Consider the following 72,089-nt stretch of genomic DNA (forward strand, 5'->3'; position numbering starts at 1 on the left):
GAGGGATGCCTTTCGGGGAACTGCTCCCATCAATCTCACTGATAGGCTCCATCAAGTCCTCAGGTGGGCTACTGGCTCAGTTGAAATTTTCTTCTCCCGTAACAATGCTCTCCTGGCCAGCCCAAGAATGAAGCTTCTGCAGAGGGTAGCCTACCTTAATGTCGGAATCTACCCCTTTACCTCAATCTTCTTGATCGTCTATTGCTTCCTTCCTGCACTCTCTCTCTTCTCTGGCCAGTTCATCGTTCAGACCCTCAATGTCACTTTCCTTACCTACCTCCTGGTTATCACTGTGACCCTATGTATGCTTGCTGTGCTCGAGATTAAATGGTCTGGAATTGAGCTTGAAGAGTGGTGGAGGAATGAGCAGTTTTGGTTGATTGGAGGCACTAGTGCTCATCTTGCTGCCGTTCTTCAGGGGCTACTGAAAGTCATTGCAGGGATAGAAATATCCTTCACCTTGACATCCAAATCAGGCGGTGATGACATTGATGATGAGTATGCAGATCTCTACGTTGTCAAATGGACATCACTGATGATTCCACCAATCACAATCATGATGACCAACTTGATTGCAATTGCAGTTGCTTTTAGCCGAACAATATATAGTGTGTTACCTCAGTGGAGCCGTCTGCTAGGTGGGGTTTTCTTCAGCTTCTGGGTCTTGGCTCATCTCTACCCCTTTGCCAAGGGACTCATGGGAAGAAGAGGAAGGACTCCCACCATTGTTTTTGTATGGTCGGGACTCATTGCAATCACCATTTCCCTCCTTTGGGTGGCTATCAGCCCCCCATCAGGTTCTACCCAAATTGGAGGTTCATTTGAGTTCCCTTGATAGGTCATTTTTTTTTTCATATCAAAGTGAAATTGTTTTCAGAGTTTCCTTTATTAATTCTTTGTACAAGTTGATCATGTTGGTGCACAGACTAGGTGTGTTTTATTTTCATGCCATTTAAATTTAGTGGTAACTTTCAACAATTTGACTGAGATGGATGAGAAATATTTGGGTCTTATGGCATCTTAGTTATTTGTAAGATGCCATATGAATAGCCTTAATTATTTCATTTTTTTTATATTTTTCATTAAGAGAATTCCTACATGATACCACTGCATGTCGATGATGGTGGTATGGATTTAATTGTTTCATATAGAGGATAAGGAATTGTGCTTAGATTCATTCTTTGATGATCGATCTGTAGAGCTGACAATTAAAACTAAAGCTGTATGCATGCCTGGTTTTGTTCTCCCCTCTGACTGACCCAAAAAACCTGTATTTGAGAAGATATTCCAGTTGTTCAGATACTATTTAGGACTTGACATGGTCATTATCAGTGGTAATGCTGAAATGGTGTCTAACTTGTAACTCAAGTATCTGTTCCTTCTGTGTGAATGATTCAAAAGAAACTGGGATTTGACAAAATTCTCCTGTTGTCCAGGTGCTGTTTAGGATGATACCGGCATTTCAGTATCAATTACTACTGATACTGAAATGGCATCTAACTTGAACTCAAGTATTTCTTCCTTTGCATGAATGATTCAAAAAACAGCGATTTCACAAAATTCTCTTGCTGTCCATGTGCTGTTTAGGACTTGAAATGGTCAAATTAGTATTTAGTACTGATACTGAAATGGCATCTATCTTGAACTCAAGCATCTGTTACTTCTGTGTGAATATTAACAAAAACCAAGATTTGACCATATTCTCCTGTTGCCCAGATGCTGTTTAGGACTTGACATGGTCAATTAGTATTTGGTACTGATGCTGAATTGGCATCTAAATTGAACTCAAGTGTCTGTTCCTTCTTTGTGGGTGATCCAAAAAACAAAATTCTCCTGTCGTCCAGGTACTATTTAGGACTTGACATGGTCATCATAAGTAGTATTGCTGAAATGGCATCTAACTTGAACTCAAGTATATGTTTCTTCTGTGTGAATGATTAAAAAAAACCAGGATTTGACGAAATTCTCCTGCCGTCCAGGTGCTGTTTAAGACTTGACATGGTCAATTAGTATTTACTACTGATACTGAAATGTTATCTAACTTGAACTCAATCATTTGTTCCTTCTTGTTTGGCCTGAACCTTGACCACTTCCCATCTCTCTGTCACTTCCAGCTTGAATTCTTCCTTTTCAGAGTCTTTACTTAAGCTACACTATACTATATTAAACTTGAAGGGTTTGTAGGTGTCTGTTTCCTTGGCAACACACTTCATATGTCACTCTCACCCGCCTCCCCTGCTCTCTTTGTCAAATAATTTTGTGTCATAGAACATAAACTTTCAGCATCTCTCTTTGCTCAAATCCCCTGGCAATGACTTGTGTCTCCATGCTTGTTTGTGTCTTGTGTCTTGTGTCTTGTGTCTTGTGTTTTGTGGAGTAGTTTGGTAGGTTTTGCAGGTTGGTACAGAGAGCTTGTCATCTTTGGGAGAGAGTGTTGTTTGTTTGGTAGACAACATTGCTGATACAATGTGCTCATGCAGCAATTTTCTTGAACTGATCGTCACCCATTTGATCCAAAAGTTTCGAGCTATTAGAAAATTAGCCAAACCGATATGGTTTTTTTATACTTGAATCAAAATTGAACCCACCTTTAGTGATGGAAAACCCAAATCAAATTAAGCTTTATTAAGGTCAATTTGGATCGGTTTAGATTATCAATTGGATACAAGTTAATCTAAGTCTTAAATCTAATTTTATTTTAGAATTACTTGAAATCAACTTGGATTTAAAATTCAAAATATGTGTAAATTTTTTTTAGCTTGGAACATAATAAATATATTTAAAAATTAATTTAATCATAAACTAAGAATGATGAATTATTTTAATAGAGTCTAATATTGAAAAACTCGTTATGGATCCGTATTTTTAATGTGTATCCTCACCTGATGGTGATACTTGTTTTTATTGTGAAAAATTGATTGTTTTTTGAAAAGTTGGACTTATCATTTATTTTTAAAAAGGAAAACAAAATAAGAAATAAGGTCATATGTGGCTCATTTTTTAAGGAAAAGGTATATTTGTAAAAATCGAATCTAAATTTGGAGGTTAAATTACTTATTGAGAATGTATCATAAGGTAACATCCCTCTAAACTCTAAAAAGGTATTTACTAATAAAAATGAATTATGATAACCAAATAGAAAATCTACAATGCTTACTCTCATTCTTTGGTATCTATGAAATGCTGCAACTTTATGAGGTAACACAAATTGCATTGATCAAGATATATAGGAATCCATCACTTTATGCTACAAAAATAAAGGGGGCAAAACAATTTGAGAACAAATGCCACAATTGTGCAACATGTTGTGCAACCATCACTTTCACCAATGATTATGAAAAGAGCATGATATCAAATTTTACTACAATTGTTTTCAAACCTCGACATTCCAATGATGCTCTTTAAAGCATGAGCCTAAACTGCATATTGCTCATATCCTACAAGACTTAAACTATAGTAAAAAAAAAAAAAAAATATCATTTTTGGCAAACTTCTTAAACTGAGGAACAAACTCTTTGTATTAAAGAAGTCAAATTCAGATATTCTAAACTAAAATCTCCAACTTCTTTAAATACAAGTGTTCTTTTCTTTTAGTATAAGACATTCTCAAAAGGGAGATGCAACTCAGAAGCTAAATAAAAAAATGAATTTTTAAAAGTCAAAATCAAACTCCAAACATTCTTCAACAAGCTCGTAGAAGAATATCAAACACAAACAAAAGTGTCATTCATCCACTTTCAAAGCTAAAGAAGACAATGTTGGGTTTTTCAAAACACATGAGGAAATTGTTGATAAGTTTACTTGAGATCAAGTCATCATTGACCCTCAATTAAATTTTGCTCCAAGAACACGTGTTTACCACCCTTGGATTAAAATCAAGTCCAAGCTTGACACATTCTTCAACAAGTTTGTGGAAGAATATCAAACACAATACAAAAGTGTCATTCATCCACTTTTAAGGCTGAAAAAAATCAAGACGAATTCAAAAGACTTCTTTTGTTTTCCAAAATGCTTAAGAAAAGTCTTCACAAGTTTGGTTGAGAATAAGTCATCTTTGACCCTCAATTAAACTTTGTTCCAAGGACATAAATTTATCATCCTTCGATCAAATTCAAGACAAGTGACGCTCCTAGCCCGCATGAGCATAAACTGCGTATGACGCACCAAAAAAAAAAGTCCACTAAGTTGAAAACCTGAAAAGGCGACTTAGGCAAAAGTTAGGATATATGCTCGCAAGATTAAATCTTTTTTTTAGTCTTGGAAAAAGTTAGAGTGAAAAAAAAAAATGGAACTACGTTTGACTTGATCCCATCTCTTTGAAGGGCATGTAGACAACTCAGGGAAACTACTTGAGTTTAGTTACTACAAAAAAAAAGGTCTCATTTTTATTAATAAATAAATTTGGCTAACAAATGCTAGACTTTATTACATTTTAATAAAAATGAAAATAATAAATGAAGGAAAAGAATGAGAGCTAAAACTAAGTAAAAAAGTACAACGGTCACATCCACACCAAGCATGCAAGCTTGTCACGTTGAGTCCTTAAGGCTTTTTGAAGTATCTCTAAAGTCTTGACATCGACATCAGTAAGCACGGGGGTTTGAGCGATAATGACATGTTCTTTCCTCAAGCGAGAAACATCATTCTGTTTATTGGTTATAATCTCATCAATCTCCAAGATTGAGTTTTGAAGGCGCTCTTTTTGTATACCTAGTTGCTCCAATTCCTTCTTAAGTGCTTCCTGTTTAGCATTGAGAATAGCTAAGTCAACCTTTAATGATTGACGACGGTTTGCTTGTACACCCTCAGAGTTTAGAGCATTCACAATTTGAGACGTAACAATAGTTAAACGTTCGATTTTTACTTCCGGAGATATCTTCATAGAATGGGTGCGTTGCACTGCATCGAGGTGATATACACTTTCCATGTACTTCTCAATCTGAGACTTCAATGGTGAAGGGTCCACTCCAATCTTCGTGATAGCATTGAAAAGCTCATCAATTTTTCCTCTCAATAATGGGAGACACTCATTGGAAGTTTTGATAATCATCTCCTTAATGCATTCTCCTATCATAAGTGTTGCTTGGCGTTGGGCATTAAGGATGATTTTTTCGACGTCGAATGTGTGAATGGAAGTAGAAGGAGCCACCATAGTAGGGCATGGAGATTGTTGTTCAACAATTAAACCTGCAACTGCTAAAAGTGTCAATTCATCATATGTTGTATCTCCAATTGTGGTCTTTTGAACTTGAGATTCAATTAGAACATCACTTAAGATGTTAGTAATACCTTCATCACCCAAACGAGAATGAGGCAAAGGTAATGGGATGATAGAGTGATTATCTCGTTGCATAGTCAAGGTAAAGGGTGTTGACTCCCTAGTAATAATAACATTTTCGAACTGATTCTTAGGAAATGACTCATCCCCTTCATGGACAAATTGGTTGTCACCCGCCATCCTACACAAAAAAAGGTAGAAAGAGAGATGAATAAAATATGGGTTGAAGTTTTTAGATGTCATTATGCATTTAAATCATGCCAATTCACATGGGTGAAGACCTTAGCACTCAAGTCATATTAAGTGCTGAAAGTACAACACCATGTAACATCAGGGTCATAACTTGTTTGCATAGATACCAAGTATTATTCTAGTTTTAATTCAATGTTAAAACTTGAAACACCACTATGCATTCAAGTCAAGCCAATTGCATAGGTGAAGATTTTAGCACATAAGTATCGAAAATACAACATCGTGTAGCATCAGGGCTATAACTTATTTGCATAGATATCAAGTATTATTCCAGTTTTAATTAAATATTAAAACTTGAACAACACTATGCCTTCAAGTCAAGCCAATTTGCATGGGTGAGGATTTTAGCACATAAGTGCCAAAAATACAACACCGCTTCGCGTCAGGGCTACGACTTGGTCACACGAGGGTCACATTTTAAATATTCATATTTTTTTTATGGATATTTAATTTTATTAAAAATTCCCCTCAAATATTAAGGTAATTAAAATAATTAATTAATTAATTAAATTACCTAAAATCAAATTCGTCTATGTGAAGAAAGAAGGTCGTTCGAAAAAGGTAGGTCTTTTCCTTCCTTTAAAAAAAAAAAAAAAATCTCGTGTCATTCATATATATATATATATATATATATATATATATCCATCCACTTTTCAGGAGATCACGTGAATGGATTATATATATATATATTAAACCCTCATCCTTACTTCAATATACAGACATAATATACAGACATACAGCCCAGTGATGACGTCTCCCAAGGCAACCAACATTGAGGCTTTTTCCCCTATTGACTTTGCCATACACCCACCAAGCTCCAAAATATATATATATATATATATATATATATATATATATATATATATATATATATATATATATATATATATAAAATAAAATAAATAAATAAATAAAAACACTTACAAGTTTGAAGAGGTGAAAATTTCTTATGGTGAATTCAAGTCGGGTTTCTCAAGTTGGGTTGAAGAACACCTAAAAATCAAAAGAACTCTCTGAAAAAGTTCAAGTCAAATTTCTCAACTATTGTCCCCTTTATATAAAAAAAATGTATATAAAGATGACGATTTGGAAGAGGACTAAAAGTGTAAAGTAAGAAAGAAAATGAATTGGAAGATGATTCAAAGTGTAAAACAAATAGGAAAACGATTGGGGATTTGGAAAAAAGTGGGAAAGAAATATTTTTTTTTTGAAAAAAATAGGAAACTTCCTATTAAAATATTTCTTTGAAAAAAAAAATTTACTTCAAAACTCATCCCATTCACATGACAATGCATGTATGTGAAGTGTCTTGAAGTAGAAATAAAAAAATTATTGGATTAAATTACCACTAATTTAGTTTTCAAAATGAATAATAATAATAAAAAAATATCCTCTTATGGATAAGTTTCCCTAATCTCCAACTATAAAAAGAATAATAATAATTATCAATATTATTATTATTATTATTATTATTATTATCTTTTGATGAAAAAGAAAATTTGCTAAAATCAAGGAACTAAATCCCTTGAATTAAGCAAATAAAATTCAGGAATTTGAAATTTAAATTCTCTATCTTCACCTATAAATAGATGTGTCTTTTATCAAGAAGGGAGAAAAATTCAGCTTAAGGAGAAAATCCAAAGGTGACTTCAGAAAAAGAGAAAATCCAAAGGTGATGGGTCGCCCCCGTCCCAACCCCTCAAAATCCCAACCCTTCAAAATAATTTTCATCCCCGTCCCATTTAAAAAATTTAATGGCCCCGCCCCGTTTTAACTTCTTTTTTTCAATTTTTTTTAAATTACTTTTAAAATTTTTAATTATATTAAAATAAATATATTTTATAAATAATTAAATTATTGTATTTTTTATAAATTATTTTATTAACAATATTTTATTATTATTTATATATTAAAAATAGTAAAATTAATATAATTTTAAAATTTAAATTAAATTAATTTTATATATAATCGAGGCGGGGTGAGACGGGGCAATACCCGAACCCGCCCAGGGTTTAAAAAAAATTTTACAAACCCGTCCCAAACTCGTTTATTAAAATTGAACCCTGTCTCATTAGGGGCGGGGCGAGTACCCGAAAAAACCCGCTCCATTGTCATCCCTATCTGAAAGCCATCCCTATCTGAAAGCTTCATCAAATCTTTCTACAAGTTTTGTAAACAACAAAACTACTATACTCGTTCTTCGCCATTTAACGAGTTCATTCGGGAATAAGCCACTTATGAATTAGAGAGAAAATATTCTTTTGGAAAAAAATATTATTTTTGAGATTATACCCACGATATTTTTAATTTCAATAAATATTTTGTTCACATTATTTTCCTATTTATTTTGCTAATTTCACATGACCAAATTTACGAAATTTGTGCGTACACAGAGTACCAAGCTATAAAGTCCTCCTAGCTCAATTCCCGCTCCAATCGTCTTCACCGATTGTTGGTCCTATAGCATGCAAGCATCATTATTGAATATGATAAGGCAACGGGAATTGCGAACAAATTTGCTAATAGAAATCCGATTTATTATGAAAGAAGGAACACATAGCACATCATGCAATGTAAAATTGGCAAAATTGATGCTACCTACGAGTGTGCCAGTAATAATGGCTCCATTGGGTACATCCACAATTCGATTTGTAGCACAAGACTTCGTAGTCAATAAATTAGTAGAACAAACCGTATGATCTATAGCTCTAATGCATCCAACGCATTGCCAAAAACATGAGCATAGAAAGCTATACCTGAGAGATTACTCATAGTAGATGTACTACCAACATGATTAGCCACCGGTTGACCGGAGTGATGAAGGTATAGAGGATCATTTGGATTTTCGCATTTGTTGACCTCAAGCTTGGCTGAGTTTTGGGTTGTTTGGGTATCTTTTTCTGCCATGTGAGTTGGCTAGAAGAAAGAAGGATCGTTGTTGTATTTGAGAACATGAAAATTAATGTATTTTTGTCGTATATTTTATTCAATGAAAAGGAAGAATTTAAATCTTATTTAAAAACATAGAAAATATATTAAACATATTTTAGATTTATAAATGGACATTTATTTTACAAAACATCAAAGTACAATTTTCAAAAACTATGTTTTAGAAGTATTCTCGAAAGCAATTTTCAAATAGTATCTAATTTTGAGTTATAAGTCTTCACTACCCAAAAACAAATTTTTTTGTTATTGTGACAATTCTTTTCAAGAACATGACCAAGTATGAATAATGTGATCAAAATAAATAAAAATTGAGTAATAATATAATTAATACAATCATGGTATGAATAATATGATCATGATACGGAACTTTGGTAACCTAAAATATTCAAAGAAAAGTCCTATTACTTTTCATGCTAGATCTGTGAACAATAGTTGTTGAAGCAGCCCACAAGCATGTCCAAGCTAAACTCCACTTCACAACCCCAAAAACAACCCTACACTTTCCAAACAATAAGATCAACCACTAAAGTCTAGACCAAAAACCAAAAGAAAAAAACCCTCAATCACCCATCTCAAAATTATCCTAAATTCATATGGCAGTTCCCAACATCTTCTCAGCTCTTCTCATCATCATCATCTCCTCATCATCCTCAGCCACTTCCATGAAGAGTACTCCTCCAAGAAACCAAAACCTTATTATGGCCATTGAGGAGATGCAGAAGGCCAACTACTTCACCTTTGTAATGCTGATCAACATGTCCCCAATTGGCCTCTTTCTAGACAATGTCACCTTCCTCATGCCAAACGACCGGACTCTTTCGGAAACTATGATACCCGGTTATGCCGTATCCGAGTTCCTGAAGCGCCATGCAGTCCCCTCGCCACTCCTCATCGACCATCTTCTCCATATCCCAACTGGGTCTGTGCTCCCCAGCTTGGAACCTGGTTTTTCCCTTAAAGTTTCCAACCATGGCCGGCGGAACTTTTCTATGAACAATGTCAGGATCATCAGCCCTAACATCTGCTTTTCCGGGTATTCGATCCGATGCCATGGCGTTGACGGAGTGATGCAGAAGATGGTGGTGGAAGAGAAGGCTAACACTAGTAGTAGTAGTAGCAGTAGTAGGAGTAGGACTAGTACTAATTGTTCCTGTGATGGCTCATGTCACATGGCTGATCAGGCTGCTCCTCCTACCACCTCAATGCCGCCACTGCAGCTGCCTAGTGGGCTTGCCAGTGGCCTAAATCCACCGCCGCCATCTTCTGATAAGGTCGATCCTCAGAAATCTGGTTCATCTGGAGGGATATCTTGTGGGGGATTGTGGGAGCTTGTAGGGATGTCTTGCTGCATAATGTTGTTGATGCTTTGAGTTGGCTCTATTGTTGATGTTGAGACGCATACTTGAAAATTAAGGTCTTTTTTATTAAGAAATTTAGTGCCTAAATGCTTTTATTTTGAAAAAATAGGAGAGGTCGATTGTCTTGAATGTGTCGAAGAAGTATAGAATCAATTATTTTAGATCATGGAAATTATTTAAAAAAAAAAGAAAACCCATCACGAAAATTTTGTTGTTTGATTAATCGTCGTAAAATCACAAAGGATAGTGAAATTTCCTACTTAACTTCTTTTTTATTTTTTATTTTTTATAATTAAAAATAAAAGTTAAAGTCAAAATCATAATTTATAAAAATTTTATTAAATATAAATTAACTTTTTTTATAAGTCAAATTTTAGTTTCTATAAGATATCGTATTATATATATGCCCTTAAAATTGAACTTCGAAACTAATAAAATAATAGTTAATAACTTATTTGTATTTTGATTAAATCATCAAAATTAGGATGAAATTTTAAAATATGGAAAAATAGAAGAAAATGAAAGAGAGAGATAGAATTCTTATTATAGGTAATAAGTTAATTGGTAAAAAAAATGAAAATTTTAAATCACATATTCATAAAATAATAGGAAATTATTGCCCCATTTAAATTTATTTTTCTATGTTTGAGCATAATTTTAAGATTAATCAATAAATTGATATTAATTAGAGATGGTATGAAATTACTTTCCCAATATCAATTGATATACATTTAATCTTTGGCTTTAGAATATCCTCTCTTTTTTCCCCAAATATACATGTTCAAGTTTTTTTTTCCCTATTGCAACATGATTTTGTTAACATATTTTCTATAAAGTTGTTACATTTACCTTTTCGTAAGGTTGTAATTTGGATGGTTTAATTGGATTGATGACTAATTGAAGTCCAACTTGAATTAAGAAATAATCAACTCAATCTCAATCTTACACAATCTCTAACCGGAAATATTTAACTCAAGTCCAATCCAATTTCATTATTTTAAACTTGGGTTGATCGAGTTAAATTTGAGTTAGTTGGTCAAATTGATTGGGTTGCGTGTTTAAATATCTATTTATAGTGTTTTTTTTAATAAAAAAATCTTATATTTATACCAAAATTCAAATAGTAGATAAGATAATGGTTCAAAGGTTAAAAATAAACTTATATATCTTTTTTAAAAAAATGAAAAGTATATGATATAATCATAATTCAATATTTAAGCTCATGTTGTTTGGTCATGCCCCAACCAAAATTGATTGAGAAAATTTAATCTAAACTTAATCAAGTATTGAAAATATATGTACAAACTTGTTCAAATATTGGACCCAACATGTCCAACTTATGCAGGGATGGATACAATGAATAAATGTTTTTGATTTTATATAAACTTAGGAAATATATCATTAAATATATTCCTTTATCCATAATTAAAATTAAAAGGATGACTTTCATAAGATGATAAATAGTCCTTAATTTATAATTGATGATAATATATATATATAATTTTTCACATTTAAAATGAAATTAAATGGAATAATGAAAAATAAATTTAGTGCCTAAATGCTTTTATTTTGAAAAAATAGGAGAGTTCCTCTTGAATCTGTGGAAGAAGCAGAGAATCAATTATTTTAGATCATGGAAATTACTAAGAAAAGAAAAAAAAATAAAAACAAAACTCATCACGAAATTTTGTTGTTTGAATTGTCATAAAATCACAAAGAATAGTGAAATATGAACTTAACTTCTTTTTCTTTAATTGAAAATCAAAGTTAAAGTCAAAGTCATAATTTATAAAAAAATTTATTAAATATAAATTAACTTTTTATATAAGTCATCTTTTTTTTAATTGAAAATCAAAATTAAAGTCAAAGTCATAATTTATAAAAATTTATTAAATATAAATTAACTTTTTATATAAGTCATCGTATTATATATATATATATCTCAGTTTGAAACTAATAAAATAATATTTAATAACTTATTTGTATTTTGATTAAATCATCAAAATTAGGATGAAAATTTAAAAAATGGAAAAATGGAAGAAAATGAAAGAGTGATAGGATTCTTATAATAGGTAATAAGTTAATTGGTAAAAAAAAATGAAAATTTTAAATCTACATATTCAAATAAAATATGATAAAATAATAGGTAATTCTTGCCCCATTTAAATTTATTTTTCTATATTTGAGCATAATTTTAAGATTAATCAAGAAATTGATATTAATTAGAGATGGTATGAAATTACTTTTCCAATATCAATTGATATAAAAGTACTCTACATTTAATCTTTGGCTGTAGAACATCTTTTTTTTTTTCCCCCTAATATACTTGTTCAAGTTTTTTTCCCTCTTGCAACATGATTTTGTTAACATATTTTCTATAAACTTGTTACATTTACCTTTTTGTAAGGTTGCAATTTGGATGGTTTAATTGAGTTGATAACTAATCGAAATCCAACTTGAATTAAGAAATGATTAGCTGAATCTCAATCCAACCCAACCTCAAACCATAAATATTTAACCCAAGCTCAATCCAACTTTATTTTTTTAAACTTGAGTTGATCGAGTTAAATTCAAGTTAGTCAGTCAAGTTGATTGGATTGCATGTTTAAAAATCTATTTATAGTGATTTTTTTATAAAAAAAAATGATATAATTATACCAAAATTTAAATAGTAAATAAAATAATGGTACAAAGGTAAAAATAAACTTATATATCTTTTTTAAAAAATGAAAAGCATATGATATAATCATAATTCAATATTTAAGCTCATGTTGTTTGGTCATGCCCAACCCAAATTGATTGAGAAAATTTAAGGGGAAATCATGTAATCATACATCAACTTAAAAAAAAAAATGAGATTTTAGAACTTTACTTTTTTCCTTTTTAATTTTAGTGTAAAATGGGAAAAAATATTGTCTATTCATGCACTCCAATAGTACTTTTAAATTTGTTCCACAATTACCCTCAAAAGTAAATGACAAAGTACACACCAAAATAATACCACATGTTAACAAGTACATGTCTTATTTATTTTTATTATTTATCTCACATCAGTATATCTCCCTTACCACTTGCCACGTTTCCACTTTTTTTTTTTTCCTCTTGTACCACCATAATCCATTATCACCTATTATAGTTATTATTATTATTATTATTATTATTTCCTTTACATTCTTTCAAATATGCCCGTGCATTTTCTCATAAAACTTCTTTAATTTTTTTTTACTCTCTAATTTCTTCATATTTATTGATTTTAATTATTTTTTTGACATATTAAACTTAAAATGATAATATATAATAAATAATTAATATAACAAATTAAATAAAAACAAAATATACAATTGACAAAAATGAAAATATTATCCCACAAATAATATATTCTATGATTTTAAATATTAATTATAATAATACATTTTATAAATTAAGGTTTAAATTAAAAATTCTATTTTATCATTTAGAAGTTTATGATATAAGATTTTTTATATTAATATAAAACAAAATATTTATTTATTTTGTAAATTATATCACATGTAAAAGTAAAAATATCTTTGTAATGTTATTTTATTATTTACATTATTTTTCTTATAATTTTTATTTTAAATTTATCATATCAAAATCATAATAAGTGGTGGTGCTTTTATCATTTTTCTTATAATTTATAACTTGATTGTGGATCTAACTTTTTTTTTGGTTAAAATATTTAATTTTTAATTAAAATAAAATATTAAAGAAAATATATTTTTCATAAAAAAATATATGTAACCTTTTATATTAATTTCATAAAAAAAAATAGGTACATCTTTAAAAGAAATAGGTAAATTCATGCTTAGAGGAACTGGAAACACTATCATACTTATCATGGTATATATATTCCTTTAGGACCCTCGATAAGAAATTAGAGATCATCGCCCACCCCAAAAGGAACTTTGGAACCCTAAGTACATCCATTCTAAGAGGAACCAAGACCTCTATCTCCATTCCCATGGTTCATATATTCCTTTGGGGACCCTCGAGAAGGAATTAGAGGTTATTCCCCACCCTGGAATGGACATTGGAACCCAAGGTACATCCTAAAGATAATTTGATACATCTTTTATAAAATTTGGTATATATTTCATAAAATTTGGCACATCCTTAAAACAATTTGGTACATCCAATCCATGAGCTACCATGACCTCTATACTATTACCCATGGTTTGTTTATTTCTTTAGGGATTTTAGGAAGTAATTTGAGGTCGTTCCCTACTTTGAAACGAACTTTGGAACCATATGTACATCCTTAAGGAAATTTGGTACATTGTTAAGAAATTTTGGTACATCCAATCCTCGGGCTATCGAGACCCCTATCTATCTTCTCATGGTCCATATTATCATTTGAGGACCCTCAGGTAGTGATTGAAGGTCATTCTCCACCTCGAAATGAACTTTGACACTCTTGTCACATTCTTTACAAAATTTGATACATCATTTACCAAATTTGGTACATCCTTCATAAAATTTGGTACATCATTCAACAAATTTGGTACATCCTTAAAAATATTTGGTACATACAATCCTTGAACTTTTGAAACCTCTATCTTATTACCCATGGTCCATTTATTCATTTAGGGATCTTTGGGAAGTGATTGGAGGTTGTTCCCTACTCCGAAATGAACTTTGGAACCCTAGGTACATTTTTGAGAAAATTTGATACATCTGACCCTTGAGCTAACGGGACACCTATCTCTATTTCCATGGTCCATTTCTTCCTTTGTAGATCCTTGGGAAGTGATTAGAGGTTGTTCCCCACCTCAGAATGGACTTTGGCAACCTTGGTAAGTCATTTACAAAATTTGGTACATCTTTCACAAAATTTGGTACATCCTTAAAAAAAAATTAGTATATCCAATCCTTGAGCTACCGGGACCCCTATATTATTAACCATGGTCCGTTCATTCTTTTAAGGATCTTCGGAAAGTGATTGGAGGTTGTTCCCTACTTTGAAATAGACTTTGGAACCCTAGGTACCTTAAGAAAATTTGATACCTCAAATCCTTGAGCTAACAAAACACCTATCTTCCTTCCCATGGTCCATTTATTCCTTTGGACAACTTTAAGAAGTGATTGGAGGTCGTTCCCCACTTCGAAACGAAATTTGGTACATTCTTTATAAAATTTGGTACATCCTTTACAAAATTTGGTACATCCAATCCTTGAGCTATCAAAACCTCTATTTTTTTTTACCTATGGTCCGTTTATTCTTTTAGGAATCTTTGAGAAGTGATTGGAGGTTGTTCTCTACTTTGAAACAGACTTTGGAACCCTAGATACATCTTTGAGAAAATTTGATACATCCAATCCTTAAGCTAACGGGACACCTATCTCCTTTCCCATGGTCCATTTCTTCATTTGAAGAGCCTTAAGAAGTGATTAGAGGTCGTTCCCCACTTCAAAATGGACTTTGGCCCCTTTGGTACATCATTTACAAAATTAGGTACATCTTTCACAAAATTTGGTACATCCTTAAAAAAAATTTGATACATTCAATCCTTGAGCTATCGAGACCCCTATTTTATTACCCATGGTATGTTTATTCTTGTAGGGATATTTGGGAAGTGATTAGATATACCAAATTTTCTTAAGAATGTACCTAGGGTTCCAAACCTCATTTCGAAATAGGGAATGACCTCCAATCACTTCCCAAATATCCCTAAAGGAATAAACAAACCATGGGTAATAAGATAGGGGTCCCAGTAGCTCAAATATTGGATATACCAAAATTTTTTTTAAGAATATACCAAATTTTGTAAATGATGTACCAAAGGGGCCAAAGTTCGTTCCAAAGTGGGGAACGACCTCCAATCACTTCCTAAGGCTGTCCCAAAAAGTAAATGGACAATGGGAAGGAAGATAAGTGTCCTGTTAGCTCAAGGATTGGATGTATCAAATTTTCTTAATGATGTATCTAAGGTTTCAAAGTCTATTTTGAAGTAGGAAATGACCTCCAATCACTTTCCAAAGATCCTTAAAGGAATAAACGGACCATGGGTAATAAGATAGAGGTCTCGGTAGCTCAAGGATTGGATGTACCAAATTTTTTTAAGGATGTACCAAACTTTATAAAAGATATACCAAATTTTGTAAAGGATGTACCAAGGGTGCCAAAGTCTATTCCGAGATAGGAAATGACCTCCAATCACTTCTCGAAGGTCTCCTAAGGAAGAAATGGACCATGGAAAGGAATATAGGAGTCCCGTTAGCTCAAGGATTGGATGTATCAAATTTTCTCAATGATGCACCTAGAGTTCCAAAGTCCATTTCGGAGTAGGGAATGACTTCCAATCACTTTTCAAATATCCTTAAAGGAATAAACGGACCATGGGTAATAAAATAGGAGTCTTGGTAGATCAAAGATTAGATATACCAAATTTTTGGTATAGAGATTCAACTAGTACCATTTTATAATGCAAATTGAAATTTATGTGAATGAAATAAAATATACTAGTTAGTTTCCTATAATGAGCTAAATAAAAAAATTAGTTAAAAATAAAAAGATAATATAAAATAAAATGATAATATAGATTTAAAATAAAAAATAAATTAAAAATGAACAATTAAAAATTTTTAAAAATGATAAATTTTTTTTAAAAAAAAAACTTTCAAAAAAATCTATGATTTTAAATCAACAAGGAATCATTTCTATCGCTTATTTCATATGAACGTCAAGGGCCAACCTTTCAAGTTATCAACATGCCTCCATTTGCCTTACTGCCCAACCCACACCTCAAAGCTAGTCATCCTAAAGGCATGCCTCTGACAGAGAGTCATGCCTATCTTTTTCCTACTGCACACAGCTTAACAAAATAAGTTTTTCACCCACATTCATGCGTCTTCCATGAAGGTTGTGCTCTTAGGTTGACTAGTGCACATAGCCTACCAATATCATGGTTTCAGCAATAGGTTTGCCTCTAAAATCAAGGGTGTGCCCCTAGTTTGCATACTGCATATAGTATACCAAAATAATGTTATCATACCTATGGGCATGCCTATGCAACGAATGGTGCACCCCTACTTTGCCTTCTGCATGTAGCATAGTAATATAATGTCATTCACATATAGGCATGCCTTTCTAACGGAAGGTGCGCCCCTAGATTGCTTTCTACACATAACATACCAAACTAATATTATTGTATAGAATAAATTCCATTGATTTTAAGGGTATAGTGTAAATGTTCGAATGCCTTCCCATGGTGTTAATGGGTCAACCTCCCTTTTACCAACCCTTCACATAGCACGAAGCCAATCCCCACATCAAGGATTTGGTACATCTTTCATTAAATTTGGTACATTTGATCCTATTGCTTCTGGGACCTTTATCTAAACATGGATGGTCCATGATTTCATTTTGGAACCCATAAGGAAGTGATTGGCAGTCAATCTCCACCTCATAACGCACTTTGGAACGCTTGGTACATCCTTCACAAATTTTGGTACATCTGATCCTTTTGTTTCCGGGACCCCCATCTGAACATGGATGGTCTATAATTTCATTTTGGAACCCATAAGGAAGTGATTGGGGGTCGATCCCCACCTCAGAATGCACTTTGGAACGCTTGGTACATCCTTCACAAAATTTGGTACATGCGATCCTATTGTTTCCGAGTCCCCCATCTGAACGTGAATGGTACATGATTTCATTTTGGAACCCATAAGGAAGTGATTGGGGGCCGATCCCCACCTCGAAATGCACTTTGGAACCCTTGATACATCCTTCATAAAATTTGGTACATCATTCATTAAATTTGGTACATCTGATCCTATTGTTTCCGAGACTCCCATCTAAACATGGATGGTCCATGATTTCATTTTGGAACTTATAAGGAAGTGATTGGAGGTCGATCCCCACCTCGGAATACAATTTGGAATGTTTGGTACATCATTTACTAAATTTGGTAAATCCTTCATTAAATTTGGTACATCCGATCCTATTGTTTCTGAGTCCCCCATCTGAACATGGATGGTACATGATTTCATTTTGGAACCCATAAGGAAGTGATTGGGGGCCGATCCCCACCTCGAAACGCACTTTGGAAACCTTGGTACATCCTTCACAAAATTTGGTACATCTTTCATTAAATTTGGTACATCTTATCCTATTGTTTCCGGGACCCCCATCTGAACATGGATGGTCCATGATTTCAGTTTGGAACCCATGAGAAAGTGATTGGGGGCCTATCCCCACTTTGGAACGCACTATGGAACGCTTGGTACATCCTTTACAAAATTTGGTACATCCTTAATTAAATTTGGTACATCTTATCCTATTATTTCCTGGACCCTTATCTGAACATAGATGGTCCATGATTTCATTTTGGAACCCATAAGGAAGTGATTGGGGGCTGATCCCTACCTCGGAACACAATTTGGAACCCTTGGTACGTCCTTTGTTAAATTTGGTACATCCAATTTTATTGCTTCTGAGACTCCCATTTGAACATGGATGATCCATGATTTCATTTAGCAACCCATAAGGAAGCGATTGAGGGTCGATCCCCACCTCGGAAAGCAGTTTGGAACTCTTGGTACATCCTTCATTAAATTTGGTACATCTGATTCTATTGTTTCTGGGTCCCCCATCTGAACATGAATGGTACATGATTTCATTTTGGAACCCATGAGGAAGTGATTGGGGGTCGATCTCTACCTCGGAACGCACTTTGGAACCCTTGGTATATCATTCACAAAATTTGGTACATTATGAAAGATGTACCAAATTTTATAAAAGATGTGCCAAATTTTGTAAATGATGTACCAATGTTGCCAAAGTCCGTTATGAGGTGGGGAACAACCTTTAATAGCTTCCCGACGGTCTCCAAATGAAGAAATGGACTATGAAAATGGAGATAAGTGTCTCGTTAGCTCAATGATTGGATGTATCAAATTTTCTCAATAATGTACCTAGGGTTCCAAAGTCCATTTTGGAATAGGGAACGATCTCCAATCACTTCCCAAAGATCCCTAAAGGAATAAATGGATCATGGGTAATAAGATAAAGGTTTCAATAGCTCAAGGATTGTATGTACCAAATATTTTTAAGGATGTACCAAGAGTGCCAAAGTTCATTCCGATGTGGTGAATGACCTTCAATCACTTCCTAAGGGTCCTCAAAGGATAATATGGACCATGGGAAGATAGATAGGGGTCTCAATAGTCCAAGGATTGGATGTACCAAAATTTCTTAATGATGTACCAAATTTCCTTAAAGATGTACCTAGGGTTCCAAAGTTTGTTTCAAAGTAGGGAACAACCTCTAATTACAATCCTAAAGATCCCGAAAGAAATAAACGAATCACGGGTAATAATATAGAGGTCCTGGTAGCTCATGGATTAGATGTACAATATTGTTTTAAGGATGTGTCAAATTTTATGAAATATGTACCAAATTGTATTTAGGATGTACCTTAGGTTCCAATGTCCGTTTTAGGGTGGTGAATAACCTCTAATATTTTCATTTTTGTCCATTATATATTTTGTTATATTAATTATTTATTATATATTATTATTTTAAGTTTAATATGTCAAAAAAATAATTAAAATCAATAAATATAGAGAAATTAGAGAGTAAAAATAAATTAAAATTAAAGAAGTTTTATGTGAAAATACACGAACATATTAAAAAGAATATAAAGGAAAAAGAGAAAAATATTAATAAAAACTATAATAGGTGATAATGGATTATGATAGTAGGAGAGGAAAAAAAAATGGGAGCGTGACAAGTGGTAAGGGAGATATATTGATGTGAGAGATGTGAGAGAAATAATACAAATAAATGATACATGTACTTGTCAATAGGTGATATTAAATTGGTGTGTACTTTGTTCTTTATTTTTGAGGGTAATTGTGGAACAAATTTGAAAGCACTAATGGAGTGCATGAATAGACAATATTTTTTCTCATTTTACACTAAAATTAAAAAGGAAAAAGTAAAATTCCAAAATCTCATATTTTTTGTAGTTGGTGTGCGGTTACATGATTTCCCAAAATTTAATTTAAACTCAATCAAATATTAAAAATGTTTGTACAAACTTGTTCAAATATTGGACCCGACCTGTCCAACTTATATCGTGATGGATACCATGAATAAATGTTTTTGATTTTATATAAACTTTGGGAATATATTATTAAATATATTCCTTTTTCCAAAATTAAAATTAAAAGGATGACTTTCATAAGATGATAAATAGTCCTTAATTTATAATTGGTGATAATATATATATAATTTTTCACACTTAAAAAGAAATTAAATGGAATAATGAATAATAAATTTAAGTTTTTTTTTTAAAAAAAAATAGTAAGATGATAAATGAAAAGTCAATTCACAAAATGTAAATTAAATATATCATTAAATAAAAGGACTTCATTCTTGGAATGGAAAAAGTTTTTGGTTAGCGTATTAATTTGGAGAAAAATTAATAGGCTCGAGTACTATTTCTTTCCACGCGCCCTTCCATTCATACGTCCACTTATATCTCGCCATCACACTCTTCTAAACCCAACTTTGCATTCTCCACCATACGTGTACTCCACGCGCAATGAGTGAGAATGGTACTAACATTTGTAAACAAAATTTTGGGAAAACATTTTTTTTCAAAAAAAAAAAACATAAATATATACTTTAACAAATTCTTTCCCTTAAAGATTTGAGCTTAAAATATTAATTCTTTTCTAAATTTTCTCAAAATATGAGTGAAATTTTTGTCATTTACAATTTTTTTTAAAGAAAAAAGTCTCTTGGAAGAAAAAAACAAATGTTACTTATTTTATAAATATTTTAATAATGGGGAAATAATTATGATAAAAGGTGGCATCACGTGGACTATTCTCCATCTTATGATATTTTTTATAAAAAAAAATCAAATTCCATCGTAGGGTCCCAAATATAGAGTAATATTCAATCTCAATCACCAGCTCAGCTATTGACCGTTGGATAAATTTCATTTTCATGATGTGATGATGGAGGGTACAAAATAGAATCTCTTAGAGATATAGTAACATAATCAAACATGGGATTCAAGAAATTGTCTCAATTTTTAGAAATGATTCAAAAAAGATATTGTGGTGACATCGTTATGGTTATACTTATACCCACGTTAAGATTAGAGAGAGAAAGAGAGGGAGGTAGGTGGAGTTGTGGGGGGTTGTTGTCTTGTTGACGAGGGGAGGGAAATAATTGCTAAGGTTTTGAAGGTGAGTTGGGCATGCAGCTTCCTCTCACCCACACATCCGCGAGCCCACACTTCTGAGCTACCACCCTTCTCCCACCATTACCTCCACCTACCTCCCTCCCTCCCTCCCCATCTCTTATTTATCTCTCTCCCTCTCTCTCCTCTCTTTAAGTTCCACACCCTTCTCTCTCTCTCTCTCTCTCTCTTTCTTTCTCTCTTTCTCTCTGTCTCTCTGTGCCACCATGATCTCCATTGAAACCCAAAACCCGGATGTTTCCAACCTTGACACTAATCACTCTATCCCCAAAATGGCCAATCGAATTGACGACCATGTTTTCAGATCAAAACTCCCTGAAATTCCCATCTCCAACCACCTCCCTCTCCACACCTACTGCTTTGAAAACTACTCCCAATTCGCCGATCGTCCATGCTTGATCGTCGGATCCACCAACAAAACCTACTCCTTTGCAGAAACCCACCTCATTTCTCGCAAAGTCGGAGCTGGGTTCGCCCACCTCGGCCTCAAACAGGGAGACGTCGTCATGATCCTCCTCCAGAACTGCGCCGAATTCGCGTTCTCCTTTCTCGGAGCTTCCATGGTCGGAGCCGTCACCACCACCGCCAACCCCTTCTACACTTCGGCCGAAATTTTCAAGCAGTTGAATGCTTCCCAGGCGAAAATCGTCGTCACGCAGGCGCAGTACGTCGACAAGCTCCGGGACTACCCCGACGGACAGGTGGCAAAGATCGGAGAAGGTTTCACCGTCATTACCATCGATGATCCGCCGGAGAACTGCATGCATTTCTCGGTGGTGTCGGAGGCTAACGAGAGTGAACTTCCGGAGGTTTCGATCAACTCCGACGACCCAGTGGCGCTGCCGTTCTCCTCCGGCACAACCGGGCTGCCGAAGGGGGTGGTCCTGACTCACAAGAGCTTGATCACAAGCGTGGCTCAGCAGGTGGACGGCGAGAACCCTAACCTCCACCTGACGCCGGACGACGTCGTTTTGTGTGTCCTGCCGCTGTTCCACATATACTCTCTGAACAGCGTGCTTCTCTGCTCGCTGAGGGCCGGCTCGGCGGTGCTGCTAATGCAGAAGTTCGAGATTGGAACTCTGCTGGAGCTGATCCGGCGCTACCGGGTGTCGGTGGCGGCGGTGGTGCCCCCGCTGGTGCTGGCGCTGGCGAAGAACCCGATGGTGGAGAGCTTCGACCTGAGCTCAATCCGGGTGGTGCTGTCCGGGGCAGCCCCGCTGGGGAAGGAGCTGGAGGCGGCTCTCCGGAGCAGGGTGCCTCAGGCGGTCCTTGGCCAGGTATGATTACTAATTCACTGCGCGTCAAACAATCCATGCATGGAAGGTTATTTTCGTTATTTTATCAAAATCATGAGGGCCTTTTTGTCAAAAGAAAAACCATAATCATGACCCCTAAAAAACCTTTGAAAATATTTTATCCAAATAGGGATAATGGGTGACAATTGCATGACTACCTGAATGCCTCTTTTGGGGTGCCCTTAACCAACCACAGAGCATATTTGTTATTTACGAAAAAAGAGAGGGTATTTTGGTATTTGAATCATCAAAATTTTGGAAAAATATATCTACAATATATAGTCTATTTTACAGCTAGATTTTAACAAAAGTAAAATTAATAAATATAATATTCTCTTGATGATTTAACTTAAATGATAGATATTCAATTAATTTTTTTAAAAAAATATTGAAAGTAGTTAAATTATATCTTACCTTACATTGAAGAGGGCATTTTGGGAAATATAAAAAATAAGCATTACTCATAAACTAATTAAAAAAATATATTAATAAAAAATAGAGAAATTGTCAATAATAATAATAATAAAATTATATATTTATGCAATATAAAATAAAATCACATAATATAAAATTTTAAAAAAATTATTATTTTTAATGGGACAAAGTAGGGCTGGTAGGTAGTTTGGAAAAATCGAAGGCCGCCATTAATCTCATCCCATGCGTCACATTCAAGCCAGCCGGCTATGAATTCAATTTTTCTCAACCCCACCAACCAAATGGAGTGAAAATGAAATTCCCAAATAATTAAAAAATCCAAGTAAAAAATGGTCTAATTTGACCCTTTCAAGTTTGACTTCATCAATTTGACTTTGCAATTTTAAATTTGGATTTTTTTTTTTTTTTTTTGCAAGTTGTGTATGTTGGATTTATGTTGAGTCAAAAATGGTATACTTTGACCCTTTCTAGTCTGACTTCATCATTTGAACTTGCACCTGTGTTGGATCCTTTTTTCTTTTTTTTTTTTTTAAATATGAATCAAAATTAATCAAAATTTTAAAAATATTATTTTATTAAAATAAAATTAATAAAATAATAAGCTTTTATGTGTAGGGTTATGGAATGACAGAGGCCGGACCGGTGTTATCGATGTGCCTAGCCTTCGCCAAGCAGCCCTTTCCTACCAAGTCCGGCTCGTGCGGCACCGTTGTCCGCAATGCTGAGCTCAAGGTCGTCGACCCTGAGACCGGTTGCTCCCTCGGCCGCAACCAACCGGGCGAGATCTGCATTCGAGGACAACAGATTATGAAAGGTTTGACTACTGAGAAAACTGTTCAGCTACTATGATAGACAATGAACAATTGAAGCAACTCCATGCATGCTCATTCAGCATTTTAACTATAATACCTGTATTATAGGATACTTGAACGATCCCGAGGCCACGGCCTCTACCATCGATGTTGACGGTTGGCTACACACCGGCGACATTGGCTATGTTGACGATGATGAAGAGGTGTTTATCGTAGATAGAGTGAAAGAACTCATCAAATTCAAAGGCTTCCAGGCATGTATTCTTATGCTCCATTTTCCCCTTCGATTACTATCCTACTATTTCGTAGAAGAACATCATATGTTGACACCAAGGCGATGTTTGGAACAGTGGAATAGATAATGGAAATGGGAAATCAATTCAATTCCTATTCATTAACATGTTCTTCTAAATGGGAATAAGAACAAAAAATTAATTGTTCCGGAAATCAAATTTTACTCTTATTAGGATTCTGATTCCTCTTTTCCACATGGTATCGTAATTTACCTTTATTCATATCCTATTTCCACTTTTATACCCATATGTCAAACACTTCCGAAGATTATGTTTCACGTACAAGAATGTAAATGATAATATAAATAAGAATAAAGGTGAATCAAAATACCATGTGAAAAGAGATGAATCAAAATCCTGATACAAGTAGGTTTTGGTTTCCGTGATAGTAAATTTTTTTCCCCTATTCTCATTCTTACAAGTAATCCAAATTCAGAAATAAATGAGAAATGGAATGGATGTCCCACTCTCCTTTTCATTCCATATTCCAATGTTCCAAACATGCCATAAAAGTTACCTCATTAGGGTCATCGATTAATGTTGAAGTGCCTAAAAGGTAGTAAGTTAGCTACCATTTCTACAATAATGTAGTTAAATACTAACACTAAAAGATTGCCTTCTTAGGATTACCGATCAATATTGAATTGCAATGAGAAGTGTGAAGGTAGACTGCATTTCATCAATAGTATGGTTACAATATTACATATTATCGCCAAAACGATACCTTATTTTCCCTCCCTCTACACATTAACACTAGAAGTTTACCTTATTGTTTAGGGTCATCGACATCATTTGGGTTCCTATAACATATAGTTATGGTTACCTTAAGTTTTAGGGTCATTGACATTGAAATGCAACAAAAAGTACAAGGATCGCTTACCTTCCCTATACTAGTATAATTACATGCTAACACTAAAACATTACCTTAATTTTTAGGGTCATCAACATTGTTGAACTATTTTGTAGAGTAGTTAGGTCCTTTACTTTTGAAGGAGGTTACCTTAAAACTAATCCTTTTTCAAAAAAATTCTAAATCTAAAATGTTTTTGAAAATATTCACCAATTTAGTCTTCTAGTACATCACCGTTCACTTTATTTTTTTATTTTTCATGTTAAAACCACTGTCAGTGACTCTGGTTTTGACATGAAAAAAATATAAAATAATAATATATAGATGTTGATGTAGCAAAGATGCACTAGTTTGGTGAATATTTTCTAAAGCAATGTAGATTGAGAATTTTTTTTAAAAGAGGGTTACTTTTATTGCAAACTCCTTTTGTATAGTACACTTGTATGCTACATTGCCATTGAAGTAGCACTGGATTATAACGTACCTATGTTTCGTTCAGGTACCGCCTGCTGAGCTTGAGGCCCTTCTGGTGAGCCACCCATCAATTGCTGATGCAGCTGTTGTCCCGTAAGTACAGTTTAAAACTCGCATTTCTGCACAATCCATAGTCCAAATGTTTCCTACATTGAAAAATGAATCTAAATTATCTTTCATGACAGGCAAAAAGATGATGTTGCGGGTGAAGTTCCTGTTGCATTTGTGGTTAGATCAAACGGGTTTGAACTCACTGAAGAGGCTGTGAAAGAGTTCATATCGAAACAGGTAACAAAAAACCAAACCCGTGCTCTAATTTAAACAGCAAGAAACATATTTCAAACAAAAGCACGTTTCAGTTCTAAGTCACATCAATATATTAAAACTAGGCCACTAGAGAAAATGGAGGCATACACAATCAAAAATGAAAGCAAAAAATTAAAAATATATTATCTCCTGAAATGGTATCTTCTCTACCCTAAAATGAATATGCTCCTTTCAAATTCAATGTAAATAAAATCAAAAAATCGACTTTGATATCAAATGAGACCATGAAGTACTAGAAGCCATAAACTTCTGATGCGAAATGTGTTGTTTGTATCAAACAGGTTGTGTTCTACAAAAGACTGCACAAGGTGTACTTTGTTCATGCCATTCCAAAGTCACCATCAGGGAAAATTTTAAGAAAAGATCTCAGAGCTAAACTAGCAGAAAAGACCCCAGAGCCAAACTAGCCACTGCCACTGCCGCGCTTGTGCTATAGTATTCTTTGCATCAAAGAGAGCTTTTCAGGATGGTTTTATGGCATCAATCAAAAACAGAGGAGGGGCAAAACAAAGAAAGGCAGTGCGAGAAAGTCATGACTTGGTATAAAAATGTGATTCATGTTTCCTCATTTCTACCTTCAATTTGTTGTGTAGTTGCAATAACATTTGTTTCTTATAATAAAGAGAGAGAGTAGTTGTTCCCAACGTGCAACAACTAGCATCAATGGATCAGAAAATGCTCAAATGCCAAAGAAAACAGAGTAGGGTTGAATTTAAGGTGTTGACTGAAGGGAAAATATGAAAAGAAAATAGAATAATGGCCAAAGCTCAAATGCCACAAACAAATAAGGAGATTTAATTTCCTAAATACATAAAAACAAATTCCTACATACTTTAGAAAATGCTCTCTATCCATACTATTTGGATACAGGGCCGCCAATCTAACCTATCTAGCATTGGCGAAAAGGACTCCAATATTGTGCAATCATTTAGTTTGATGGCACAGGTGGAGTAATGGTCACAACTCCCTTTCCAATATTATGCTATCATAAAGTTCGATGGCACAAGGGGAGTAATGGCCACAACTCCAAGTAGATTACGTCTACTTTTCCGTGACACTAATCAAGTTTTACATTGGATCCTATAAATGGGACCAACAAAAGTTATCAGAGTCTTGCTTGCTGGTTCAAGTCATCCAATGTAGTTACTTGGAGTGGGGGTCACCCACTGATGGGCTGACAGTCACAATTCAACTAGATTTCCCCTCGTGTCAAGCTGAGACAATAACTTACATCTACCTTAACAATGTCAACTAAACATGCTCATAAATTTTCAAGGAATCGTTGTCAAAGGCTTTTATAGATAAGTTCATGATTCAATTAGATTTGCCATCACCTTCGGTTTTTTCTTTTAAAAAAAGATTGTGCCCATGCCAAATCATACTGCAAATTTACAAGTAATACAAGCATTTACTTTTAGATCCAAATCAGTATTTCTTGATGAAGAGTCTTTAAGTTTGAAGATGAAATTTTGCCATCTGTCACAATCAACCTGATGCCTTCACCAGATCTCAAGCAATGAGGGGATTGATATGCCAATAGACAAAATCGTGACATTAATACCAGAAAGTGACATTCAACTAAAACTGTGGAGCCTTTAAATATAGAGGCGTTATCATAATGTACCTTTCTGAAACTAAAGGGGGTACTCCAAATTTCATTCAAAGTTTTGTAGCCACTCCTTTGATGTTGTGTTTTCTAGACTACCTTCATGGATACATCAACAACTTGGTGGCCACTTCATTGGTGTATTGTCCTTTTGTACCACCCATGAATGCTTACTTGCATTTTATGGCCTCCTAATTCAAAGAATCAACAGATGATACCTGCAGAAAAAAGGTCATTTCAACAACACTTTCAAATTATTCTAAGCACAACAATTTGTGGTATTGTCAAATAAGGCATTCAAATTAGTCTCACAACCACTAGGCTTTCAAATTATTCTAAGCACAACTTGGGCTATCGTCGAACAAGGATTTCAAATTATTGTAAGCACAACCACCTGGGATGTTGTCAAATGAAATCTAAAGGTTGAAGACTCCATCAATGATCTTCAGAATAAATGTATAATGATCCAATGTCCCAGAAGCATTTCCAACTTTGAAAATGACCAGAAGCAGAAATAAATGATCTATAAATGACCAGTAACCTCAAAAACATAAATTATTATTAGGGAATCAACGCAGGGAATGTGCTAATATATCAAACTAACATTCTTCCTCACATGCAGTTCCAATCCACATAGGAAAAGGCCAACAACCAATCTCATAAAATAAATGAACCAACAACGTATATCAAACTAAATTTATCTTAAAGCAAGTAACTCAAGAAATAGTTTACACGTATCTTTCTTTCTCCAGCCCTAAGATTCAGTAACTATTTTCCTTCAGTAGAAGGCAATTCAAGAAAATTGCAGTGCCAAATGTACAGTTACAAGTTTTGGTCACTTGTTTTAAGAAACATTTTGCAAGTTGTCATGACTGTCCATGCACTTCATCCACAATCACTGACAGGAAGTTTTGCAAACTTAACATCATTGTCTAGACCTACAATTAAAAAAAATAACAAATAGAAATTTAAGGGGAAAAAAAATCCAAGAACAGTTTGTCCAAGTGAAAAAAAAAGGGTTGGTAGTGTAAGCCACTAGATCTACCAGAAGTAGTCCAATGGAATGAAAGAAATGTTAGAATCAAAATGCCATGAAATCGAGTGCTTTTCGGCCTCAGCATATAAGAAAGCAGTATGTGCTTTTTCTAACAAACTGTTGGGTGGCCCTTGCAAAGATTTGACCATGGTATCCCATGGCTCTAGGTTGCCCCCCAGTAAACATGAATCATACCATCAGTTTGATCAACTATTCCCTCAATTAGATGAACCTGAAACCATTCTCCAAACATTTAAATTGAAGTGCAAATAAACTTCTATTTGCATTTCACAAAATATAAAAGGGAAAAATAAAATAAAATGAAGTTACCATGGCCTCATGAAGAGGCCACTCCAGACAACCAGTCGAGTGGGTTCAAGGGTATACAGAAACAGAATTATGTCAGGTATAATATTCAATAAAAGTTCCTGACCCAACCCTCTTTTTATATGAGACATTTACAGCAGACGACCTAGATTATTCACTCATCACATTATTCACCACTAGTCAGAAATAGAAGACTACCTGTAAAAGTGTGACAATCTGAGAAAAACAGAAGTTTGGTTTCAAATGAAGAGTTTCATGCCACTTCTTATGACTTGAAGGGTCAGGAATTATATAAGACGGTCCATTGCTGAATTTCATTTTTAGATTGATGATCCTTCATAAATCAAATACAATCTGACAAAAAGAGAAATTTGGTTTTGAATAGACAATAAGACAAGGTGCCTGGCAAAGGAAGCTTTGTTGACCAAAAGCCCAACCCATTTCTCAATTTACTATGAAAGATGGAGATAATGTGCCAGCAAGCAAAAGAAAGTTCATGATAAGTGTCAACTACATTTAAAGAAGAGCACTGCTTAGGAACTTACCAAAAGGCTCTTCATAAGAAAATACTCCACATTTGCTATGGAAAGTTTCATGCTCTCAGCAATGATATGTAGGCAATCTTCAATGGATGGCTGCAAGGAACCAAACATTAGAACACAACAATGATATCAAACACGCTAAATTATTTAAGTTTATTGCAGAGAGAATGGAAGCACATATGATACTATTAATATCTCCATACCTGAAGATAAGTTCCATCAAGCACAGAATGTTGATCTTCTCTGATAGCTTCTTATCATTCTCTATTAATGCTGGCTGAACACTGAGAGCATCTTTATGAATTTTGCAAGGTTCAATAGCAAACTAATATTGAATGCTTTGAGAATATGGTAGAGTCACTCTGCCCTTGTCCCCAGTAAACTCTTGACCTACAGATGTCAAAGAGTAGATACTCAGTAACAAGAACTACTTACAAAGCGAGCAGTAAAAATCCACTATAGTAATCAAATAAGCATAGGTCTAAAATATAGGCATAGGCCATTGCCTTGCACCTAAATGACAAGAGAATGTGATCCTAAAAGGTGCCCATATAAACACATCAACATTCATCAACAGAAAAATACTTTCGAACAAAAGGAAAATAATCCTACCCCATGATGCCACAACAGATAACCATTTATTAATAAAATATCAGGAGTTCTAGCTAATTACCAATATCTATGCACCAAGAAAACACCTTCAATTACAGAAATAAAAATGGAATACCATGTGTGGAAAAGAAAAAAGTTATGATAAACACAGAGCAGATGCCATTTAAGGTGATTATCCAATATCAGCACAGAAGCAACAGACATGCCTAATGATTTTTAGTAAATAGTTGAAGACAGCATATCTCCTCTCAGGCTACATCTGAATGCCTCATTTGGCTTATTCTTTACAATTAGTTAAAGACAAAACCGATTGCCTAATGGAAGAGTTGGAACAACTTAAGGAGTTTCCCCCATAAAATTTTGAATTTTTGGAAACATGCTTTAAATGGACTTATCAAAGAACCTTGATAGATAGAGGAGGCCACAGCTTTCTGAAATTTTGATAGATAGAGAACCCTGGGTTACTTATCAAAGAAAAAATAGAAGTTCAGGTCAAAATGTGGTGCGAGTGCCAAATCAGAAATGGACTTCATCAAAAGCTTTCATCATTAGATCAAATTATGAGAAGTTAATTAGCAATGTGTAGCTCATTTTCCAGCCAAAAGGCTGTGGAGTCAAACCTTTCTGCCAAAAGTGGCATTCTTTGCTTAATGGTGGTAAATGCAAGAATGAAGCACAGTTGGTGGATCAACTTTCCTTACATTGTCAATTTGCTTTGGATTTTTATTATTTTTTTCCCTCTTCAGGTCACCAATGCCTAGATCATCCAAAGAGTAACTTCTAGGGTGGAGTATAGAAACCCAGAATAAGGAATTCATTTTTGTAGGGTGGCTCTCATTTCATCCTCTGCAATATTTGGAGAACTTTTGAGGAGGTGGTTTGAGGAGGTGGAGGGGCATTTGCTGATATTGTGCCTTTAACTTGTTCTTCTTGGAGCATGGTAAATACTTCTGTAGTTGGCTTGTCATTTGCAAATTTTTAGGATCTCTCATTCCAGTTGATTTGTTTTTATTTGTGAACAATCATGCACATGGGCTTGACCCTTTATTCTTTTCTCACAACAAAATTAGCTTTTTCATTAAAAAGGAGAAAGAACTCAATTGCCTACAGCCAAGACTTTTCTGTTCATTCAAGCACAGAACCTAAACTTCTTCAGTCCATATTGTCACACGCTTTCAAAATTGAGCTCTATTGTGATCCATCTCATTTTTCCTTCCTACAATCTTTTTCCACCATATTTACCATCAGTAGTGCCATCTAGAATTTGCTTCCCCCTGACAAATAAGGAGAATCCAGGAGCAAGAGAAGAAAATCATCACAATCAGCAATATAATGACAAAGGCAAATATAATTTGAATAGGAAGAGTAGGAATTTATGGGTTTACAATTGCATGTGCAAGCAGTTCACCAAAGTTGCGGATGTTATCATCCCCAAGCAATGAAGGATGAGACAAATCAAATGCTAAATCCCGAAATATGATAACAACATAAATATGATTCAATAGAAAGAATACAAATAAGAACTCAAGTTTAACTGTCAATATATAAGATAATTGTCCATATGCTATTAACTTAAAGGTATTGGTTTAAAATCTTAAATACTATGTGTACTTGACTCCATATGCAACCCCTTTGCACACATACAGTCCTAGCTAAAATGTCAATCCTAGCAAATCAGCATTGGAATGCATTGTGCTTGTACTTCAAATTAACTGAATGCACAAATGTCCTGAATGACACCCTAGCTTCTACTTGAACCAACAATCCGAGAAGAAATGTCAATCCTAGCATCCCCTTGCACACATACAGTCCTAGCTAAAATGTCAATCCTAGCAAATCAGTATTGGAACGCATCGTGCTTGTACTTCAAATTAACTGAATGCACAAATGTCCTGAATGACACCCTAGCTTCTACTTGAACCAACAATCCGAGCAGAAATTGTTCAGGTTTTGAGAATGTGGGATAGTATTACTGTGCAAACAAAAACAGGTTCTTGCATCAATGCCCATAGATTTGGCAATATCACTTCCCTCCCCTAGGGTTAAAAATTTGCCACCAGAAAACAGAAGTTTTGGAAGTCATCGAATTCCCTTCAAGGGTTAAGTGAAGAAAATATCAAAACAGAGGGTTCCAGTCAGTAAAGTATCCTTATTTCATCCTCTTCAGTTGAGACACTAGTTTCTATTTTTATCACTAAAGGTTCAACTCAATCACTAAAGGTTAAGTAATTTCTTCAAGGGGCAATGAGATATTTAGAAATGAGTAGTTGGTGTCAGCAAGGAAATCAAAAATATACTGAAACGTGTAGAAAACTTTTTGATAAACAAAAAACGTAGTATAGCTTGAAAAGATATGGCAGAATTCAGGGATTAGAGCACAGCGTCCTAAAAGCTATATTTTCAAATTCTGTCATCTTCAATGTACCAGGAACTATCAATGTAGAACCAGCTAAAGTATGCGTGTCCTTAGCTCTAATTTACACACTTTCAAAACAAGTGGGAACAAACCAGTTTAAACATTCTCTGAGAAGAACTCCACTAAAGTGTAAGCCACCACTTCTATAGGACTTCAAATTCCTGATGATATTTATGGCATTGGAATAAGAACCAATGGTAGCAAGCATATATTGACAGATCGATATCAGTCATGGTGTAAAGAGTAGTCTTCCCCATTTCCAAAAGTTCCTTTCACTCTTTCTGGTCCTCTTTTGCATCTTGATATATAGGATTGGCTACTCAATACACAATCTCTCTAATAGCTTTGAGTTTTTCAATCACCACTTAAAAAAAAAAACACCACAGTTTCTTTATATGCATACTTCTGAGAAATCATGAAACAGCGCTAGCTTGAGAAGATTGATCTTGGCATCAAAGTATGTGATAAGATCATATTAAAGCATCACCAGACTGGGAAACAAAGAAAAAAAGTACAAGCACACATAACTCATTAACACAAAAGCAGTCAAGCATGAATGCAAAAACATTCTTCCAAGTTAAGCATACCAAGAAACAAATATAAAAAGCAGATAACATGAAGCTGCACACAGACAGATAAAACACAATGATAAGGGAGGAATGCTCAAAAGCCTAACCCCACTTCTGAATGAGTTAACCAATTGTTCTAGCAAAGACCATTACAGAAGAAGATTGTATGTTACTTGACCATATAGAAAGTAAGAGCAGACCATACTGAACCAGGTTCGATTACCAATCATAGTGGAGATAAACAGAAAGAAAATAAAAACCATTGATTATGACTAAAACCAATGTCTATCAAGTTAGATAATCTATCATTCATGGATAACCTAACAACTACTCCAATGTAGCATGAATCTTCGATCAATTTTGTTATATATGGAAATGTCTAAAATCGAACACCTTTAACATAGGTAATTACCATTTTTGAACTTTACCATACTGTTGAAATTTGGCATTCAAAGTTAGGGTTTTTAATTTAGGAAAGTATTTTAGGAATAAAAAAGGAGAGATCATTTAGATGATTCAGTTTCCTAATTTTAGGAGAGAATCAAGCTAGATTGATTTTTTCTTATTCAGTTATTTGTGTATATATATGTGTATGGTGTGTACCTAAAAAATCAATAAAGGAATTCAGAAATTCTTCATGGTATCAGAGCCAGGTTTCTGAAACCCTAATCCCTTCTGGCCACCTCTTATTCAGGCCATCATTCATTCCGGCCAAATCTCTCTGGCCATCTCTCAATCCGACCATCTCTCATTCCGGTCATCAGTCCCTGTTCTCAGAGCCAAGGGAGAAAACGCTTTCCGGTCGGTCGAATCGTCGTCAGAAAAACATTCACCGCCGGCGACTTTTTCGGTGAACTTTTCCGGCGAACTTTTTTTTTTTTCACACCGCAAGGAGTGTCTGGAGGAGATCTACAACTTTTCCCAAAACACCGGAGCCAGAAAACCATCCACGCGCCGCCCACGCGCGTTTTTCCGGCCGGCGACTGCATCTCATGCGCCGGCGCGTGAGGGCGCGTGAGCCACTTTCCGGCGACGCGCTTCCTACTCCAAGCCCGCCTGACGCCGACCAGCCACCCTACGTACCTGTTTCTGCCATCCAAGCCCTGCACATGCCTCTTTTGGGGTCTTTTTGCCTCCGCGAGCCCTCTGATCAATTTTTCCGACGTCCTCCGGCTATTTTTCCTCAACTCCAATCCCTGCACGTGCCTTGGGAAGTGTTCTTCTACCTTTCCGGTCCATGACAAAATACGGAATGACATCATCACAAGTATCCAGCATCACGTCACCAGAATTAGGAGGCAGATCTGAAATTCCAAACCTTGGTGGCAGTGATTCCTCTCCTATTCTCATCACAGGACACAAATTAAATGGCCATAACTATTTACAGTGGTCACAATCTGTGTTGCTGTTCATTTGCGGTAAAGGAAAGGATGAGTACCTCACTGGAGAAGCAGCCATGCCAGAAACTACAGAACCGGGTTTCAGGAAGTGGAAGATTGAAAACAGCATGATCATGTCATGGCTTATCAATTCCATGAACAATGACATAGGTGAAAATTTCTTGATGTTTAGGACTGCAAAGGACATATGGGATGCAGCCAAAGAAACTTACTCAAGTTCTGAAAATATTTCAGAACTTTTTCAGGTTGAATCAGCCCTACATGACTTCCGCCAAGGAGAGCAGACAGTTACTCAGTATTACAACATACTCACAAGGTATTGGTAGCACCTTGACTTATTCGAGACTCACTCATGGAAATGTCCTGATGATGCAGCAACATACAGGAAAATTGTGGAACAAAAGAGACTGTTCAAGTTTTTCCTAGGACTAAACAGGGAATTGGATGATGTTAGAGGCCGAATCATGGGCATTAAACCCCTGCCAAGTCTCAGGGAGGCTTTTTCAGAGGTTAGGTGTGAAGAAAGTAGAAAGAAAGTGATGATGGGATCCAAAGAGCAACCTGCCCCAACATTGGATACCTCTGCCCTTGCTGCTCGGTCATTTAATAGTAGTGGTGGAGATCGTCAAAAACGGGATAGGCTTTGGTGTGATTATTGTAAGAAACCAGGCCATTATAAGGAGACTTGCTGGAAGCTTCATGGCAAACCGGCTGATTGGAAACCAAAGCCACGGTCTGACAGAGATGGCAGAGCACACGTGGCTGCCAACTCTGAGAGAACATCTGTTCCCGAGCCGAGTCCATTCAACAAAGAGCAGATGGAGATGCTACAAAAACTATTAAGCCAAGTTGGCAGTGGCAGTACTACCGGTGTAGCCTTCACTGCTAATCGAGGAGGAATGAAGTCATGGATAGTGGACACAGGTGCTTCTGATCACATGACAGGAGATGCTACCATTCTTCAAAATTACAAGCCAAGTAATGGTCATTCATCCGTCCATATTGCTGATGGTTCAAAGTCAAACATTGTCGGGACAGGTTCTATAAAACTTACTAAAGACTTATATCTTGACTCTGATCTCCATGTTCCAAACTTGGATTGTAATCTTTTGTCCATTAGCAAATTGGCCCGTGATCTCCAATGTGTTACTAAATTTTATCCAAACTTGTGTGTTTTTCAGGACTTGAAATCGGGGAAGATGATTGGCAGTGCTGAACTGTGTTCCGGGCTCTACCTCCTCTCATGTGGCCAATTCTCAAACCAAGTCTCTCAAGCAAGTTGCGTACAGTCTCAGAGTATGTTAGAGTCTTTCAATTCTGTGTCAAATTCTAAGGTCAATAAAGATAGTGAGATTATAATGTTACACTATCGCCTTGGTCATCCTAGCTTTGTTTACCTTACAAAATTGTTTCCCAAATTATTTATCAATAAAAATCCAGCATCTTATCACTGTGAAATTTGTCAGTTTGCAAAGCATACTCGAACAGTCTATCCTCAAATCCCATACAAACCTTCGACTGTTTTCTCTCTAGTACATAGTGATGTGTGGGGTCCCTCCCGGATAAAAAATATTTCTGGCACTCGATGGTTTGTGACATTCGTTGATGATCATACACGGGTAACATGGGTTTTCCTTATGAAAGAAAAGTCAGAGGTCAGGCACATTTTTCAAACCTTCCATCTTATGGTTCAAAATCAATTCAATTCCAAAATTCAAGTCCTCAAGTCAGATAATGCAAAGGAATACTTTACTAGTAGTCTCAGTACTTATCTTCAAAATCACGGCATTATCCACATAAGTTCTTGCGTTGACACCCCACAACAAAATGGGGTGGCTGAACGCAAGAATAGACATCTCTTGGAGGTTGCCCGGTGCCTTATGTTTTCCTCTAATGTTCCAAACTATTTCTGGGGGGAAGCTATTCTCACAGCTACTTATTTGATTAACCGTATGCCATCCAGAGTGCTTACCTTTCAATCCCCACGTCAACTTTTCTTAAAACAATTTCCTCACACCCGTGCAGCCTCTTCTGATTTACCACTCAAAGTATTTGGTTGCACGGCATTCGTTCATGTGTATCCTCAAAATCGTAGCAAATTTGCTCCTCGAGCCAATAAGTGCATTTTCCTAGGGTATTCTTCAACCCAAAAAGGGTACAAATGCTATTCTCCAACCAACAAAAGATTTTACACCACCATGGACGTCTCTTTCTTTGAACATGTCTTCTTCTATCCCAAATCTCATGTTCAGGGGGAGAACATGAATGAACATCAAGTTTGGGAGTCTCTTCTTGAGGGTGTACCTTCTTTTCACTCAGAGTCACCAAATCCTTTCCAATTCGCGCCCACTGAGTTGTCCACACCCATACCGTCATCAGTCCAGCCATCTCCTGTGACCATCCAGTCTCCCATGCCTATTCAACCTATAGCCCCACAACTTGCTAATGAGAACTTACAAGTTTACATCAGGAGGAGGAAAAGACAGGAATTAGAGCACGGATCACAGTCAACATGTGGCCAATATATTGACTCCAATTCAAGTCTTCCTGAAGAGAACATAGGTGAGGATAGGGCTGGAAAGGTGTTAATTCCCAGCATTGATGATTCTACTCTGCCGATTGCATTGAGGAAGGGTGTTAGGAGATGTACAGATCATCCAATTGGGAATTATGTTACATATGAAGGGCTATCACCATCTTACAGAGCATTTGCTACTTCTCTTGATGATACTCAGGTTCCCAACACAATACAAGAGGCATTAAAAATTTCAGAATGGAAGAAGGCAGTACAAGATGAGATTGATGCACTTGAGAAGAATGGGACGTGGACTATCACAGATTTGCCGGTTGGGAAGAGGCCCGTGGGGTGCAAGTGGATTTTCACCATAAAATACAAAGCAGATGGATCAGTCAAGAGATTCAAGGCTCGTTTGGTAGCTAGAGGGTTTACACAATCCTATGGGATAGACTATCAGGAGACTTTTGCTCCGGTTGCAAAACTGAACACTATCAGGATTCTTCTCTCATTGGCTGTCAATCAAGATTGGTGCTTGCAACAACTGGACATAAAAAATGCGTTTCTAAATGGTGACCTAGAAGAGGAAGTCTACATGGAAATACCACCTGGTTTCGAAGGAAGTATGGCAAAGAATCAGGTTTGCAAACTCCAAAAATCCTTGTACGGCCTTAAACAATCTCCCCGAGCCTAGTTTGATAGATTCACAAAAGCAGTCCTGAAGCTGGGCTACAAACAAGGTCAGGCTGATCATACTCTATTTGTCAAGAAGTCTCATGCCGGGAAAATGGCCATATTGATAGTCTATGTTGATGATATTATTCTATCTGGGAATGATATGGAGGAATTACAGAATTTGAAGAAGTATTTGTCAGAGGAGTTTGAAGTTAAAGACCTTGGAAATTTGAAATATTTCCTTGGTATGGAAGTGGCTAGATCAAGGAAGGGAATTGTAGTCTCTCAAAGAAAATACATACTCGATCTTCTTAAGGAGACCGGTATGCTTGGATGCAAACCAATTGATACTCCTATGGATAGTCAGAAGAAACTTGGTATCGAGAAAGAAAGTACACCGGTAGACAGGGGGAGATATCAGCGGCTCGTCGGGCGCTTGATTTATCTCTCACACACTCGGCCAGATATTGGCTTTGCAGTGAGTGCTGTAAGTCAATTCATGCACAGCCCCACTGAGGAACACATGGAAGCAGTCTACAGGATTCTTAGATATTTAAAAATGACACCAGGGAAAGGTTTATTCTTCAGAAAGACAGAGAACCGTGACACTGAAGTATACTCAGATGCGGATTGGGCAGGAAACATCATTGACAGGCAGTCCACTTCTGGATATTGTCTTTTGTCTGGGGAAATCTTGTTACTTGGAGGAGTAAGAAGCAATCAGTTGTAGCCAGAAGTAGTGCAGAAGCTGAGTACAGAGCTCTTGCACAGGGAATCTGTGAAGGGATTTGGATAAAAAGGGTTCTTAGTGAACTGGGGCAAACGAGTTCATCTCCAATTCTGATGATGTGTGATAATCAGGCAGCTATAAGCATAGCAAAGAACCCCGTGCATCATGACAGGACCAAGCACGTTGAGATTGACAGACACTTCATCACAGAGAAGGTGACTAGTGAGACGGTTAGATTGAACTATGTTCCTACCAAGCACCAAACCGCAGACATCCTCACCAAAGCTTTACCTAGGCCTAACTTTGAAGACTTAACTTGCAAGCTGGGATTATATGATATATATTCTCCAGCTTGAGGGGGAGTGTTGAAATTTGGCATTCAAAGTTAGGGTTTTTAATTTAGGAAAGTATTTTAGGAATAAAAAAGGAGAGATCATTTAGATGATTCAGTTTCCTAATTTTAGGAGAGAATCAAGCTAGATTGATTTTTTCTTATTCAGTTATTTGTGTATATATATGTGTATGGTGTGTACCTAAAAAATCAATAAAGGAATTCAGAAATTCTTCACATACACAAAAATTGATACAATTGCCGTCCCTAAAATGAAATTTCAAGCAGTGAGCCATCAATTTTCTCAGCACAAAGCGGTTATACAGTAAAACCCTTGATACCTTTTCTAACTCAGCAGACCTGAGAGCCATTTTTCACAATGAAACTTAAGCATACATCATCCATTTGGTTGCCTGAAAATGTACAAGAAAAACCCGAACTTTCTTCATTATCCATAATTTTCTCTGGAACCAAACAAAGGTTGAGAAAAAGAAATCCCTGAAATGTAGTAAAACAATCCTGTTTTATTTCTTGTGCTTAATTTCTCTTTCTAGGCAAAGCCACAAAAAATAACAATCAAACACCTAAATTTCTTTTATTTTCCATAATTTTCTCTACAATCAAACAAAGGGTTATGAAAAAAAAGAACCCAAAATTTAGTAAAAGAGTCTACTCTGTCTTTCTTTTTCCTTAATTTCTGTCTCTAGGCAAAGCCACAAGTAATAGATTCAAAAACCTTAATTGCTTTGATTTTCCATTATTTTCTCGGCATCCAAACAAAGAAAACAGTCAAACCAACCAAATTTTTTGGAGGTTGGGCATGAGTTGGTGCCACACCTTTCTTCCATACAAACCAAATTTATGCATTTAATTTATAGTGTTTTTATAAGTAACATACTTTTATTGAAAACATTTTTATTATAAATCAGTTAACATTCAAATATAAACAAAAAAAAAAAAAACGTTTTTAAAGTATTTTTTATAACAAGTTACAATGATTTTTTAAAGGAACATCTATGGAGTTCTAGAGTTGGTTTGGGAATGATTTTAAAAAGGGTTCAAAGGCTTCCTAATATTTAAAAACTTCTTCTTACAAAAAAAAATTAAAATCACTTGAATGGGTTTCTAAAAGTGATTTTTGAAAATCACTTCAAAAAACACCTCGGTATGAATTACTCTCAAACAGGCTCTAAATCAACCTCAAAAATCATTTTTAGAAGTCTGTTTAGTTGGTCTTTTAGAAGCCCATTTGAAAATCACTTTTAAATGTCTTTCGAAAGATAGCTTTTTGCCTTTCAAAAAATCGCCCTAACAAGGGTTAAAAACCTATTTGAAAGGGTGTCTAGCCAATTTTTGAAACTCACTTTTAAAAATCTAAAGAATCACTTGAAGTAATTCCCAAACAATCATTTAGCAGGTGATTCTCCCAAAAATCACTTTTTTATTATATAATACATTACAAAAACACTATTAAATACTTTTCACTTGAAAGTAATTCCTAGACAATCATTGATTCTACCAAAGATCACTTTTTTGTTATATAAATACCTTACAAAAACACTAGCACATACCTTTTTAATTTTTATCCAAACACTGAGGCTTTGTTTGGATACACTTCCTCTTTTTATTTTTAAAAATTGAAAACTTCCATATAAAAAGTAGAAACTCTAATACAAAAAAATATAAGCTTACCTAATTTCCTTAAAAATTACTTTCAAAAATTTTTAAATTCGAGGCAAAAAAATATTTTAATACTTCAATTTTTTAATTAGTTTTTAGAAACCATTATGTTTTCAATATAAACCTTTAAAAGTTCTTATATTTTATATAGAAGCTACTACTATTTTTTGTCTATAAATACAAGAATCAGGAAGTGTATCCAAACAGACACTAAAAAATTCTTTTTAATAGCGTTTATAATGGAAGTGTTACTAACAAAAATGCTACAAACCAAAATCACTCCAAAAATCATTTAAAGTGATTCTCTAAATTTTTAAAAGTGATTTTTAGAATTTTGTCAAAACCCTAAATTTTATAAAGACATGACTTACAAACACTAAGGAATGCTTCTTAGGCACTAAGACTCACTTACAAATAGATTGTTATTGATAATGTCTTAAGCATTTCTTATCTTTTAAAAGATTTTTTTCCTTCAAATTCACAAGCTCAAATTTACACCCTTGTCAATATATGAAATTTAGCAAAAAAATTAAGTCTTCTCTTATTGCTACCCAAATGCTTTATGCTAGTTCTTACCTATTAAAAAAAAAGTGCTTTATCCTAGTTCTCAGCTCTTTTTTATATTTTTTATGCAAATACATTTTCAAACACATATTTTGTTGCCTAGATGCTATAATCAGTTTTCAGATTTTTATTTTATGCTAATACAATTCAAAAACATTATTATGAGGCTTTATGTGCAAATACGATTCAAATATATTATTATTAGCATTCACTTCATAATTTTTATGGAAGATTCATGAAACAAGCAGATCCCTAAACCAACCATAATAGCCTCAAAAAATTCAGAAATCTATCTTCTGAAAGAAGAAGTTTTTTCTAATTTTGAGCATAACATAATGTAGATATAGACATAAATAATGAGACATATCACAATCATTACCTTATGGACTAAAGATTCTAACCTTGGATCAAGTTCAAAGATGAGGATGGTCTTTAGCAAATGGGTGTTACTTTTGCCATTTGCATGAAGAATCTATAGACCACTTGCTTCTCCATTGTGAAAAGACAAGGGTTTTATTGGAGCTGCTTTTTGTGCTTTTTGAGGTGTCTTAGGTGTTTCCCTCGTTGATTAAAGAGACATTGTTGGGGTGGCATGGTTCTTTTGTAGGAAAAAAGCGCAAGAAGGTTTGGAGTGCAAACCCTCTATGTTTGTTCAGGACGATTTGGAAAACAAGGAACAAAATTGTATTCGATGACAAGGTGTCATCATTCTAAAGGCTAAAAAGTGATTTAGGATGCTTTCTTTGGTTAGAGACTAAGTTGTTTATATAGATGATTGTTCTTTGACTTTAGTGAGTCTCTTTGATTGGTTGGGCACTTGTTGAGGCTCTAATTCTTTTGGTATTTTTTTCCTATTTGAGCCTTGGTGGTGAAGGAAGGTTTGTTTCTTGTATACCTTGGATCACTCTTTTGGCAACTCTTTTTAATACAATTTGATTCTTTATCCATCAAAAAAAATAAAAAAAAATGGGCTCAAGATTATATTCATGACACCGAAATTGAAAGATACATCATCAATGAAAACTTTGAATTATAAGTAATCTTCAGTCTCAAAAGCCAACAAGATTTGCAATAATATCAAGATTCATAATAATTCATAGTATTTGTCTTCATGTAAATATGTTTTGGTATTATCCTTCGATGATTATAAATAGGAGAAATGTTTGTGGCAAAGGGCTAAGATATCCCCTACATTAAGAAAAATCATCTTCACTTACTGAAAATTGTTAATATAACCTCAGTTTTACATTTTTATCCATGCACTTTCTTTTGAAAAGGTGTTTGGATGTGGATAAGGATAAAAAAAAAATTGATAAAGAGTAGTTTTGTCCAAAAAAGTTTATATTTCATGTTTTTAAAAGATGATGGTCATTATTGTGTATGCGTTGCTGTTTTATCCCTTATAATTAAATAACCCTAAATAGCAAGGGAAAAAAGAGAAAAAAAAAATACAGACATCATTTTAGCTTATCCTAAGAAGCAAGAAGCATTAGTAGAAAAAAATCATATCCTTGACACTTTTTACGCATCAATGTTTTCTTAAATTGACATTCCAAAAAGCGCCCTCTCTACTTGTCAAGTTTATGATAGCTACAAAATTGAATAGTATGGTCAAAGAGAGAGTTTGTTTATTTTTTCAAAATACTTTTCTAAAGTGTGAGTGTGTGTGTGTGTGTGTGCGTATGTATGTATAATTAACTAATCCAAAATTCATGAAAGATTCTTATATTTTTAGTTAACTAAACTTAAATTACATGAAAGATTTTTGTATTTTTTTAGTAGGTAATCAACATAAGATTTATTTGAATGTCTAAATTGGCAATAAATAAACGTACAAGTCTTAAGAAGGTTAAAGTCAAAGGATGAACACAAAGAAAAATGCTACAATTCAAACCTAAGGAAGAAATATATTGCATAAAATTTCCATTCCCATCACTTCCTCAAATATGCCATTGAAATGAATTCAACTTAACATACAAGAAACTAGCTAGAACATAAATGGCAACATTGAAACAAGGTTACAATTTATTCAAATTGATGTCATATTAGCGATCCAAATCCTCTCACAGTGATTTCGCAAGTAAATGGCATCAGTATCATCCATTTCATCAATTGATTCAACTTTTGGTAGTACACTCATAAAAGGACATTGTAAAATATCATCAACTAGGTCATCGATACCTTTCTTGTCTAAGAAGTCTTTCAAAGGAGTTGACAAGACAATTGACCATCCAGGATCTAGTTGGTCTTGCACATAGAAATTTCCTTGCGAAATCATCAACTAGTGGTGCTAAGTAAATATCTATGTCATTTCCAGGTTGTCGTGGATATGATATCAACAATGATAACATCATAAATTTCCTTGTCATGCACAACCAAGGTGGAAGGTTATAAATAACCATTATAACAGGCCAATAATTATCCTTGTTGTTGAGGGAACTATGAGGATTTATATCATCCGCTGAGATTACAAGTGTAAGATTTCTAGATTCAGAAGCAAATTTAGGCCACATGTGATCAACAACCCTCCATGCTGGGGAATCAAACGGGTGACATATTTTCCCATCAAATTCTCTTTCCTGGGCATGCCATATGAGGTCTTTCGCTATTTCTACATAATGAAACATTCTTTTGAACCTCGGGATAGGTGGACAATACCATAATACTTTTGTAGTAACCCCCTTAGTCTCCCTATTTCCTATTTTGTTCACCTTCCATCTAGACATTCCACAGGTAGGACATGAAGTTGCATCTTTATACTTTTTCCTATAAAGTATGCAATCATTAGGACATGCATGTATTTTCTCATATTCCATTTCCTAAGCATTCAATGTCTTTTTTGCCTCATAAATAGACAAGGGTAACTCATTATTAACCAGTAACATGTCTCCTAACATCTTCATTTACTCTGAGAAGCTTTCATCAGACCATATCGTGCTTTCAAGTTGTACAATTTCACCAAAGCAAACAATTTTATATAATTTTGGCAATAGGATATAAAGGCTTCTCAGCATCTTTGAGTAATGTTTCAAATGACTAAGATTCATTTATACAATCATAATTTGCAGCATGAACCTGTTCTACGGAACTGTCTAGATCATCGTGATGAAGTTGGTCATAACATTGTGCCCTTTCACTTGGTGATCCACCATTAGGGGGTCCTTCTCCATGCCAATACTATATGTGATAGCTTTGATCAATTCCATTGAAAAACAAATGTTCTCTAACCACTTGAGGAGTATGAACTACTAAATCCCCACACCGTAGACATGGACATCTAATGGCATTCTTATTTGTACAATTTGATAACGCAAACTCAATGAAGCTTTCAACCCCTTCCTCATAGTCCTTCGATCTTCTATCCTTGGACATCCAAGAACAATTCATTTTTTAAATTCAGCAGAAGAACAGAGAAATTATGGAATGTCAGAAATGCCATTTCATTTATGAAAATATTTGATCAAATGCACTTAGGAATGGCACAAGTATTGTATGATGTGGAAACCTCAAAAATAAATATAGTGAAAACAGAAGTGTCTTATTCAATGGGTCTCAAACATTTCTTTTGGTTAGTTTACATCCTTGTAAGTAAATATGGATGGTTGTCCTTAGGGTAGATAAATAAATAAAATCCCTCACCATTTGCACATTAGTATTTTCATTATAAAAACAAATCCAAAACAATAGACAATATAATATAGAACTACATCTCTACATCAATTGCATGAATGACAAGTGAGAAGGACTTTTCTAAAAGAAGGGTAAAAAATATAAATATAATAACCATAAGATATTTCATCATAAGACCATTGTATGTCAACTTGAAAATCAAATTTCCATAAGTTGAATGTAACATACCTTGGCCAAAGAAAACCCCAACCTTAAAGCAAAAAGAAGGAAACACAAAATTGTGCAATAGCTTCAACCTATCATAGAAAGTAAATAAAAAGAAAAAGAAAAGAAAAGAAAATATCATAAGAATATTCATTTTTTTTTTTTTTTTTGATTGGAAACGACGCAAAGATATATTGATAGCGAAAAGAAGTACAATAAGAAGGATGAGAAATCCTCCCACCAAAAGCAACTAAATTACAGGAAAATACACATAAACAAACGAACTCCCACTAAGGACCAATCCTTAAGGAGAACACGCCGCTATCCAATCTAGTTGAATCACATTAAGGGGAGTCCCCTTAAATGCCTTGGAACAGAAAGCCCAAAGGATATTCACTACAAATAGTTGACAAAAAATATTCATAAGAATATTCATTGCAAGTCTAGTTGACAAAATCACTACAAATAGTTGCCTAGGAAAACAGTGACTACTAGTTTAAGTTCTAACGCTATAGGCATCAAAAGAAAATTGATTGTTATTAACCAAAATGAGTTATCAGAAAATATTTGTTAATACTGTTAGAGTAAAGACCCATATCCCAAAATTTTATTTTTTTAAAATATTTTTTTCCTTTAAAGAAATGATCTTGGTCTGCCTAACTGTTTTTCTAATTGAAATGTGTGAAAAAGTAATCATATTGTAGTAGTTTTCAACTTTAATTTTTTTTTTTATACATATTCATATATCCTATTTGTTCATAAAAGAGGTACCCTTATGTTAGATTGTCAACAAGCAACAACATCATCTGTTTTGTTAAAGAAAATATAAAATAAACACCACCCCACATACATTGAATATTTTATAAGTCACTATGTTCATATTTCATAAACCCATATCCCACATATCACAAATGAAACGCAAACAAAAGAGAAAGAAATGGCATAAACAAGTTTTCCTAGGCAAATGTGAATAGGCTGTATTTGTACAAGTGAAATATCATCTGTTGACACAAACAATCTGTATTGGGTAAATCACAATCTCATATGCTCTATGGGCAAATCATCTTAACACATGGTGAGGCTTAAAAGGACAAAACTTGTTTTACCTCTTAATTTTTTTTCTCCCAATAGTTTTCTAATCATGCTCCCATTCATTATAAAGTGCATCAGCACAACTGAAGGATTTAATTTGATTTAACAGGAGACATGCTCAAGCTCAACCAAAATTAGAAATCCAAAAATGAAAAAGAAAAACAAGGTCCACTCATTAAAAAGAGCCAATTGTAGTTTATGCAACAAGGGCACGCCTAATTTGCTGTATTTTTTGGTTGGAGATGAAGACTAATGTGTCCACTTCAGGCACCAAAACCCTTGTCCATCTCCATATCTAGATCAATCATGTCTTTGTTAATTAAATAGCAACTGACTAGAGAACAATATTCAAATAAACCCATAAAACAAAACAAAAAGGCACTGTGAACCATTACTTGTTCATAGCAACATCCCTTGATTTAAAAATTTTTAAGTGAGTTTTAATCTCGTTATGATTATCCAGTTCCAAATGAAACTTATCAGTGGTTGTAACCATCCAGACACTGCTCTATAACCGGTCCGGGATTCTGAAAATTACGCAATTGAGAGAGAGTAGAAACCCAACACCAACCCAAACGGACACACAAAACAGAGGTGATATGTTACTCTGTTATACCAGGAATTGTCAGAATTTGGAGAGGGCTCCAAATGTTTTAAGCACAGAAGAAGAGCTTCTTCATCACCTTGGCATAAGCTGCAGGAACAAGAGCAGGCTGTCTAAGTCTGTGCTTTGCTTTCTTGGACTGCATAGAGCACCAGATTCTCATTAGTTTCAAATACAAATACTCATGTATAAAGTTACCAAAATCCCACAATCAGGAAAGAAAGCTAGGTCAATAGTATCGGAATCTCCACAAGAAGGACAGAAACAAGGATAATGACAATTATTTTTAACTAGGAAAAGGTTTAGTACTTCAATTACAAGAAGATCGGAATAGATGAAACATGTCCATTTCAAGACAAAAGCTCAAATGGCCAACAACCTCGTCTCATCACTAATTTAAGTGATTCATGAATAGAAAAATGTTAACCTAAAAAGTAAAAACCATGAATAATGTTCTCAGAACTGGAAAAAAGATCAAGCAAGTCGAATTGAATTGAAGAAGCAAGAGGGAGAGGATACCTGGGCCAAGGCTTTTAGGTGCAGTAGCACAAGGCACAAGCTTCTTGATTAGGGCATAAATTTCCATGCAGACTCTGATTGAGGACCTGGGCAATCTGTAGGCGAAGGAAAAGAAGAAATGAGGAAACCCACAACTACTTGGAGTCTGGAAGAGAAAATCAAAAGGAAAATCAACATTTCTGGAGTCTGCCACAGAGAGTGAGTGTGGAAGACGGCGAGAAAGAGATATTTAAACAGATAAGAGAGAGAGCACACCAGTGGCCGACAGTTGTCGCCGATCCGAGGAAGTAGTCGCCGGTGATTGCTGGCACTCAGCACTGAAAGCTTAGGGGTTCCCTCAAAGTAGAGATTTATCGGGAGTGGAATATATTAGTGTCAGATATAATGACGTTCCAAAGAGTGACAAGTCACTACATGTATGATGTATCCACGTCGGATGGACTTTTGAACAGATAATATTATAATAGATAATATTATACCACGTTGGATGAGCGACACATCATTAAGGTTATATTTAGGTCTGAAAAGTAACAAGAAAAAGGAAAACAATGCTAAAAATAAATAAATAAAAATTCATATTTGATCTTAATATTAAAAATTAAATATAATTATAATTAATAATAAAAACTTATATAATTTTTATATTATAAAGTTAAATAAGTGAAAATGAGTTTAAATTAAAATATTAAAATATTTTTTTGACTTTATATCATTTATAAATAAATAAATGTTATATATTTTTATTATTTATTTTTATGGAAAGTAATTTTTTATTTTACATCTATTTAAAAAGGAAATATAAAAAATTCAATCATTTTTTATTTATTAATTATGTTTATAATCTATTTTTATTTTTTTAGAAAATTGTATCATATTATAAATAAATATATATTATATATTTTATTATTTATTTTCAAGAAAAATTAAAATTTATTTATATGTATTTAAAAAGGAAAATGAAAAATTAAAATATTTTTTATTTAATTATTTATAGAATGGGGAAGTGACAAAGAAATGCAATATCAAAATCCACCTGAACCCAACTTGGGTTTCCAAAAAAAAAAAACAAGGCTCCCTAAAGAGGGCGTGCTTGATAGCCTAGAATGAGAAATGAGAATGAATATTTTGTTCTATTTCCATTTATTATGAAATATAAATGAAAATTTCAATTCTAGTATTTGGATGAACTTAGAAATTTAAGGTTAAAATGATTATTTGTTTTCATTTTAATTTTTGGTGATAATAGGAAAAAAATGACAATAATACCCTTATACGTAATTTAAAATAATCTTTTTTTTCATTTTAAAAAATAAGTTTTGATAACCTTTTTTTTGCTAAATGATAAGATTCAGAAAATAATATATACTCAATAAATAAAAAAATTAACCATAAAAAATCCTAAAAACTAGTAAATTCTTTTCCTATTTGCAAAGGAAGAAATAAAATATTTAAACTTCATTATAATTTTCAAAAAATATGATATGTAATAATTCAATGGTAAAATAATAATTTTAAACTATTTTATATTATCTCATGGAATGAATGAATCAGAATATAAGTGGGATTTGATTTATGTCAAATCATTTTTTATTCAATTTTTACCTTCATAAAAATTATCTAAACACGAGAATGAATGAAAAAATGAATGAGATGTTCATTCTCACTTCTCATTCCCACATACCAAACACTCTTAATGATGATAAAATGGTAGCACAAAAAACTTGTATTTTTGCTTTTCTTAGTTAAGAAAGTTCTAAATGTGAACTTCTAGATGAAAATGGAGAGAGAAAAAAAATAGGGTTAGGGTTTCTAGGTAGAAAGATGGAAAATATATTCAATTGGTGACGTAGTCCCATGATAGTCGTGGCTCACTAAATCTGGCTTAGTTGATCTTAATTAAATAATTAGACCTAATGTGTTGTAGTTAATTATAGTCTATTTTAGAAAATCTAAATAAATAATCATGAGTTACTGTAAAATCTTATGTTTTTATAAAAATTCCCTTATGCCCATATACTATTAATTCAATTCAATTTTCCTTAAATTTTTGCGTCAACAAAGATTTTGAGCTCGAATAGAAACCACTATGACCTGTAGGAAAACACCGACTCCCTCAAAATTTAATCATAAAGTTAATTCAATATTTCAATAAATAAAATCAATTACACCATAGTACCCTACTAAATTTCTCAAGTTGGTGACTTAAACAACCTTTAATAGATTGCATGAGTCTATGAACTAATCATGAACAACTTATCACTTTGTAAGAAACCTAAGACTCAAATCTTTTGTATAACTCTTAATACACTCAAATCATATATAACATAAGTAATATAGGCTTGAATGCTCATATATAAGTAAACAAACATTGAGGTTATGCAAATAGATTATCATAATAATAATAATAATAATAATAATAAGTGTGTGATGGGAAAATGAGAGAAGAGGTCGTCGGCCGAGAGTGGTTGCCGGTTGGTAGGAATGGGTGTTGGGGGGTGGAGTTTGTGAGAAAGGAGAGCCAACAGAGAAGAAACAAAAAAAAAATAGAGTAAAAAAATGGGCGTGTGTGGAGGGTGTTGTGGTCTGCAGTTGGAAGGGAGGTATGGTGGAGTGTATGAGAGGAAGAAGAGGAAGAAGGGAAAAAAATGGGAGAAAGAAAAGAAAAGAAAAACTAAAAAATAAAAAATAAAAAAATGGGTCGGCGTGTGTGAGTTTGGAATGGGAAGAAGAAAAAAAGAAAAATGGAGGAGAAGAGGTCAGGAGATGGGGAGCTACCACTGCCGTATGGGGAAATAAGAGGAAGAATGGTAAGAAAAGTGGGTCATGTCTGCGTGTATTGGGGGAGTTGGAAGAAAAAGAAAAAAAAAAACAAACAAAGAGGAATGGGGACAACCATGTGGGAGAAGAAGCCAGGAGAGGGAAAATGGGGGAAACAAAAAAAAATGGTTGTTCTTGGGAAATGAGAGAATGAAAGGGAAAAAAATGAAAGGGGAGGGGTAGCCAAATGGAAGAAATGAGAGAATGAGAGGGAAAAATTTGGAAAAGAGGAAAGGAAAAAAGAATAAAAAAAAATGAGAGATGAGATGGTGGTCGGTGGTGAGGGGTATGAGAGGAGAGATGAGTTGGTGGGGTGGTTGGGGAGTAGGAAGAGAGAGGAGAGAGAAAATAAAATTAAAAATAAAATAGAATACAATAATAATAATAATAAAAATAAAATAATATACAAAATAACAAAAACTATTAAATGGTGAGTAGGTCAAAAAACACATGGAATTGGAATTTAAAATCTAAGGACAAAACTGGGCTCAAAATTAATGTAAAAATAAAATTTGGACAAATTTTGGGGTATACACAACTATTGAATTCCCTAAGGCTATGTTTGGTTCCCGAAAAATGCGAGAGAAAGAAAATTGGGAGGAAAAATGGAAGAAAAGAAAAAGCTAAGGAAAAGAATATAATTTTTTTTCACTTGTTTGGTTATCTATGGAAAATTCAAGGGAAAAAAAAAAAAGAATTCATTTTCTTTTGTTTGGTTAACCACAAAAAAAAAAAAAAAAAAAAAAAAAGTCAAGAAAAAATGGAAGGAAAATAAAATCAACAAATTGTCTTAAATAGTTATCAATTTGTTGAATAATAAAATAAATTAATCCGATAAAAAAACTGTTGAAAAGCGTGTATTTTTCGACATAAAACATTGCTCATAAAAAGTCTCTACTATTATTTTTTTATTAATAATTATAATATTTATGTATAAAATTTTCCTCATGCAATACAAATAAATATACGAGTAATAACTATTTTTTATTTTCAAGGGAACATTTATAGCTAATAAAAATCTCTTTAAAAAATTTAAAAGGATTTTCGGAATCAAAATTTAGAAATAAAATATGTTCATATAATGTAAAAATAAAAAACTACTATATAAACTATAAAATTCAAAATTAAATTTGTAAAAATAAAAAGATACAATATAAAATATTTTTTATTTGTAAAAATAAAAAATAGTAACTTTTTATTTTTACATATTTCGATCTTACATTTGGCCAAAACTCACTAAAGAGCTCTTTCAAAATCTCCAAATTTCCCCCTCTGGCAGTAGCATGAACAACTCTATTTATCATCTTCCACTTAAAAACAGAAGGGATCTCCACAATTTGCTCCTCTATCTCTCCACCTTTGCCGGTGGAGAACCTTGGGGAGACTACAAAATAAAAAACAATCCTAAAAACCTCACAATTCTTTCTCCTGGCAGCAACATAAAGTATATCAATGACACCATATTCTCCTTCTCTAAAAACAAGAATAGGGTATCTTTAGAACAACTCCTATCAGAGTTGTACTACATATATCAGTATCAAGAATTCTTCTCTCTAGCTGGTAATCCTGCACTAGAAAGGATGTTATAATAAACTGCTCAATGTTTTGAATGAGCTAAGATGATATGGAGGCTGCCATTACAGTGCACTGCCCTCTGAATAACCACTCATTTATCTGAAATGAAACCTGCAAAATTCATACATATATCCTATGATTAATGTAGAGATACATGAACAAAAAGGACTAGATAAAAATGTAAAAACGGGTATCAAAACTAAGGTAAAAGTAGTTGTAGATTTGATTATCCTTAAGTTGGTTTACACAACTTCTAACAGCGGCCAACCACTAAAATTAGCTAACTATACAAAGTGCCACTCCACAACCCCATGATGCTATCTATACAAAACATATCACCTTAAGCACTTGAGGCAATCAAACTGAACTCTGTACTTTGTTCGGTAGCCGCAAAAAACGTAGATAATCAGAGAATTCAATGAAAGAAGAAGTCCAGAATTTGAAATTCAATTTGTAAATTATCAAAAACTCAAGAAACAACAAGCTGGTCTAAACCGAAAAAATCATAATTTCCTCCATTTTTCAGTTAACCAAACAAAAGAATAATTGAATAACATGCTGAAAAGATAGATGCAATACACAACTGCAGAACATCAGCCAGTAAACAATAGCAGAACATCAAGGGTAAAAATCATATCAAATCCAGAAAGCAACAAGCTAGGAAAGTTTAGAAAAATTATGGTGAAATTTAAGAAACGGGAAAGGCAAAAACAACCTAGAAACCCAAACAGAGAACCCAAGAGAGAGCAATTACCTTGGGTTCTGGGTTTTCACAGGATAAGGTGGATTGGAGTTCAATTCATACTTGATCTGAAGACATGGATCTGAATACATTCACTGGATTTGAAGAATTCATTTCATCCATGGGAACTTGATTTGAAGAACACACTTCATCCATGGGAACTCGGGTGCCTGAAAATGGTAGGTTTTCGGCGCTGGAAGGTGGTTGAAGTGATAGTGGTGGCCGTTGAAAGGGTCGACGATGGTGAGAAGCCATAGCCACCGATGAAGAGGAAGTTAGAGGTGAAGCCTCGGTGAACAAGAGCCCGATAAAATTTTTCCCCCATTTTCCTTCTCTTTTTCTCTTATTTTCCTCATTATTTTTGAAGAAAAATAATAGGGAAAATATTACAATATTTTCTTTAATATTTTCCTTTATATTTTTTATCCATCATATTTTCCATGTCATCCAAACTAAAGAAAACCATTTTCCTCTACATTTTTTTCCCTTTCCTTAGCATTTTCAGAGAACTAAACATAGCCTAAATGTTACATCACATTTAGAACCCCTCAAATGTTATCTCATACCTAAGCCCACCTAACAAGGTATATAAGAATATTACGCTTGTTGCACGTGCAAAGCACGTAAACTGCTAGCTAATAATGTATTTTTTTATATTTAAATTTAAAGTTAATTATTTAATTATTTAAAAAAATTCATGTTCATCTATTTTATAATTTTATCTGAATATATTTTATTTTAAAATATTTATATTTATTAAATAATTATATTAATAGGTCAATTTTTTTATTTTTTTTTATTTTTGCAGAGTAGATAATATTAAATTTGATTTTTTTTAAAAAACAATATTTCAAATTGTAATTCAATGATGTACCATTTATATTAAAATTGAAAATAAGTTTTATAATAAATTAATAAAATCTTTATTTATTTTCTATGTTTTTTTTTTTATTTTTGAATAGAAAATTTCAATATTAAATAAAAATAATTAATTATTTTTTATTAAATTAATTAATTAGAATGAATAAAATATAATTAATTTAATTTATTTTTATTATTTAATAAAAAATATATTTTATTATTTATTGAAATTTAAAAACTAAAATAATAATCTTATTCAAATAATGTATATAACTCTTATCAAACTAAAAAAAATTATGTTGTTTTCTTATGCAGTTTTTGTTCATGGTTTGATATTTGTAGGAAAGTGGGGTGTAGACCCCCATTTTGGGGTGTGTTTTTGCAGATTTTTTTGCCAGGTAGAGGGCTTTTAGTAGCCCATGTGTTGCCTCCTGATTGGCTGGTGGAGAATCATGTTAGTGGTTTAAAGACACAATGGGAGAGTGACACGTGTCATGGAATATTCTAAAGAAAAGTTGCAGGCCGTTAGAGCAAGCTGGAGAAGCGTATTTGGTTGCTGAATATGAGATATTTTGAGGTGGGTTCTTTGGCTTGAGGAGCAAGACATAGGGGGGAGATTTTTTGAGAGGTTTAGTAGCTTAGAGAGAAAGTCTGGAAGGAGGTTTTGGGAGAAAAGCTTGAGAGAAAGCGAGAGATCTTGGGAATGAGAGTATTCTGTTGTCTGGAAGGAAATATTTTGGTTGCTTGAGCTGGTTATAGGAAGATGGGGAACGTTTTTTTTTTTTTGGGTTACAGAGGAGAGCTAGGGGAAGAAAAAGAGCCTGAGTTGAGAAGAGAAAGAGAGAATTGTGAGAGAAAAGAACAAAATAGAGAATGATAAGAGGAGTAATGGCACAGCTGGGAGCTAACCCACTTTTGGCTTGAAAGAAGCATTCCAGGTATGATTATTAGTGAGCTCCTTATTTCTCATTTCCATCTTGATTAACTCTCATTTTCAGTATTTCTTCTGAGTATTTGGTTTATTGATTGGTGTGGATATTATAGGCCACTTGTTTGTTTTGTGGGACTCTGGGTATGCATACTCTGTTTTTAGATTTATTTTAGGTGTTTTTTACTTCTCTTGAAAATATCCGATGCTCTGTTCCTTCCCTAAACTTAATGTATCAAAATCATGTTCACTCCCATTTGATCCCACCTATGTTCAGCTCCTTGATCTTCATAAAATGGAGTTAGACTTAACGGTTTTTTTCTTCATTTTATACATGCTCTGTTTTTCTTCACCTTCTCATCCGTTTCTGGTATTTTCTAGAAAGTTGGGCATCATGTTTGGGTTGGCCATCTTGATCAAAATGTTTCTAAGAGAGCTCAAGTAAAAAAGATGATGATCATTGGTGTCGAATTGATTCAATAGATTTATTTCTGAAAGTAGTCTAGTTGTTGAGAGTGTCTTCCAAGCTTAGGGTTGATTCTGTTGGCACCATTACTTAGTGGGAAGGGTACTCCCGGTGCTTCTGGAGTACAGTGCTTGAATGCAAGGTTCAGTTACACAATATGGGCAAACGATCATTGATTTACTTTTATCAGAGGCATCACCATAAAAGATATGCTCGTAAATTGAGTTGTGTGCCTTTGATGAGACTCTTAGTGTTGGCATGAGTATTGAGAGTGTTATGGATGAGGAGAACAGTGACAAGTTATCTGGTGTACATGATGTTGGATGCTATGCTGGTGAAATGTCAGTTGTTTGGATGCAAAATTAGCTTTGGCGGAATCAAACACAAGGACGTATGTTGGAGTATGTGAATGAGCTTTGTGATTTACTGCCAAACCCAATGGGAGGATCAACCGTGGACTGTTTGTAGCTTTCTTCCATGTCTAATGCTTCCTTTAGTGTTGGTGGTAAAGTCTTTAATATCTCAGTGAGTATGTGCTGAAGGTAAGTGGCAGTTGGCATGGAAATAGTCCCAAAGAGAAAGTTAAGATGGAAAGAAGGAATGGGAATTTCAAAAGTTGCCAAAAAGAATATGAGTTCCAAAAGAAGGAACTGACAAAAATAGGAAAGTTGGAAGCTGAGAAACACGTTTGATACATTTTATTAGTTGAAAATAGGAAGGATGATTTTGAATAAGTGGTGACAGAGCATTTAAGAATGAATAGAGCATACTGGGGATTGACTACTCTAGATCTTCTTGGAAAACTGGAAATAGTGGATCAAAATGAAGTTGTTTCATGGGTCATGGAGTGTCAACATGAATCTGGTGGGTTCGGGGGTAACATCAGACATGATCCACAGATAGTGCATACCCTCAATGCAGTGCAAGTTTTAGCTCCTTTTGACAAGCTAAATGCTTTTGATATTGATAAGATCACAAATTATATTGATGGGTTCACTCCTCATACGTGCATGACCAGCCTATATTCCTCTCATATCCATTTTCTCTATTCTCACACCTCATGCCTACTGTACCCATCGTCTTCCATGCTCACCACCCATATCTTCATCTTCTCCAACCACCTCACTAACCCATTTCTCACATTACACCCCCATCATCCATGCCATCCATGAACAAGATCACCAACCCATTTTTTTTTTCATTTTCTCTCACTACTCGTGGCTATGCTTAATACCAATCCCATGCGCATGGCCACCTTCATTTCACCACCTCTCCTATTCATCCCTATCACGCATGCACCTATGGCCATCTTTCAATGTTCACTTAACCCCATATCACCATACCCATAACCCTACATATAATCATACCCATTTTCCTTCACTGCCACGTTTCCATCTTTCATGCTCATTACTCATTTTTTCTCTCACTACCCACATCTCTTACCACTTTTCTCACCTTCCTAAATCCACTAAACTCATCAATCTCACTACCTTTCATATCTCATTCCACCTATGCTAACCCATTCTTCATTTCCCACTACCCATTCCACTAACCTCTAACTTCATATTCCACACCATACCCACCACAATAAATATAATCAATATTTGGACCCATTTTTTTTAATCCCACGCACGTAGCCACCTTCGATGGACCCTACACAATCATTCCTTTGTACCTGACCCACAACCCGATTTCTCTGTCATATTTCCCACTCCCTTATTTGCATGGCATGCATGATATTTTCCAGTATTGATAGAAATGAATAAAGGTGATATGGAAACAACTGGTGAGGATTACTCTATAGAATCCACAAATGGCAAGAGGCCATTCCATGCCTTTCTTAATGTCGGACTTGTGAAAGCATCAACTGGCAATTGTGTGTTTGGTGTTCTGAAGGGAGCATTGGATGGTAGCTTGAACATTCCCCATAGTGACAGGAGATTTGTTGGGTCCTCAAAGGATAGCAAGCAGCTTGATGCTAAGGTTCATCGAAAGAGTATTTATGGTGACCATGTTAGTGCATATATAGAGACTCTTAAGACATTTATGTAGCTCTCAAAAGTCTCTCCTCATTTCTTCACATCCAATCCAATGCTACTCTCTCATTTCTCTGGAATATGAGCGGCGCAATACATATCCTGTTCTCCTCGGTATTGGATCCTAAGGAGTTATAGGGAAGGAGAAGGACTATTTTGTTGTGAATATTTTAGAAACTGATTGTGCATCCTATAGTGTCCACTATAGCCAACAAATTATTGTTGTCTTTGATAATCATCGAAAGTGGATGTAAAGTATCATGTTCCGGCCGATTGAAGGTCTTCCTGACGCTGTTGCCCTAAGATGCCTTGCATGGGTTCCCTTCTACCTCCATCCCAGGTTGGAGTTTGTTTCTTGCTCCTGGCGAAATGCCATTCATGGTCCTGGATTATTTAAAGCTCAACAGGAGGATTGGTTCATCAGATAATCTATTATGTGTATGCGCTTTTAACCTTGAAAATTTATGGCAACTCTATGACCCTCGTAAGGATATTTGGATTAGCCTTCATGTTCTCCCCTCAAGAATCAGGCACCTTGCCCACTTTGGTGCAATCTCCACTGCAGGAAAGCTATTTGTACTTGGTGATAGTAGTAATGTTGTCGATCCATTGATGGATGATCAAGATGAGAGTTTTACAACCAATGAAATATGGTCTTGTGACTCCATAATTCAGCAGTGGACCCCAGGGGCTCCTATGCTTGCACCCCGAGCCATGTTTGCATGTTGCGAATTAGATGGAAACATTGTTGTTGCAGGTAGTTTTACTAGTTGCCAAAAATCAATTTCTCAAGCAGAAATCTATGATCTTGAAAATGATGCTTGGGTTTCAATGCCTGATTTCCACTGCACTCACAAGTTAGCCCGCTCAAGAGTCGTGATTGATGAAAATGTGCATGTCTTGCACAAGGGTTTTCTACTGAAACATCCCAGTTTCGTGAAGGTTATATCGAGCAAACACAGATATTTTAGAGCACAACTCTTTCCTTGGGGATGTGAGCCTGTCGATTTTTGGCTGTAAAATCAACATTTTCTACACAAGTAGACTCTACAAGGGGAGAACCTACAGGGAAAACTGGAAGAATCATGCGATAAGAGATCCTTAAGAAGATTGAGAAATGGAAAAAGCCACCGCCTGCAAAACAACCTAAACCTTTTCCAGTTCCTGATTCTGAGCCTAAAGAGAAAAGATGTGGTCGTCGACTAAGGAAGATGAAGGATAGGTATGCCATAACGAACATGAGGAAGTTGGCCAATAGGATGCAATTTGATATTTCCTGAAGAGAGTTCTTTAGGGGATGGGATGGGGGGAGGATATGGAATGCTCAGTCAGGCTGGGAATGAAAAGTTGTGTGTATCAGTTGGTCAGAGTAAACTTGTTGCCAAAGTTGCTAAAAAGTTCAAGGAAAAGCAATATGGAAGCAGTGGTGTTACCTCAGGATTGACTTCAAGTTTGGTCTTCCCACCTGTGCAGGGGATTGAGCTGTCAAATCCCCAGGCTCTTGCAATTTAGCTTGGAAGTGGAACCCAAAGTATCTACTTTTTTGAAATATGAACCTTTTCAAAGATCAAGAGCACCTGAGCAAGCAAGACTGAAGCATTCCTTTATAGTACAATGTTACTTGCCTAAGTATCATTCTCGTCTCTACCTTGTGTTAATCCAACATTCTGAACTTTTCATGGCTTGGGTATTGTACCCCCAAAGAAGAATTGATGCCTGGTCCACAAGGCTCCTCATTCGCATGGTCACTTTGGGGTACTTTTGATCAGTTCTCACCCACCTACAATTTCAGTACACTCATCACATTGCAGTATTCATCATTCCAACTCCATTGGGGTTTCAGAAACGACATGCAACTAGTGTTTAAGGTGCCCCAAGTTCAAGATTCCACTCTGCATGGTTTGCATGGCCACCTTTGGGCCACATGTCCTTTTGCCATTGCTTCATCTTTGATTTTAAAAAATAACTTTCCCAAATTTCAGTTTCCAAATAATTTTTAGAATTTTAATTCTCAAATAATTTCAACTCTTCAACTTTTCATCCTTAGCATTTTTCTTAGATTCCAAAAATCCATTTTCCAATAAAATTTGCTGCCATTTTCTTCGGCATGCAATTTTCACAACTTTCTTGATTTTAAAATGTTTTGAAATAAGCGTGAATTTAATCCCGTAATTCCGAATAATGGAGTTATTGGAATTGATTCATGCAAAATAAAATGTGCTTTGGTGGGGGCCCAACATCAAAGAAGTTTTATTTAAAATAAAAATGAACTTGAGTGGAGTGTCAGGTGTGTTATTGGTGATTTCGTATTCGATTTAGTGACATGTGAGCCATATTTTATTTTTCATTAATTGTGTACTAACTCCATTTCTTGATAGCTCATTATGGCTCGTTGTCAAGGTACGCACCCGCTCTCACTCTATCCATTCTTTATTGAGTGTTTTGATTCTCACATATGAATGATCGTTCTGGGTATCCATTGATTTCTTTACCAATTGCCATGATTGCTTCATTTTATTAGTAGAGACTTGTTTTTAGGGACTTAGAAGGGTGCTATGGTCTTTACCGTACTTTCCTGATAAGTAACCCGACTCCCGACCCCCGAGCCCTGATTTGGTTTTTCATAAACCACATTTTATAAAATAAGGAGTCACACTTAGGGTTTTCTTTCTTATTTTGTTTACCCTTTAAAAATAAAATAAAAATAAGTGGCAACTCCAAGTCATTTTCTAAAAAAATAAATTATTTTTCAAATAAAAAACAAGCTCGCCATCAAGTGGAAGCGCATGAGCAGAAATGCGGGGTCCACATGGGGACATTTGTAAATATTGGAAAAAAAAAAAGTTTAATGAAGTGACACCTATTATAATTAGAAAATTAGTATGTTTTAAATTAAAAAAATTAAATTTGGTAGGTATCAAATTTACCATCATTATTATTTGTGTGTGATGAATATTTAAATTTTTTTATTTTAATTAAAAATAAAAATAAAAAAGATGATGTGATTGGGATTTTCTTTTTGTAAAAATATATTATTTTCCAATGTGAGAAAAAAATTCTAATTTTGAGAAAAAAAAAAAAGAATTTTTAATATAAATTTTATAATCATTTACAATCATTAAAAATAATTATATGGGAATGGTTGTTATTTCATATAAATAAAGAAAAACAAAAGGTGAAAAAAGTGTACAAAATGCATATAATGATATAAATAAAGAAATTATCGTAAATCTTTTATCTACTAAACGTAGTGGGGAAGATAGAAAAAGATAGAGGAGACAACGAATTTTGTAGAAGCACATACTAAGCATTTTCTCTCTCCTAGGATTTCTAGCTTTACCACTCTCCTGTCGTGACGCATTCAGCAAAGATCGACTCTAGATTGGTTCGAAATCCCTCGTTGCAATTTTCTTATTGTTGTTGTGCAGTAATCGAGCTTTTTTATGGGAATAAAATTGGTTTGCTATTGGTAGTGTTTTTATTTTCTTTTTCATTTTGGAGACCTGGAAAGTATTTTAGAAATGGTGATGAAGCGGTGTGTATGTTGTTTGTTTTTGTTAGTGAGAGATGACCAATGGTGGATTCGGGTGGAGCGTTTTTTGGGGTTTTGGGTTCAGTGGTGGTGTTGAACAAAATAAGAAGAAACCTAAATCGAGTCTTCTAACACGGAATAAGAAGAAATCGATGATGTGAATGAATGACAAATGAGTAAATATGTGATGGAAATAGGGCTAAAAAATAGTCACAACAAAATTGTCCACATTTCGAATTTTATATACAATATAGATATTTGTCAAAAATATAACTCTTAGTTTACAAATTAACACAATATAATGCAAGGAAACTAAGGACAAATGATAAAAAAATTAAGAGCATTAAATAAGAGCTGAAAACTCAAATTAGTCATTAAATGCAATTTGGGTTTAATCTGGCTACTAGTACTTGGGAGTGAAGTCCCCTGATTGGATTGGAGTTGGATTTTTAAAGGAAGAATTGGGTTCAACAAAAGTACACATCCCATTTTTATTATAAAAAAAAAGGGGGCAAGTGGATAATTCAAAGGGATTAAGGGGTTTTTGGAAATAGTTTTTAAAAATAATTACTAAAAGTAATAATTAGAAATAATTTTGAAAATACTTCTTGAAAATGATTTTAACTTGTTTTTATGAACAAAATTATATCCGTAAACTTAAACATAAAAAACAGTTTTTTTAACATATATATATTTTTTTGTGAATGTAGTTTATACTCATGGATAAAGCAAAAGTTTTCAAAATATTATTTATTATTTTAATTATTTATAACTCTAAAAAAAAAAAAAAACAATTGAAAGTATCTCAAGTTTACTCTAAAAAAAAAAAATTTCTTCTCAAAATAATTATTAAAAATTATTTTTTTTATTAAAAGTTTATTAATGTATTTTTAGTTCAAAAATCATTTTTATTTAAAAAAAAATGAAATTTCATGTAATTTTTTGTTTTTAACATACACTAAAAATTAAAATTCGAACTAAAATCGTTATTTTAAATTCCTAATACTAATATTATAAAAGTTTTATTAAATATATAATAGTGGTTTATATGAGTTAAAAAATAGTTGTTATGAAAAGTAAAATTATTATATTCTACATACTGAATTTAATTGAATTTTTTTAAAAATAGCTTCCTCAGTATTTTTTTTAAACATGCATCATAATTATTTATTATAATATTTGTAAATAGGAAAAAATAATTTTCCCATCTAAAAAATAAATTTTATTTATTATAATATTTTTTCAAAAAGTGTTTGAATATGACACGAGGATTAAAAAAAGTTATGAAGATATTTTTGTCTACATGTCATGTTTTTTACCTCTTATATAACCTTTTCTTGTTCTTTGAGAAGTCGTGAACCGGTCTTTCACCGGTTCAACCGCCATTCCGGTCCAAATCCCATCAAATGAAAACGGCCACCACTTCCGAAAACCCTACAAAAACCCTGAGAAAACCACCCACATTTTCTTCCCCTCCAAGGCTTCTAAAGCCCTACAAAACCCCTCTAAATCACTCTTAAGACTCCAGGGCTAGGGATTATGGCCAAAGCAACTGTTGCAGGGCTGATTTCAGCCCTCGCTTCTGCGGCCTTGTCAGTCGACCATGCTTACGCAGATGGACCATTCAATTTCCCCCCATTTTCTTCATCTTCCCCAGCGCCCTCACCACCGAAGGCTGCTCCTGAAGCTCCTCCGCCGTCCGATGCGGAGACTTCTAAGCGGGTCCGAAATGACAATCCGCGGACGACGTCGGCGGGTTTCGATCCAGAGGCGTTGGAGCGAGGCGCCAAGGCGTTGAGGGAGATTACGTCTTCTTCGCACGCCAAAAAGGTATTGGGTTTTTGCGGTGTTTAGTTGTTGGAAAAGTTGAGGAAAGGGAAGCAAACTTTGGGGTTTAATGTGTTGTTTTGGTTCTTGAAATGAAAAGCTCAACTTAAACTAAGTAACAAGTCACATTATTGCTGAGGGAAAAATGAAAGAAAATAATGTGTTTAGCTTTATATTTGTTGTTTTGATTTGCTATTTTTTTTCTTTAGAAGATCAGAACTTGCATCAGTTGAATTGAGTGGTTCCATTAGGCCCATTTAAGTGGAGGTTTCTGTTTTCTGGAGGCCTAAATAATGAAAAAAAAACCCTAAAAAATTAGTATTTATTTTTTCATTTTCCGGGGAACCAAACAGGTCCTTACTAAGAAAGTTTTGAATTGAATATTTTATGTTGTTTTGATTTTAGAATAAGAGAAGGAAAGAAAAGTCTCAGCAGATAAACTAAACCCAAATGTTTTTTCTGTGTATGTTTCTGTTCTTTTTCCACATCAACGAAACAGAGGATTCTCCTCCATTTGGTTGATGGGAAAATAGGAGAAAAAGGAATAGGTAAAATTTGGATTCAGGTTGTGCCTTCATAATCCCAAATAAATGATTATGTGTTTATTTGATTCATGGGAGGCAGACATCAAGAATGGGAGTTCGCTGATAGCACCTTTTGTTTTCCAGAAGGTGTTTTAATAGTACCTCACCAGACATATAAACAATAAAGGGAGAGATATTCTTTAGAGGTCTGTTGCTTTCCTTTGAAAAATAGAAAAATAAAAAATAAAATAAAATGAAAGAGACTCAACCAAGTCATATATATGGATGTGCAATGAAAAAAAGATTCATTCTCTAATTTGCGTAGAAATCTAAGAAGAAAATTTTATTGTTCTGTTTTATGTTGTCCTGGTTTTTTTGGGGAAAAAATGCAGTGCTCATGTCTTCTAGGGCAAATTGGGTAAATAGTGGAATTAGCTTAGTTGAATGGAGGGTTTCCCCCCTAGTTGTGAAGCATTTTGAAATCTAAGATTTAAATCTTTTTTCTGCCTTGTGCCCTCCTCCATCTGGATGTTGAAAAAGCCGATGGAAATGAGTGAAGACAATTTTAAGTTTTTGTTTCAAAAAACAAAAAAATAATGTTGAACCAGCCAATGGTTGCATTGGGATCAGTTTGGTGGAGGTTTTTGTTTTTGAAAGTTTATTCTGATTCAAAACTTTGATTTATTTTCTTTCCTTACATTTTATGTAGAACAAAATAGAACTAGGGTTTTCTGTTTCATGTTTTTTGATGCTCTTTTCCTCTCACTTTGCTTTGTTCATGGCAATTTTGTTTTCTGACTTCTAACAGAAAACATGCTTTTCTATGTTTTACAAAGTGTACCAAAAATGTGTTGTTAATTAATTGTGTTTAATTCAGTGTTCTTTGGAGGGAATTAATGGTGGATTTATGGACAATTTAAGGTCATTAAAAGCCAAGAAGAGATAAACCAATTAATGTTGTTAAAGGTTTGCTTTAGTTGTGTTTATTTATGAAAGACTAAGCCAAATAATTGTAGTGGGTCGGTTCAAGGTTCAAGTTTTTTTTCCTTGCTCTGGCCACCCCAAGCATTATCATCTTCTTGGTTGCTCAGAAAGTTCAGAAGAAACAAATAGGTGAAAAATAGCAAGTTTGATGTTCTATGCTGATTTTGTTTCTGAAAAATAAATAGTTGCTGTAAGGGAACCCAGGTAATCATGTTGGCTCAGTTGAATGGAGGTTTTTGTGTGAAAGGTTTCAGGTGAAATATTATTCAACTTTCCTATGGTCTCTCTTAGCAATTGAGCAGTCTCTACTTTTTGTTTTGTGATTCCCTTTTTTGGCACTTTTTAAGCTCTCATATTTCTCTTTCTGTTCTTTTTCTCAGAGTTTTTATTTATTTTAAATTTTTCATTTTTTATGTTTCGATATGTGCTTTGAAATGGACTTATAATGGTTTGGTTTGGTTTGATTTGATGATTTGTGCTGATGGTGGTCTGTGTTGCCATAGGTGTTTGAGGTTACAAAGAAACAAGAGGAAACAAGGCAGGCAGAGTTCACTGCTAAGTCAGCAGAGTTTAAGGCTATGCAAGCACATGCTGAAACCGTAAGATTATGTGATTTTGCACTAGCTTCCAGATGTTACAGCTTGGAACATATTTCATCTTTGAACACATGTCTTTTTGTTTCTTTAATTATTTGTTTTCTTGTTTGGCAGGAGAGACAGAAGGTGATATATGAAGAACAAAAAAAGTTAGCTCAGCAACAGGCACAAATAAAATCCCAGATGGCACGTTATGAGGATGAATTGGCAAGGAAAAGGATGCAGGCATGTGGTCTTAAGTTCTTCTATTTCAAATTGAATATTGTTTTTGACATTCATGAAGAGGGATGTAATTGCTTTTAATGCTTGATTGTGATGCAGGCTGAGAATGAACATCAAAGAGCAAGGAATCAGGAACTTGTAAAAATGCAAGAAGAATCATCGATTAGGCAGGAGCAAGCTCGACGAGCAACAGAAGAACAGATTCAAGCACAGCGTCGGCAGACTGAAAGGGAAAAAGCGGAGATAGAACGGGAAACAATCCGAGTGAGGGCTATGGCAGAAGCAGAAGGGAGAGCCCATGAAGCAAAGCTAGCTGAAGACGTTAATAGACGAATGCTTGTAGAACGTGCAAGTGCAGAGAGGGAAAAATGGGTTGCTGCCATAAATACAACTTTTGATCACATTGGAGGTATTTCAATTTAACATTTACGCTTAGGTCCAATCTTATATGTGTCCCTATCAGTATATCTACTGGCCATTTTGTGGCAAGGTTCATCCCTATGATGGCCACTTCTTTTGTTATCTTGCTGTTTGCGGCCTATGTGTTTATCATGATATATGGATGTCTACCTTTTTATACCTCATATTTGAACATTTTTGTGTAATGTATTGATGTTTCCTTGGCTATAGGGTTTAGTTTTGGAGATTTTTTATAAGATGAAGCTCTTGTGCCTGTGTTTGGGATTTTGATAAATGATGTCAAACGTATTAGCATGTTAATGTTTCATTATTATATATATATTTTTTATCAATATTCATTATTATATAAACTCTCTTGCATGCATGTGTGGATGTGCTTGTTCTACATGGTTGAGAAAGTGAAGTTTGCATTGAGAGAAAGGAATTGTTTTATGTCCTTTGTCTTCTATGTCTGATCAAAATAGTGCTTTTTTTCTCTTTTTCTCCTTTTTTTTTTTTTTAAAAAAAATTAACATGTTGTTATTCATAATAACTGGTTTAATTTTCTGGCATGAATTGCCCTTTTTTAATGCTTACATAATGTCATTTGTCAAGCCGGGAGTAATCTGCTTCTGATAAGTAGTAAGGTTCAATTTGAGTGCCTCCAGGGACTGAAGATAAGTGCTTTCTTAATTAGGCAACCTAAACGACTCCCTTTTTTCCCCAATGCATCCTGTATACTGCTTCATACCAAATGTATGTGGGATACCCAAGGCTGAATATGGATTTCTTTATCTTTATTGGATATCGTTATTATCATTATGCTGTTTTGGATTTATTTATGTACAACTTTTGCTTAAAAGCTTGGCTTAATGGGAACCCATCCATTTTTTCTAGGGGGTTTGCGGGCCATACTAACAGATCAAAATAAGCTGGTTGTAGCAGTTGGGGGAGTAACAGCTCTTGCTGCAGGGATCTACACAACAAGGTATAGATCGGAAACATTTAGAAACTGAATATTTGCTTCTGTTGTATATGTATGTTCAGTGCTCTCATGGCAGTCTGGAGTTAATATCTATGTATGTTCAGTGCTCTCATGGCAGTCTGGAGTTAATATCTATGCCACAAACCTGTTTTTTCTCATCTTGTGATGAGGTCCTTCTCTGGACGATACTTGTTGCTTTGGAAGTGAATGTGCATCAAAGTAAAGGTTTTAATTTCCAGGAAGTATATATTTGCCATCTCTATGCATATTTGGGTGATTGTGTTGACCAAAATTAATGGTGACAGGATTTGTTCTTTAAGAAAATGTTTACATGCTTGAGAATGTATTTTAGTGTGCCCCAATTTTTATTTCAACTGCTAGTCTTGTGGTTGCAACTTCTGTTATTGTATAAGTGGCTTTGTAAGGATTTTGTTTATGCATATCTTCTTTTTTGAATGCAGAGAAGGTGCAAAGGTGATTTGGAGCTATGTGGATAGAATATTGGGACAACCATCATTGATCAGAGAGTCCTCCAGAGGAAAATATCCTTGGTCAGGCTTGTTTTCTCGTAGGATGAGCACTCTATTACGTGGTACTGAAAAAGGGTCTTCTTTAACAAATGGAAAAGGGTTTGGGGATGTGATTTTACATCCTTCACTTCAGAAGAGAATAGAACAGCTGGCTAGTGCAACTGCCAATACAAAATCCCATCAGGCTCCATTTCGGAACATGCTCTTCTATGGCCCTCCTGGAACAGGAAAGACAATGGCTGCTAGAGAGCTGGCTAAAAAATCTGTGAGAAATCTTAACCCCTTATCATGCCCATTTTTTTCCCTTAAATTTAAAATATTCTCAGTTGTTGTGTTGAACCCACTTTTGTTATCTTGTTGGTTGCTTGGTATTTTAGGTTTAGTCTTTCATTGAGCAGTAGAAGGCCAAGTTGCTCTGTTCATTTTCTCATACTGTGAACAATCTTTTAAGGTTTTTGGTATTAAATATGAACAAATTTACAATTAGTTGATTTATCCTTTCATAAAGAAAAAAGAAAGAAAGAAAGAAAGGTTTTTGGAACCATGTTCCTATCTTGTGGGTTCTATGTGTTTTCACAACTTAATATCCAGCTACAGAGGATGTATCAGTTCCCTTTCTTTGTATGTATCTGATAATATTCCATTATGCTCTCAGGGGTTAGATTATGCATTGATGACTGGTGGAGATGTAGCACCGCTGGGATCACAGGCTGTGACCAAGATACACCAGTTGTTCGATTGGGCTAAAAAGTCTCGGAAGGGTTTGTTGCTTTTTATTGATGAAGCAGATGCATTTTTGTGCGAGTAAGTGATAATTTCCCCTTTAATTTGATTGCCTGAAGGTAATTCATGTGGTATACAATTCATCTAGATCCGTGATGCTTCAACTCTAGCTATGCCCTAACCTCAACCAAGGGTTATGAGAATTCTTTTTCATCTTCCAACCTATATGAAGAGGAGCATGCTTTGTTAAATACTTTGCAATCATATGGTGTCTCACAGCCTCTTAACTGTATTCTTTTTAGCCTTTGGCTTCATCTTGGATTAAATTACTCCTCCGTAGTATATATTCATGGGTCTAGGTTGCATATGGCGTCTTGTTGACCAAATTATTCATCTACTTGGAATAGCTGTAGAAGTCGAATATGGATACTAACACCTATACGGATCTTCTAGCATTATAATATCTTGCCAAATACCAAGTATCGGACATGTTTTGAAGGTGGCCAGGATATTGAATGACAATAAGCAAGTTGTTTGGAGTATTACTTAGCACGTCAGTTTGAATATGTGACCAAAAAGAAATCATTCTTAAACTTGTCTGATTCACTGGGATAGTTTGCACCATAGAAAAGAAAAGTAGGGAAAAAAAATCTACTTTATCAGTAAGCCCCAGTCAATACATGTCTCCTCTCTTTCCCCTCACTCTCCCATTTCAATTAATTATGATTTCGCTGGGGATGTATACGAACCATCATAATTGTGGCATGTCAATTGATTCTGGGTGGAAATGCCTTCTGTTTGAGTATTTGTTGATTCACGGGAATTCCTAGATTAGAACGTTGAGATTTGCTGATGAAAATTTTCAGGCGGAACAAAACCTACATGAGTGAAGCTCAAAGGAGTGCCCTCAATGCCCTTCTTTTCCGCACAGGCGACCAGTCCAAGGACATAGTCCTTGCTCTTGCCACCAACCGACCTGGTGATCTTGATTCGGCCATGGCAGATCGCATTGACGAAGTCCTGGAATTCCCTTTGCCCGGAGAGGACGAACGATTCAAGCTGCTGAAGCTCTATCTGGACAAGTACATAGCCCATGCTGGAGAGAAAAAATCCAGCTGGTTCAAGCAATTGTTCCAGAGACAACAGCAGAAGATAGAGATCAAGGGATTGACAGATGAGGTTATAAGAGAAGCAGCAGCTAAAACCGAGGGATTCTCAGGGAGGGAGATAGCAAAACTGATGGCAAGCGTTCAAGCGGCGGTATACGGGAGCGAAAACTGTGTACTTGATTCAAACCTTTTTAGAGAAGTGGTAGATTACAAAGTAGCTGAGCACCAACAGAGGAAGAAACTGGCAGCTTCTGATGGAGGTAGCATTTGATAGTGTTTTTCTCCCGTTGTTTTTGCATTTTTAGCTTTCGATATTTGTTATTGAGGCAATTTTTTTTTTTTTTTCCAACCAAAGTGCCTAAAAATAAGCAGGTGAGAGTGTCTGCTTATCTGTTTTACCATAACCCACATATTTTTTGTTTACTGGGTTTCATGTTGTTATCATTATTTTACCCCCTGGGAAATTGGGGGAATTTTTCAGCACTTAGTTCCAGTTTAAATTTGATGCTGATTCAGATTATGACGGATGTGAACATTCAACATACTGTCCATACTAGCTTAGCATGATGAAAATGTACTTGAAAGACCCCATCCTGTGCTTCTGCTTTCCGATGTGGGATGGGTGAAAATTCACATTGTAACAGGGGGGCTCCAACCAGTCTCCAAAGTGGACAGGCAATTTGGCCACTTATGTGTTTTCTTCAACAGTGCAGAAAAAAAAAAAGAAGGGCAAATGCTGGTATTTTAAAGTTTCTATTTATTACTTAGAATCCTTGAATAACCATAAATATGTATAAAAATGATATAAATTAAATAATGTAATAATTTTTAAAATTGTAAAATGGTATGATATATGCAGATAAACTAAATAATTGAATTTACCTTACGTTTTAAATATATTTTCATATTTAAATATTGAAAATGTTTTATTTTAAAAAAAAAATAATATACTTATTTTTATTTTATCATGATTAAATATAAAAAATAAAAAATAAAATATTACTTCTAATTTTGATAAGTTCATGTACGAAACATTTTGTTTGTCGATATATAATTATCGAACTTTGGTTCATTTCTGGTTCACGAAGGGTTTTGTGATGGTTTTGAAGCCCAAATAATCTCCTAAGGGAAAGCGAAATGTGTTGTTTCTCAAAGGGTAAAAGCCTAAAGTTATGTTTGGTTCCCGGAAAATACTAAGGAAAGAAAAAAAATACAAAGGAAAATGATTTTTTCATGTTTGGTTGTCCTATGAAAAATATAAAAGAAAATCAAATATAATTAAAACTAATTAAAAACTTATGTATTTTAAAATTATTTAATCTTTATATTAATGAGTTAAAATAAATAAAATGAGTTTGAAGTAAAAAATAAAAATAACTTATCAACTTTTAATCTATTTTTTATTTTCCTTCATTTTTTCTTTCCTTCTATATTTCCTTTGTATTTTCTTTCCCTTGCATTTTCCCTCAAATTTTCTGAGAACCAAACATAGCCTAAAAGTATCATAATGCTTTGCCTGATAATACACAATCACTGCATTCCATAAACCCGGAAATTATGAAGAAATGTGTTCCAAATCTTATTCACCTGATAGTAAACGCATAAAAGTATCACCAGTAAACCACAGAATGTGTTTGGAAATGCATGGGTTCAAACCATTAACGGACATTCCCAATTTGGATTTGCGGGAGGATCATACCCAAAACCAAACTCTTAGTGATGATGGTCCTGAACATACCGTAGGCCACAGTACTTGCAGACGGCTGGCTCCTTCAGGTCCAAGCATATGAATTCAATCGGGTGACCGAGGGCAGGATTGGTGTCTGCAACCAAAGAGCAGATACCACAAGAACATAGAAGTGAGAATACAAGCAAGAAGTTTGAAAAGTATCCTGTTTTTTCCGAAAAGAAAAAAGGGAAATAGTTCCATGAAAACTAACCTCCTTCACAGGCAACAATCCTGGCTTCTACCTTAATCGGTGGGACTTCATTGATCAGCTCCATTGGAGACTTCTTACTTGTATCCTATCAATGCAAGCAGGCAATGTCCATATCAGGTGGTATCCATATGAATGAGAAAAGCCATGAAGGGTAATTTTAATCCCAGTTGATTTGCATATTGACATGGTTTAAGCTCTTGAACACTATTTTCTTGTACATTCATAACATCAGGTAGACAAGGTCCCCATAACTTTGCACTTACTTCTTGGCTTATAGTTACACCCGGGTTGGGATATCGAGCGAAACTCACAATACAAGAAAGTTTCAATAAAAACCAGTTGGGAACATACTAACAACTAAAAAAATCTAGAACGAGTATGCATACTTGGAAGGGCTAAAAGCACCTAGACTCTAAAAAGAACTTAAAGAGGAAAAACTACTTTACCACATTAATAATTTTCCTCAGGAATTAAGGTATGATAATTCTAGAGAATCAAACTTAATCAAACCAACGGAAAAAAATGATGCACAGAAAGTTACCTTTCCCACCTTACCTCCTAACTCATCCGAAAGAAACTTCAATTACAAAGAGAATGCTAGGTACTGTCCAAGGAAATCTTTATCCTCTTAAATAAGTAATTCATTAACAGACATGATTTGGCCTTATAAACCCGGTGGTTGAATGCTTTAGTCTGACACCATGGTCAATGTCCCTTGTCTACCTTAGTATTCATTTTCTCCCATTGCTACCTAGGAGATTGGATTGAAAAGTCTGAAGCTAGGGAAAATGTTAATAACCTCTCATGAAAAGGGGAAAAGAATCTGTGGATTGTGACATCGCTTATACTCTTTAAACTTCGTAAAGAATAGGAGATGATACAGATAATGTAACTCAAATTCAAATAAGAAAGCCAAATAACCAAGCACGTAATCATTCAAGCTAGATACAATCCTCCCTCCTTACAGATGAGGCATCTTTGAGCAAGGAAATTGAAATTAGCATACAAGCAATGAAAAGGCCAAAAACCAGACCCTGTAGACTGGCTAAGGATACAGATGTGTCCTTTTAAATGCTTATGCATAATAGTCCCTTCTTTCACAGGGAGCTCTACCTTATTTGGCCCCAGATACCAAAATGCCACCTCTATAAAAAAAAGAGATATGCACAACTCACCAACGAGATGTTAAATCTTGTTTTTCTGATAATATAGATTATGTCCAGGATACTTCCTACTGTCGAACCTCCTATACTTGACGCTTCCCTGCTCCCACCCCACCATACCTGCTCTGCTTCCTTTGATTTTTTTCAAATGTCATCTAAAGCCCCAAAGAACAACATAAATTTCAAATATTGGCATTGTTTGAGATAGCTTCTTTACTTTTGGGCTTAATTAGAAACCATACAATTTCAAATGGCAAATTTGGTATTTTAAAAAGTTCTATTAACACAAAACATAACTTCTTAGAAGCTAAAAAAGCCTTCTATGAGAAGCATCATTGTCCTTACTTCCATATTAAACTTCTTTTAAAGCCAAAAGCACCTTGTTAAAAATTAATCAAACACAAAAATGAAGCTCTTATTGGGCTTAAAAAAGAATTTTTTTTTTCCAGTATGCCACTTCAACAGGTTTTTTTCTGATAGGCAAAGGCAAAATATATTAAAAGCGCCTAATAAGAAGGCACAAAAAGGAGGGGTAAAATGACTATTGTAGTTGTATTAAACATTTTCTTTAGTCAATTAATTCCAAAAGGATTACTACAGAAAGAAAATTCATTTTAGGCATTATTTTCGTATGAATATTGCATAAGCCATAAGGTGATCCTCATGATAAGCACTTGTCAAGTGCTTCACACTTTAAAACGCTAAGTCATATGATGTTTTAGCCTTGCTAGTGCTTTAAAAAAGGCATTCTTCCCTCACATGCCTGCTTGACTTATGCAACCAAACTAAGCTCCTAAAATGATTTTGAACACCAAATATCACAAACAAACATGTTGAGGTACACTTTGATTTTAGAAAATAGGGAAAAATAACTTTATTACATACTTATGCATTTGGACCATATAAAGCACGTAATACAAGAGGATTACTCAATAAGCTTTCACTTTACACATAATGTATGCAAATAAAAATCACCAAAGAAAAAAAAATCTGCAAAATAACACATAATGTATGCAAATAAAAATCACCAAAGAAAAAAAAAATCTGCAAAATAACTTTCACTTGTATTTTTTTTTTTTTTCTATAGGTAAATAAGCAAGATATATTAAAAGCACTTGCCAAAAGGCAAAACAACTTTCACTTGTATTCTTTGTAGATTTTTCCCCAATACGTTTGGGTCTTAAAATTCTCAATATTTGGACCCTAAATACAACATCTGAATCATTGTTCAGATTCAAATTTTTATTGTCTTGTCTTCCATTTTTTCTCAGCAACCAAACAGAGGGTAAATTCTATTTTTTATTTTTTTGATAGGTAAAAGGATATTGTATTAGATAAAAAAGTATAAACGATGCGTACAAAACAACCAGAGGGTAAATTCTATAAAATCACCCAATTCCAATAAACTGGGAAGTTCTAGTACAAACTGACAATACAAATTAACTATAAAAGATCCCTGCTGGTAATTTTCTATTGTGCTTCTATCTTCAGTTTTTCAGTATAGAAATCCTAAAT

The 72,089-nt window shown here is 34.4% G+C and overlaps 5 protein-coding genes, 1 long non-coding RNA gene, 1 other non-coding gene and 1 pseudogene across 11 annotated transcripts in view; 6 read left to right on the plus strand and 2 right to left on the minus strand.

Annotated features, from left to right (window-relative positions):
- LOC117933561 (cellulose synthase-like protein D3) overlaps window positions 1-1,086 on the plus strand; it is a 6,503-nt gene extending 5,417 nt beyond the window's left edge. Inside the window, exon 4 of the mRNA XM_034854980.1 lies at window positions 1-1,086. This exon is cut by the window's left edge and continues 923 nt beyond it. Within this exon, the coding sequence (XP_034710871.1) occupies window positions 1-835 (835 nt within the window). The 3' untranslated portion in view covers window positions 836-1,086.
- Window positions 1,087-9,020: 7,934 nt separating this feature from the next.
- Window positions 9,021-9,980, plus strand: LOC117934303 (FAS1 domain-containing protein SELMODRAFT_448915-like). The gene has a single exon (XM_034855986.1). It carries the CDS (start codon window positions 9,073-9,075, stop codon window positions 9,847-9,849), a length of 777 nt encoding a protein of 258 aa, XP_034711877.1. The 5' UTR covers window positions 9,021-9,072; the 3' UTR covers window positions 9,850-9,980.
- Window positions 9,981-21,214: 11,234 nt separating this feature from the next.
- On the plus strand, window positions 21,215-26,214 carry LOC117933552 (4-coumarate--CoA ligase 2-like). The gene is made up of 6 exons (XM_034854971.1): window positions 21,215-22,354; window positions 23,423-23,621; window positions 23,728-23,873; window positions 25,262-25,329; window positions 25,422-25,524; window positions 25,845-26,214. Exons 1-6 carry the CDS (start codon window positions 21,284-21,286, stop codon window positions 25,968-25,970), a joined length of 1,713 nt encoding a protein of 570 aa, XP_034710862.1. The 5' UTR covers window positions 21,215-21,283; the 3' UTR covers window positions 25,971-26,214.
- On the minus strand, window positions 24,570-46,974 carry LOC117933553. Of its 5 annotated transcripts, XR_004654314.1 has the most exons (10): window positions 46,871-46,974; window positions 46,616-46,710; window positions 46,109-46,235; window positions 44,425-44,492; window positions 38,664-38,735; window positions 30,307-30,960; window positions 29,278-29,464; window positions 29,078-29,167; window positions 27,188-27,387; window positions 24,570-25,382 (listed from the first exon to the last, which is right to left on the minus strand). It is a non-coding gene; the product is annotated as an uncharacterized LOC117933553 (long non-coding RNA). The 5 variants fall into 5 exon arrangements; XR_004654312.1 differs by lacking the exon at window positions 30,307-30,960; XR_004654315.1 differs by lacking the exons at window positions 30,307-30,960; window positions 38,664-38,735 and having other exon boundaries at window positions 46,176-46,235.
- A 9,326-nt stretch (window positions 46,975-56,300) lies between these two features.
- Window positions 56,301-57,552, plus strand: LOC117933959 (annotated as a pseudogene).
- Window positions 57,553-61,025: 3,473 nt separating this feature from the next.
- Window positions 61,026-67,998, plus strand: LOC117934200 (ATPase family AAA domain-containing protein 3-B). The gene is made up of 8 exons (XM_034855843.1): window positions 61,026-61,402; window positions 63,411-63,506; window positions 63,618-63,728; window positions 63,825-64,134; window positions 65,022-65,112; window positions 65,571-65,904; window positions 66,295-66,443; window positions 67,229-67,998. Exons 1-8 carry the CDS (start codon window positions 61,112-61,114, stop codon window positions 67,740-67,742), a joined length of 1,896 nt encoding a protein of 631 aa, XP_034711734.1. The 5' UTR covers window positions 61,026-61,111; the 3' UTR covers window positions 67,743-67,998.
- Window positions 61,979-62,099, plus strand: LOC117934346. Its single transcript, XR_004654481.1, has one exon. It is a non-coding gene; the product is annotated as a small nucleolar RNA snoR83 (small nucleolar RNA).
- A 987-nt stretch (window positions 67,999-68,985) lies between the features above and the next one.
- LOC117933017 (NADH dehydrogenase [ubiquinone] iron-sulfur protein 6, mitochondrial) overlaps window positions 68,986-72,089 on the minus strand; it is a 4,351-nt gene continuing 1,247 nt past the window's right edge. Inside the window, exons 2-3 of the mRNA XM_034854362.1 lie at window positions 69,412-69,496; window positions 68,986-69,294 (exon numbers count right to left, since the gene is read on the minus strand). Coding sequence (XP_034710253.1) covers window positions 69,185-69,294; window positions 69,412-69,496 — 195 coding nt within the window. The 3' untranslated portion in view covers window positions 68,986-69,184. The remainder of the gene's footprint in view (window positions 69,295-69,411; window positions 69,497-72,089) is intronic.

Source organism: Vitis riparia, chromosome 16, assembly GCF_004353265.1.
Source record: "Vitis riparia cultivar Riparia Gloire de Montpellier isolate 1030 chromosome 16, EGFV_Vit.rip_1.0, whole genome shotgun sequence".
In the NCBI taxonomy this organism is placed as follows: Eukaryota; Viridiplantae; Streptophyta; class Magnoliopsida; order Vitales; family Vitaceae; genus Vitis; species Vitis riparia.

Excerpts from the sequence above, each read along its gene's own strand:
- LOC117934303 (XM_034855986.1), top strand. The coding sequence starts at position 9,073 with ATGGCAGTTCCCAACATCTTCTCAGCTCTTCTCATCATCATCATCTCC.
- LOC117933552 (XM_034854971.1), top strand. The coding sequence starts at position 21,284 with ATGATCTCCATTGAAACCCAAAACCCGGATGTTTCCAACCTTGACACT. Across the intron at positions 22,355-23,422 it reads CTCAGGCGGTCCTTGGCCAG|GGTTATGGAATGACAGAGGC; the intron begins GTATGATTACTA and ends TTTTATGTGTAG. Across the intron at positions 23,622-23,727 it reads AGGACAACAGATTATGAAAG|GATACTTGAACGATCCCGAG; the intron begins GTTTGACTACTG and ends CCTGTATTATAG.
- LOC117934200 (XM_034855843.1), top strand. The coding sequence starts at position 61,112 with ATGGCCAAAGCAACTGTTGCAGGGCTGATTTCAGCCCTCGCTTCTGCG. Across the intron at positions 63,729-63,824 it reads TGGCAAGGAAAAGGATGCAG|GCTGAGAATGAACATCAAAG; the intron begins GCATGTGGTCTT and ends ATTGTGATGCAG. Across the intron at positions 66,444-67,228 it reads GCAGATGCATTTTTGTGCGA|GCGGAACAAAACCTACATGA; the intron begins GTAAGTGATAAT and ends GAAAATTTTCAG.